Source organism: Mytilus galloprovincialis, chromosome 6, assembly GCF_965363235.1.
Source record: "Mytilus galloprovincialis chromosome 6, xbMytGall1.hap1.1, whole genome shotgun sequence".
Lineage (NCBI taxonomy): Eukaryota > Metazoa > Mollusca > Bivalvia > Mytilida > Mytilidae > Mytilus > Mytilus galloprovincialis.
The window spans coordinates 63,912,233-63,984,321 of NC_134843.1; the positions used below are offsets into that span (position 1 = coordinate 63,912,233).

At 33.2% G+C, this 72,089-nt stretch overlaps 1 protein-coding gene across 1 annotated transcript; it reads right to left on the reverse strand.

The window, feature by feature from the left end:
• Positions 1–13,453: 13,453 nt before the first annotated feature.
• On the reverse strand, positions 13,454–54,075 carry LOC143080085 (enhancer of mRNA-decapping protein 4-like). Its single transcript, XM_076255763.1, has 28 exons — positions 53,812–54,075; positions 51,257–51,302; positions 50,820–50,918; positions 50,422–50,542; positions 49,647–49,752; positions 45,802–45,988; positions 45,382–45,547; positions 42,198–42,302; positions 41,218–41,327; positions 39,894–39,977; positions 37,340–37,435; positions 36,574–36,682; positions 35,311–35,482; positions 33,476–33,569; positions 33,108–33,202; positions 27,284–27,395; positions 24,637–25,311; positions 24,229–24,411; positions 23,716–23,766; positions 23,315–23,387; positions 22,609–22,858; positions 21,929–22,084; positions 20,854–20,969; positions 18,897–19,062; positions 17,924–18,110; positions 17,204–17,420; positions 16,142–16,305; positions 13,454–15,495 (listed from the first exon to the last, which is right to left on the reverse strand). Exons 1-28 carry the CDS (start codon positions 53,909–53,911, stop codon positions 15,315–15,317), a joined length of 4,221 nt encoding a protein of 1,406 aa, XP_076111878.1. The 5' UTR covers positions 53,912–54,075; the 3' UTR covers positions 13,454–15,314.
• Between the last annotated feature and the right edge of the window lie 18,014 nt (positions 54,076–72,089).

Genomic DNA, 72,089 nt, shown 5'->3' on the forward strand with positions numbered 1-72,089 from the left:
ACATTTACCATGTGAAGAAAAACAATAAAAGAGAAGACAATAAAAGACATTTATAACAATCATGTCTTCTTTTGGCAACGACAAAATTGAAGAAGTAGGCCCACGTTGAAATTATGTCAACAAATAACGTTATTGACACCTCTGTTCGACGCAATGTAGGAGTAAGGGTTATCGAATATGGACCTTAAATACTCATTATTGATACAAGAACAAATGTGTTGCATTAATTAAAAACAACTGCTGACTAAGGGCCTTTCCAACCAATGACAAGTACATTCAATAACAAAAAAAAGAATACGCCCATAGTTCAAGGGTGCCCTACTCGCATTGTCATTTTCTATGTTCAGTGGGCGTTGACATTATCGTAAAAACTCGAATTTTAAATTAAAAATTCTAAAAGAAAGATCATATTATAGGAACATGTGTGCTACTAAGTTTCAAGTTGATTGGACCTTAATATCATCAAAAACTTATACCTGACGCGGGACAGCCGGACGGACGCACAGACAGAATAATTACTTTCCTCCTAACGCATAACTACACAAAGGTTAAATGTGTGCTTACCAACGATGGTAACATGAATAGTATCTGTATTTACAGTGGTATCATACACAGCATCAATGCCTTGGCAGATGTAGGTTCCTCCATCAGAAGTTTGTACGTCAGTAATTGTCAGAGATTCAGTTTCAACAGTGCCACCAGAAAACCGTGTGAAACTATTTGTGATAAGTGCAAGGTCGTCGTCTTTATGCCAATTTATTCTCCATGCAGTTCCTTGTGTAATTTCACAATTAAGAGTTACTGTTGTATGTACAATTGCATAATACTGTGTGACATTGGCGTATATTGCAATAGGTTCTACAAATAATATATGATAGAGTAAAATTACTTTTTTATGGAATAATATTGCATTTGTATCAAAGACGCAACGGCACAATAAAACATGAAATAACATTTAAAAATACATCTCATTTATATCAATAATACTTTTTCAAAACGAAAAGCAAAAAATTCACTTTTGACATTCAAAAATAACTTTTAATGAAGCGTGAGTTTAAAATACTAGAATATGTACTAGAACTTGGGCGTTAAAGTCGATGTATCGTGAGGCGAGAATTCTACGCTCTCTGTTCAATAAAAAAACTCGTAATAACTCTTTTATGGCTTTGTAGGTGGCCTGTTTGAATGCAAATATCAGACACCAAACATTTCATGATTAAATTTTGTTAATAAATCGTATTATTATTAAACTGAGATGATCAACGAATGCTTTTCAATTGCTTTCAATTGCAAGTTAATTCTATTTATTTGTTGTCACTTTTTATTTGGACCCTGTGATTCTCAAGGGGTGTGTCTCATCAGTGATGTCCGATCAATAGTAATAATATATAATACTATCTCAACTTATGGACCTTTCCTTGTTTATTTATAACGTTTACAGAATATAAAAGGTGGAGAAATCCTTTATAATATGAGATCTTCTTTTAAAATGAATATTTTGAATAACAAATGAAAACTGCTTTAAAATGTTTGTAAAGTTGTGTATACGGGGTATATATCTCCAAATTAATACGGTATTCCCGTGCTTGCATTTCCTATCATGATTTTCTTGATAGAGGGTTGTGCTCACAAGGAAACTATTAAACCAAGAATTCCAAATGTTTCCTTGTTTATTTATAACGTTTACAGAATATAAAAGGTGGAGAAATCCTTTATAATATGAGATCTTCTTTTAAAATGAATATTTTGAATAACAAATGAAAACTGCTTTAAAATGTTTGTAAAGTTGTGTATACGGGGTATATATCTCCAAATTAATACGGTATTCCCGTGCTTGCATTTCCTATCATGATTTTCTTGATAGAGGGTTGTGCTCACAAGGAAACTATTAAACCAAGAATTCCAAATGGTTCAGTTGAAATCATCTCTTCTTAAATTTTACGGACGCCATCAGGCTTTGTTTGACCGTAATGGAATAACCGTTTCACAAATGATTTAGGATATGTTCCTTACGTCGTAACTACAATCGAATTCCCTTTCAAAAATGTAGCCAACCAAATTAGACTATTTACCGTATGGTTTTGCTAGACTATTTACCGGATAAGCAACACAACGGGTGCCGCATGTGGAGCAGGATCTGCTTACCCTTCCGGAGTAACTTAAATCACCCATAGTTTTTGGTGGGGTTCGTGTTGTTTATTATTTAGTGTTCTATGTTGTGTCATGTGTACTACTGTGTGTCTGTTTGTCTTTTTCATTTTTAGCCATGGCGTTGTCAGTTTATTTTCGATAAATGAGTTTGACTGTCCCTCTGGTATCTTTCGTCCCTCTTTTATAAGTGTATGTTAGGAAAATTAAAAACTGTATGACGAAATAAATTTATGTACATCTTCATCCTCCAAATGATTATCCTTTCAAATGTATTATGTTAAAATACAATGTTTACTTCTTACCAATGTCATTCTAATTATCTTATTTCTAATAATATTTCAGCTGATATATATATATACTTTTTCACTCTTTTGGTCTTTTGGAAAATGTTGTTTGTGCTGTTTTTAGACCCTTCTACAACGGTTTTTATCCAACGCAGTCATAGGTTTGAACGTAGTTTTCAATTTAGACTCGTATATATATATATGTATACAAGGATCTAGTGTAGCTTCAGGCTTCATTAATTTTGCTGTTGCTCTGTATACTCTTTATCATATGCACCAGGTATAAAATGTTAACATTATGTTTTTTTCCTTAAAAAACATGAAGACGATTTATTTGATGTAAATGAATAAAATGCGTACATAATGCAATGCATGATACTTATTTTATTGTATATTGCATTGGTCTCGTCCTTTGTAATAACGTTATGAAACTTTCAATATATAAAAAAAGAAGATGTGGTATGAATGCCAATGAGACAACTATCCACAAAAAAACAAAATGACATAAACATTAACTACTATAGGTAATCCAACGGTCTTCAACAATGAGTCATAGTCGGCTATAAAAGGCCCCGATACGACTATGTAAAACAATTCAAAAAAGAAAACTAACGGCCTTATTTATGTAAAAAATTAACGAAAAACAAATATGTAACACATAAACAAACGACCACTGAATTACAGGCTCCTGACTTTGGACAGGCACATTCATAAATAATGTGGCGGGGTTAAACATGTTAGCGGGATCCCAACACTTAAACTAACCTGGGACAATGGTATAACAGTACAACATGTATAAGAACGAACTACAAAAAAAAACTATAAAATATAGTTCAGCTTACCTGCTAAAACTTCCAACAATGTTTCATTGCTTTGAGCACTGTCTACTTGATTTTCAGCTTCACATTTATAAAATCCAGCATCATCCTTATTTGTATTAAGAATGGTTAAAGCTGGGGTGTTAAGAGTGCCACCACTGTACTGTGTATGATCTCCGATATTTACAGTAGTAACTTGATTTTCTCTGTTCGTATAAAACCATGCAACTCTAAAATGAGCTGGGTTCGCACCAACAATTGTACATGGAATGGTTATGTTCTCTCCATATGTTACACTGTATGCACTTTGTGGAATTGAAATTTGGGGAGTACCTAGAGCGTAATCAAATTTAATAGAAATCTAGGATACATGGATAACTCATATACGTAATTGTGCGAACTGAGACATATAAACAAAATAACGTTATTTTAAGCATGTTATTAAAGTGATATAATCTTCAACGTTGTAACAGATTGATTAAGTCTTAGTTTAATCCTTTAAGTTATAAGGAGAAAACAATTTAATTTAAGTGCATTTTTTTGTAAAAATTTTGAATGAGTTTTAAGATGAGCAAAGAATTATACAAAACCATTTAAATTTATGTGCATGAAAAATAAAGCAGGATCTCACCAATAAGATAGCTTATACCAAAATGTAAACTAAATTTATTGAATAAATGGAGCTACCTAAAAAGTTAACAATCAGTTTTTATTAAAGTGTCTTATATATTATGCATGTGTGCTTTTAAATGTTTCTATCTCTACATTGCAGATTTCGGTACATTATAACTATATTTTTTTGCTCTGGCAGATCTGTTTGTTTCTTCAATATGTTCCCATCTTATGTAAGGGGTTGAGCTTCACATATTGTAAATAAAAAAAAGTACTTTTCAGTTGAAGGAGAATGTATGTTGCCATGTATATATATATTTAATTTCTGTTGTTACATTGCTGTCTCATTGATGTACTTACATGTATAATATAAAATGCATAATAAGGCAAACATGTTTAATAGCTTTTTTAATTATATATCCTTGTATTGTACAAAGACCATAATTTAAGAATAAATTAAACGATATTTCGTAAATGCAATTAACTAAGTATTCAATATAATGATTTAAAACATAGTTTTAGCGAATCATTAAAAGGAAATGCAACGAACTATAAAGCTTTTGAGATCAAAGGTAAAATAACTTACTGCCGATAACATCAAGTCTAGCGTTGTTACTAACTCCAATACCAACTGCATTCTCGGCCAAACATACATAATTTGCATCATCACTGAAGATAATATCGTAAATTTCCAATTTTGATGAGGTATCATAATAGATAATGGAATATTTTTCGTCACTTTCTTTTCTATCTATTGTAATATTCGTCTTGCCATCTAAAGATATCTTTCTCCATGTATAATGTTTTACATCAGGGATTGCCGACACGCTACACAAAATAGTCACTGGAGAAACACTTGTGTTTACAAACTGTAATGCTGGACTTGCGGTAACATCCGGTAAATCTGATAAAAGAAAGAAACCTAGACCTTTTTGGTACGTGTTTGTTCCATGTCTGAAGCTTGTAATTCAGTGGATGTCATCAGCTGCTGTCTGTCTTACCGGATACTATGTTATTGCATTAAACTCATGCCGTCGTTTTGAATTTGTTTTACATTTTGATATGTCGGGGTCTGTTATGATTTTGTTGGAAAGTCTAGTCATTTGTGCGACATATATATTATAGAACATGAATAAAGAAAACATCACCTTCATTAAAAAAATAATAACACTCAATAATACGGTTTCCTTCATTTGTTTAAGATATTTATTATTATAGGAGAAGTACATAAATAGACATTTAAAACTTTGAAGAAAATAATCAGCGACTCATTTACGGAAGGAAAAAGGTTTTGTATTTGTATTACCATTCTGACTGTTATTGCTGTAGCCATTTTTAAAATAATACGTGGTCATTGTCCATGTTGTCAGAAAATACCAAGTTGACTGTTTGAATGGAACACGAAGCCTCGCATTTCTCTAATTATTATTATTAACCTATTTATATTTTAAAGAGGGGACATAAATATATGTTCACTTACAGTAGACTACCACAAATGTATTAGCATACATTGGTTTTTCCAGTTCGCTATTGTTAACTTGACATAGGAAGAAACGAAAGTATGCCTTTTTACTGGCGATATACGTCAAATATGCTGTCACCATAGAGCTATTGGTAATAGTAGAAACACCATCGACTATTTCTGTGTCGTTTTCGAACCATTTGACAGTTGGTGCTGGACTACCGCCACTGGAAGAGCACTGAAGTGTAACCTCAGTACCTGATAGAACACTATCAGGTCCAGTAATATCTGGACCTCCAGGAGGAGACTGGCTTGATACTAAAAGTAAATGAATATTCTGGTATAAATGTAATACATGTGTGACCTTTCCTCGTCAGTTTTAATCTAGCGTCGTACTACAGTACATGATATATAAGGCATGGAGAAGTTATTTTTACAAATCAGATCAATTATCTTCCCTCGCCAGGATTCGAACCCATGCTCTAATGAGGTATCGTGACACCAAATCGCCTGCACTGTAGCCGTCCCGCTAGACCACACGACCACCTGGGCTTTATAAAAATGAAGCTTTCGGTGGCCGTGTGTTACCTTTCCTCGTCAGTTTTAATCTACCGTCGTACTACAGTACATGATATATAAGGCATGGAGATGTTATTTGTACAAATCAGCTCAATTATCTATAGTAAAGGATCCTACAAATTAATGTAAGATACAGTCACAGGAAATAATTATATTTATAAGTACGTCTGAGTCAGTGAAAACTCTACAACAGATTTATCCATCAAATCACCATTAGTGATGGTGATACATGGCTGTGTACATTATGTATATATACAACTCGTCTAAACATCAATCCAACAATGTTAGATCTGTAAATTTGCTTTCGCAAAAAAATTATATATATATACTAGTCAACAAAAGAAACGATACACTACTTTGAAATAAAATTTATCAAAAAGTATTAAATATAAAACAAAATGAGATACACTATTTTAAAAAGCTTTCATTTGCAATGTATGCACATGTGATAATGAAAATCAAAACTTGTCGGAAAGTATCTAAATTCCGTGTAAACGATCATAGGGTGCAAATTATTTTTGCGGAAAGTTGAATAAAAAATCGACACATAATTTTCTAAGTACTGAAAAAAATTAAAATTTGTTAAAAAATATTCAATATGCTAATCAAGTTATGTTCATGTTGTAACTAATGGGTTGAAAGATTTTTTTTTTTATTTTTTGGGAGAAAAGTGTTTTTTTGAAATCTCCAAAAATGCAAAAAAAAATCAATGGTTTAGATATGAAAACAACACACAGTAAATTTGGAACCTTTCAGATTAGTTTTAAGATTGTTACGGCTTTTTTAATATCACTTTACACATACTGTCTATGGTAAATCAGTTAAAAATGTATACATTTTAACGATTTCTCGTTGGGCCGAACTTTGCTTAAAAAATAAACGAAGAAACTGTATGATTTAAAAAAAAAATTGATTGCAAACACTGTCTTTACCTTCAAATGAGAGGTTGGCATCATTAGTTGGAACTTCTGTTTTTACAATTGTCGTTTTATGTAAATTTTGTAAAAAAAAAATTCGCGAAAAAAAGTCACGAAAGCAAAAAAAAATGTTTTTTTAAACGGATTTATATTTCCATAATGATTAAGTATAACAACCTTCAATATTGGTCCAATGAACGGAAAACCTTATCTTGAATTTGAAAAAAAAGTCTTGTATCGTTTCTTTTGTAGACTAGTATATATACAGTCATGTGACTAAAGTTAGTTCTCACTAAAAAAAAATGTCCTATCATTTCAACTAAAATCGATATTTTTCAAAAAATATTACCATGTAACTCTAAATCGAACATCGTTGGGTTGATGTTTAGACTAGTTGTATATACAAAATGTACATAACCATGTATCATCATCACTGCTGGTGATCCCATGCGATAAATTTGTTGTAGAGTTGTCACTGGTTCAGCGGTACCACGATTTCCCAAGAAATACAAGAAAAACGTGAAATTCCCTGGTTCAGACGTTCTGATATAAAAAGTCTAAAAGGGTACTATATTAATTTGAAGATGCCTTATCATTCAATAGAGCATTTGTTTCAAAATCATTAAAACGTGTTTTTAAAACAATTGGTCAAGAAAAATAACGATAACCTAGAACTATTTATTAAGTTAATCGTCCATGGGATAACTGAAAAGAATGAACTGACTTTAATAGTAAGGATAGGAAATATAAAAATAATTCTTGCAAAAGTAAAATTTTATGTAGTGTGTTGTACATACCAATCACGAGGATCATATAAAACACTTCCAAAAGCGGGCACAAAAAATCCATTTTAAAATTACATAACATGACCAACTTTTTTAAGTAGTATATTGCAATTTTTAACATCAATGCATCTAATCTGTTTAAATGTGCATTTATTACATCTTGATTTAGCAATACCTTTAACTCGACTTCTATAATGACATTATTGAACTTCAGAATTAATTTGATAAAGACAATTAACTTTGATTAATTCATATTAGTTGAAATCTTCTTTCTTCAATGATATACTAATTTACAACTGAGGACCTTTTAAATTAGTTTCATAAATTGGCAAAATGCTAGTATAAGTGATAAAGATAATGTCATTTTATTCCAAAGAAAATTTCAATCCGATGATTCAGCATTTAACAAAATAAACTTATATTGCCGATTACTTTGGTCCCTAATATATTTTGTCTATCATTTAAGGGCAATATATTATATAATTAATTATAAAGAAGCACTTGATGGTTTAATTCATATTAAAGAAATCTAACATAATTGATATGTTTTTGCTGCAAACAGTTTCTGTATATCTGTGATACTTTTCAAATTCCTTAACCAATAATGACAAAATATATTCATTTTAGGGCTATGGCAAATTGTTTTCAAGATAATAGGCGAACTGTTTTAGTTGGTAAAGAGCAATTTTTCCTTGAGGAATGCGCTGATGGTTTCAGTCAGATGGCATTCATGTAAATTGTGCATTGCTTAATATATTTGTTGCTGTCTACAGTTTCTGTTTATCTATCACCTGTCTTTAGACATTCTAAAATTAACATAAGATTCATCCAAATATATACATCTAGCAGAGCAATGTTGTTCTTTTAAACACAAAAATAAAACAGCAATCATCAACATTACATGGAGTAAAAATAAACAGTTGTACAGTGTTGCAATGAATAAAGAGAAGAGAAATGGAAGGGAAATAAGTACAGGGGCGTATCCAGGACCTCGATGTCTGGGGGATGCACCATGAACCATTTGTTTTTTTAGAGATGTTTATGCGAGTGTGAGTGGGCGTTAGGTTTGTTTGTTTGTTTTGTTTTTTTTTTGTTTTTTTTTGGGGGGGGGGGGGGGGGGTCAGATCATCGTTTCTGTATTTCTATATGTTTTAATTGTTTTACTTATTCTCTTTATTCTTTATTTTCCTGCCAATTGAACTCTATTATATTCGACCTAAACATGCATTAAATATTTGCCGCTGGACGTTTAACAACCATGCAACAATCAATCAATATTGTCTTTGTATTTCATCACCTCTATATCCTTTTATCTATATTTTTTTGGCCTCGCTTCAAGACTTTTTTGAACATTATTCTAATATCTGTAAAACACCTTCATATCCTTATAAATGCTGACCTTTTACATAGCCTCATACATGTAGACAAGAAAAATAAAAACAAATATAACTGCATGCTTGGGCTTTTAGAAAAATGTATGAGTCCTAGATTCTGTTACCAAGTAAATTTTAACGAAAATCAAATAGCATTTTATCAATGATTATTTATTAGGAAATGTCAATTCATTTTTCCTGGACCGGGGGAAAGCATTAGGGGAAGGGGAGGGGGGGGGGGGTAAACAAATTGTTGTTTTCCCTTGAAAATAAGAGGGGAATGAAATATGACATTCCGTTTAAAAACATATCTTGTAAGTTATCAAAAAATAAATAGTTTGATTTGTTGCAGAATAAATTCACAATAAGACAGTTTGAAATCAAAGGGATAGAAATCACTCATGGAAAGATTAGAAGAGTAGTTTGAATAATTTCATATTAAGGTATGCTGGGGGAAATGAACATTAATAAAGCACTATTGGAGAAAATTGCATTAACTGCAGGTCTTTAGAAGGAAAAGTGTTGTTCCAGTATGATGAAGAAATGAGCTCAAATTAAATAATAAGTCTCTCCTAATTTGCACAATTTTATTTAAACTGCAGTTTATATCTTATCCAAATAATGTTGCCTGTTCTGAACATGTTGCAAAAAACAAAAAATTGCAAATCAAAAGTTCTTCTACCAAGTAAATGTTACCAACTATCCTTGTAAGACATAAAATCTAGAATCACTTTATGTAATGTCGATAAAAAGAAATGGTCAATACATAAATCTATCATCCTTTTATATATCAAACATCTAATATATGCATTTGTGTATTCAATTATGAGGTCAAATATTTGTATAGAGAGTTGTATATTAGAGTATAATTATGTAACACAGAAGTTGAAAGGTAATGTGGTCAATTTGATTGACAGTTTAGGAGGTGGGGCATTGTAATTAAAGTTCTACCTTGTCTCTGATTGTTTGTTGATAATGACAGTTGTCAATCATACTAGTATTGTATCAATACTCAATTGCCTAATCAAAATTTTAAAAAAGCCTGCACATCAACACACCTTTATGACATACATTCTTAAATGAACTGCTCCAAAAATATACCCATTTTTTCCGTTTATATGTGTATTATGTGCACATACATGAAAACTATAGGGAACTATCTATCAGTGTGAATCCATTTAGTAATAGTAGCTAACCTGTCGTGTTGTTAGGGAAGCCAGTGCCTAAGTAAAGATTTAGAACAAATTCTAATCTTTCCAAAAACCGTACATTTAAATGTATTTTACATAAAATCTTTTACATAGAGACATTACACACAGGTGTAAATATTTTAAAAAATTATCAATTAGTTAAATAAATATAATAAAATGCCCAGCAGGGCGCAGCTTGATGCAACCACAGAGGTCAAACTCTGAACAATTGGACACAACATTCAAGCTTGATACATCTCTGAATTAAGATTGTGATTAAGTATTTGACACAGCATAGGTTTCTGACACAGAATGAATGTGGTCTTCTGAACTTAAATTTACCTGTCCAATATTCAAAACCTAATAAAATGGATTGATTCAGTATATGAAAGAATCCCAAGAATTCAATTTTTGATGAAATCAAACAAAGTTTAATTTGGACCCTTTTGACCTCAATGTGGACAAATTTGATAACAAGGTCCAAAAATCTATATACATGGTTAGATTTAGCATATCAAAGAACCCCATACATTCATTCTTTGTTGAAATCAAACAAAGTGAAATTTTGGACCCCAATTTTGACCAACTTGAAAACTGGGCCCATAATCAAAAATGTAAATACATGTTTAGATTCAGCATATCAAAGAACTCATAGAATTCAATTTTTGTTAAAATCAAACTTAGTTTGATTTTGGACCCTTTGGACCTTTATGGTGACCAATTTGAAAATGGGTCCCAAAATTAAAAATCTAAATACATGGTTAGATTCAGCATATCAAAGAACCTCAATAAATCAATTTTTGACGATATCAAACAAAAAGTTTAATTTTGGACCCTTTGAATCTTTCCAATTGGATTTTCCTCTAAGTTCAGTATTTTTGTGATTTTTACTTTGAACCTCATGTGGACCAATTTTAAAATGGGGAACAAATTCTAAAAACTTAATACACGGTTAGATTCAGCATATTAAAGAACCCCAAAGAATTCAAAAATAAAACCCCATTGAAATTGGTCAAGAAATAAGCAATTTATACAAAGTATTAGAAAAGTATTTTTTTTTTACCCTAATTCCTAAACAGTTGAGGCCATTACCCCCAAAATCAATCCAAACCTTCCTTTTTTGGTATAGAACCTTGTGGTACAATTTCAGATAGATCAATACTCGTATACACAAGTTATTGTCTGGAAACTAGAAAAATACTTGTTGTGAGCATTTTGTTCCCTAAACTGTTGGGACCATAACCTCCAAAATCAATCCCAACTTTCTTGTTGTGGTTTCAAACCTTGTGTTTAAATTTCATAAAAATCCATTCACTTTAACTGAAGTTATTGTCCGGTAACTAAATGTTCAGAAGACACTGCTATCAATATTAACAAAGTTAGTTTTGTTTTTATGACACCTTTCCTGCCAAAAATTGCATCATATAAATAAACTGTTACAGTGAGCACACCTCTATACACCGCAGAGATCCAACCCTGAACAGTTGTGTCAAAAAAATTGACCCAATATTCAAGCTTGAGACAGGTGTGAATTTGGATTGTTATTAAATATTTGACACATAGGTTTCTGACAATGAATAAATCTGGTCAAAGAACTAAAAATTTGTAATATGATTTGAATTTATTTTCAATTGAAAATTTCTTGCTTTTGTGCAATACACTGCACTGTGCTGTTGTACACTACTTAGTAAATCTGTTTTCAGATTATATACAAAGAATTAGCAATCGTTCTTTATAAATTGACAGTTTCTTAAATCTTGCTGAAAAAAAATTGACTCCCCCACCAAATTTTTTTTAACCTTCCCAACCCTTTTCCAACAAAAAAACTTTGAAGAAAATTCTCTTTTTGTAAAATGTAGTAGTTTTAAAAAAGAGACATTAATACACTTTAACATGAGTTACTGTCTAAAAACTTGTTTTAGATTTTTGTTCACCAATAATTCCACAACATTTTGGGCAATTACCCCAAAAAGGAATTGTGGTACAATTTCAGAGCATTTAAAAGACTTATACACAAGATTTGTCCTGAAACTAGAAATATGTGTTTTGAGCCCCTTTTTGGTACCTAATTACTAAACGGTTGGGACCATCACTACCAAAAACAATCTCAACCCTCCTTTTGAAGTATCAAACTTCTTGTTTAAATTTCATAGAGATCCATACATTTAAACTTAAGTTATTGTCTGGAACCAAATGTCTTCGGATGACGATGACAATGCAGACGACAACATGATAGCATAATTCCCCAAAAATTTATATGTGGTCATATAAAAATCACAAAATAAAATTACAGTATAGCAAAATTACAATCACTAAAACATGACTGTGTGGGATGGAGCTTAAACTGTGATGGGATGCATGGATTTGATGCTTATGCAACATTTGTGGAGTAAAGATTTGCTTATTGCAACTAGTTTGGTTCAGTTTTGTCAAAATAAGCAAAGAAACATTGCTTATGAATCATCCACTTACAAGTGAACTATTCAATCTCATTAAATCTGTATTCATGTGCACTAAAGTTGAAGCTCTCAGCTAGAGATGGGCTAGTAAGAGGGGAAAAATGTTAACATTGAAAGTTATTCAAAGGTAAACCATTTAACTGACTGATTTGATCTTCAAAAGATTATTCTTATGCAGGTAAAATTGATTATCAACATATTGTTTTAATCTATAATATGAAATCAAACAGACCCAGAAAAATTCAAATGCATGAGTATGCGATCTATTTATATCTTTGTATATGTTTACATCAGGTTATATAACCATCATCATTCTTTGGAAGGTCACCTTAATTGTTAATCAGATGGTGTCCTAGACTAAATAAAAGCCAAATGCTGATACATAATTTCGAGTTTATGCATCTATGCATCATACTGTTTATTTTAAACTTCATTTTTTTTTTTTATATATACCTCTTAGTATGTTATAAGTTGAATATGAAAATCAATGAACATGAATTTGACAGCTTGTGCCCGTTCTAAATCCTCCGGATCCTGTTTCTAGATTTGACTTTAAAACATTGTGTTAAATGCAGAAAAGCAATTACAGGCATGCACAATAATCATAATGTTATTTTTCATTTAACCAGTTTTGAACTCTAGGTAAGAACTCAAGTACCGCCTTTTTGTGTGAGTTTTGGCTCTGAATCTTTTCAGTGACGTCATGTTTATGTCTTTATAATAACTTTTCAGAAAACAATGTTGGACAGAGCATCATATTACAACAACCATCATTACTAAGACTTTTTCAAGATATATTTCAATGTAATCAACAAGACAAAAAGGAGTTTTATATTATTTTATTATAACAGACTTCTTGTCTGTCTGTATCACAGTAATGCCAAGCTGACAGAACTAAAACAAAATATTATAAAAATGATTAACTACAAATGACAATGATACTACATCTACTCTATAAAAGATTCTTCTCCTTAGTTCATTAAAATAATACCCTTGTTTGTCTACTGTAAGTTGGAAAATTTTCATGAGGATTTTCTTTCCTTACTTTTCAATTAAGAATCAAACAAAATATTTCCATACCAATTTAAGATCAAAATAAGGGTTAACAAATGAATGAAAAGTGCTATAACTAGAAGAAAAAAAAATAATGCCTTCTTTTTTTCCTTCTTCAATCTAAATCTGTTATAGTTTTAATTTGATCAGTAGTGTAACTTAATATTAACACAGATTTATTTGAATACACAATTAAGTGATAACAGCTGTAGAAAGCTAAATGTAAACACAAATTTATGGATTTTTGTGTTAAATCATTTGAAAAAAATATTAAAAATTGCCTTAAATAAATTCTGATTATTTGACACTAAGAAACTAAAGAGCTCCACATCCTTCATGAATGAATACTAAATGCTACATGGCACTTGCATGCTGGTACATTTTGGCAGCATAAAAAATACTGATACAAAAATATACAATATTAATAAAACATAACAACATAGAACCATAACTTTTCCTCACAAATTTCTACCATGATGACTTTTCTAACCTTTTCTGAAAGTTTTTGTCAACTACTATCTATCACTAAAAACCTGATATCATAGACAAAGTATTTTTTTTAAATTATATTTGCCTCTATACCGAATTTTCATGAAAACACTTATGATTAGCTAGGTTTATGACTATCCTAAATTTTACACTTAAATAGCTTTTACCAGATTACTTTGTCTAATCATTTTTGGGTAGCCAAATTGGAATATTCAACTTTGGCCTTTAATTTTCAAAAATATACTGTAAGACAATATCCAAGTTGGTTCCCCTTCTTAAAAATTAATGTATTGGTACCATTTTTTTTCTGCAAAATATTGTTAAAGAATGAATTGGCTTGGAAGTTGCACAAAAATAAATGAAACAATTTTCAGGGTCTTTGAATTTGAATTTGATAAAAATTCTACATAAATATCACAAAATAAATTCTTCCTAAAAAACACATTTTTACCAAATCTGTTCAGGGTGAAGGGATAGAATCTGTTTATTCAATTTGCAATTTTCAGCTACTTATCAATTTGATAATGAGAGAAGTCACCGTTGATTAAGATTAAATTCATAGTTTTGTATACTACAGTACCTGTGCAGAGATATATGAATGATCAAATATCTCTATTCCTAATGTGTCTTAAGTTTCTGGGAGATAAGAAATATCAACAACATAAATACAACCTAGTGGAGGTTTGACAGTAAAAGAAAAACATATGAGAAATTTGTATTGTACAATAATGTGGATATACAGGTGCTATTAGAGATGAAATGTTTTATTGCGGATTCACTATTATTCGTCAGATACCTATTTTTGTGGATTTCGTGGGTACAGGTGAACCATGAAATTAAATGTTCAACGAATTACAAATTTTTTATAGGCTTGTATGCAGACTTTGCCAAAACCACGAAATTAAATATCAATGAACATGTCAGTTTGCCTTAATCCACGAAAATTAATGAATCCACAGTATATTATTAAAAAAAATAGAAAATCCTTTTACCACTTTTAGAAAATCTTCATCATGACACATGATATTTTAAAATATTGTTTTCTTTTAAAAAAAGAAATATAACAACAATATACTATCAACGTTAACTTTGAGTCTTGACACAATTGAATGTTAAAATCCATTATTTAAATTTGATTCCATCTACTTCAGCAAAGATTCTGATGCCATCTGTAACATTTTAAGATGTCTACATGTTTTATCATTGGGATGCTGACTGATATAGTTCTTAAGTTTCTGAATCAGACTGTACAATACACCTCTCATGTGCTCCTGTGTGATCTTATTTGTCAAATCTAAATTCATCACAGCTTCTTCTAAATATCTGTAATAAAATAAAATTTAAGAATATGCATTATTTTGGTAAGAACAAAAAATTGGAATTGGCTTAAATTTCTGTAATGATTTTTTTTGGAATTATTGAAGTCTTCTATGAAAAGAAAAGTGGGTTTTATTGGGCAACATATTTTATCCTGTTTTGTAGGTAAAAACAAAAGAGTATGAACATCTGACAATAATTTCTGAACCTGACCTATGTATATCCTTAAGCCACAATTACTAAAATACAACCAAATCTTCATGAGTGTTGACTTATTTATTCTTGAATTTTACAAAGAATTGTTGAAATCAAAATTAAAATGGAACTCCATAGTAGATCCTTGTGGGGGATGGGTAACACAATTTTTTTTATGGGAGGTTCCTGTTTTCTAAAAATTTTGCAAGAATTATAAATCGAGTGAACACTGAGTTTATATTATGGGTGGTTGGTGTCAAAAAGAAGGGCCACCCATGAATTTACAGAATCAGTAGAATTTGGGATTTTTTTTCATGGAATACAAAATACCCTTGTACATTTTAATAATTTTAAGTGTAAATCATATGAATACTAATGAAAATACTCACTGCTGGAATTGTAAATGCTTCTATAAATTAAATCGTTAATATAATAAATAAATTAAATTGATACTTACTTGTGTTTAAGTTCTGTATTTTGACCTATATCAGCAGACAGCTGTTGAATGAGGGATAACAATACTGGCTGTTCTAGGGGACATGGCGTTTGGTTGAATATCTGAGCAGGATTCACTGTCTCACATACAAATACTACAAGTTCTAGATTAGCAGCTGACAAAGCCTACAAAACAAAGAGTACACAGTTTTATGTTTAAGATGAAATCATGGTTATTTTTAAAAAAAAATTATATGTAAGAAATAAATTATAAATTGTAAAATTCAATTTCTGAGATCAGAAATGTATAAACTCTTTAAGTTGTGAATATTTATGCCACTTTTAATTTTCCAACTCCGAGGGGTTTCAAAGTTAAAAAGCAGTGATGATTTTAATAAAATGTAGGATTCCCACATATAAGATTAAGCAAAATAATCCTCCCAGTATCAAAGTTACATTTCACTATAAATGGAAACCAAAATTAAAACTATTCAAGCTTTAAAAGTGACAAAGAAATACAACTAGTCTAAAAATTTTAATTAAATGTTAAGAAATAACATTATTTAATGCAACTTTTTTGATGATTTCAAAGAAAGCTATAAACCTTTTACTAAAGACAAATATCAACTTCTGATATTTGCATTAAGAATGACAAAATGAAAAATAATGTAAAACACAAATTTTAATTAGCTAATTGAAGAAACATAGAGAGAAAATACATTCCTTTTCTGGCCATTCTAGAAATTCCATGTTTAACATTGTTCATGCAAGTTTTTGATTTATAATATAACAATTGTAGCCTTTGATTGAGGTCAATACAATGTTATATCAACTTAAAGAAGCATATTGACCTTGAACTTTCTCCTCAGTCCATATGTTTCTCTTAGGTGAATATAATCTCGTACCAACCTCATACAAAGGCTATAATTGTTTATCATAGATTCCTAAGGCAGTCAAATATTGTGCAACAGGAAAACCATAATGGATCATTATTTCATGCAAATATCAAACTGAGTTTTAACCAACTTGCATATATTGTGAGTGAATAATACTATACAAAGAGTAACAAATGTTTTCCCTATACCTGTTGGAATGCAGCATTTAATTGTCCCTGTCTGAGTAACTGCATGATATGTGTTCTGGCTTGTTGTGGATCAGGACTGGTAGGGATAGGAGTTGCTGCCCCTGATCTCATGGCATCAAGTACATTACTACTAATAGTAGCACCTTGTTCTTGGACAGCAGTATTTACTTCATCTTTAACAGCTTGCCTTACAGCTCTGATCAATGTTTCCTGCAGACTAATGAAAAGTAACTAGTATTTCAGTATGTTATAATAAAATTAAAGTGGACTTATTTCGACACAAATCTGATAAGGGAAGGTGCATTTAAAATGAAGTAACCACCTAAAGAAGCTATTACGGAGACATAATCAAATTTTTTAACATCAATCCCTTTTTTTTAAATTAAAATATGTTTCACTTTGTTATTTCACAAAAAATTAAGCCAATCAGAATTGAATAGGGATCATTTGAAGAACACTTCCACACATCATTTCTACAAATTTTTATCCAAATTTGCCTTATGCAGATAATCAAAATGAAAAACAATTATGACAGACACACACTCTTTATACTAGGTAAAAGTCCCAAACGTCCAGGCTAGTAAAATTTCTTCTGTTTTTGTTGACATCTTTGGATACTGAAATAATTTTATTGCTTATCAATCATCTTTGAGGACCCTATTTTCTTCTTTACCTGAAGTTAACATTTTTATAGCAAACTCATGTACATTTAAAACATACCTGAGGAAAGAATTCTGCATTTCACTTTGGACTTGAGACTGGATACTGGCTGTGACTTGTGCCTTCATTGATTCAGCAGAAGTTTGGAAGGAATCAGCTAATTTCCTCATCTGAGCTACAATAGGATCTCTTGCCTCAGTATGTTTCTGTTTAATTACGTCCAAATGAGTTTCCAGCGTTCTGATATCTAAAATACAAATGCTTTTATAAAGTCCTTAAAATGAAAAATAAAACTACAATGAAATTTATAAAGGTTGCACTTTGTAAATACAGCTGTTTCTCAAACCATGCCTCTTTTGGGTAGATATATAATATCCATAGATAACTTATGTTGTTTATCTGGTTCCAGGATATGATCTCTATGTTTCATCTCATAAAGACAAAACTTTGGAATGTTACCTGTATAGTAACATATTGTTGCGGTAAAAATTGAATTCTGATGTAGACCCCAATTGAAGGTTGGGGTAGTACAGAATTTTAGAATAAGTTTAAACTCTAACAAGTTCAGGGCATATACATGTTGAAAATATGCCTCACAGCCCTATGTTTTGACTTTGAACAAAATAGTAGTGCATATCATCTTTCCAACTAGGATATAATATTTTATGAAACTTAATAGTAAAAGTGGTACAATTTAAGTAGCACAGGCAAATCTCAGATAAAATCATTTTTTTCAATGGCCTAACTGGGTAATGTTTGAATTCTCAGGTAAATTCAAAATTCATTCAATAAATATTCCAAAATATAATTGTATTTGATTGTATAAACCGAAACAAATTCTTTTCTCAAACAAACAGAAGATTCAACAATTCATAAAGGTAAAATTATTTTTTATCGTTCAAATGACCAAATGACTTTAAATCTACACAGCTTTAGGAAATACTTTTCTGTCAACATATTCAATCACCCATTTAAATTTACATGCCAGTGCCTGCACTGAAATAAAGAAATATTTTACTATAACAGCACTTACATTCTTTCGTTCCTTTTGTGAATGCTTCATTGACTTGTTGGAACATATTTTGAGTGGCCCTATCAAAGTTAGGTATAACAATATTCTGGAATGCTTCTCGATAAGCTGCCTGTATTGGAGTCTGTAAAGCATTGCCTGCAGCTAATCCTATGGCTTCTGTTGTTTGCTGAAAATTATATAAGCTAAAAATAGTCTTTTCCATGTACCAATCTTTTTTTTAAGCATAACATTGTGCATTATGTTATATAATAAGTCTCTGTGCCCTAATTATTTTACAACATTTTTGAAGGACAACAAATGATTGTATGATAGGATAGATATGGGTAACACCATAAGCCTTGGTTACTAACAGGAGAGAACATAAAACTAGAGGCTCTGAAGAGCCTGTGTTGCTTACCTGACTCTACTTGGTTTTTTTAAAAACATATAAAAAAAAGATAAAAATCATAACAGATACTTAAATAATGATTGAAGCCAAATTTGGTTTAATATTGCATTCCATTCTGTGGTTTTCTAAAAGAAGACATTTGTATGTATTTCTCATAGGGTCCTATGTTAAACTAAGTCCCCAGCCAGCAGCCATCTTGGACGATAGTTTGGCTACAAAGTTACAACACTTGGTCAGTATCCCATAAGAGACATTCATGCTATATTTGGCTTTCTTCCATTCGGTGGTTCTCTAAAAGAAGACATTTGTATGTATTTCCCATAGGGTCCTATGTTAAACTAAGTCCCCCACTGGCGGCCATCTTGGATGATGGATCGCCTACAAAGTAACAACACTTGGTCAGCACCTCAAAAGGAACATTCATGCCATGTTTGGTTCCATTCCATTCAGTGGTTCAAAAAGGTAAAAAGTGAAAGACGACGTACAATGGACGCCAAGTGATGAGAATATCTCACTTAGCCATTTGGGCTAGGTGAGCTAAAAAACATTATGTCATATATTGTCTTTGAATTTTTTTCTGCATCATTCTAAAAATTTCAACGGCTTGATTCCCTCTGCCTGTTGGTTTCGTCATGGTGTTGTCAGTTTGTCTTCTAACTATCAGATTGAATATTAATTGGGTGTCTTCTGCTTCATTTGTTTCTCAATTTTTCTAAAATTCTCATTTTATTTTATAGGATTTTGTGTATTTTTGCAAGCACTATTCATATGTTAAATAAATATTAAATTTGTATGAACTCCTGGCCATACAACAATCTCACATTCACCAAAATTCTGCCTAAGCAAGTAATTTTCATGTTATATTTAATGTTACCATGGTAAAACTGAATCTTAAGTGCACTGATCAAATGCTAGAAAATATACAAAACGAGAATGTGTCCATAGTACATGGACGCCAACTCACACTATCATTTTCTACATTTAGTGGACCATGAAATTGAGGTAACAAGAATGTGTCCCAAGTACACGGATGCCCCACTCACACTATCATTTTCTATGTTCAATTGACTGTGAAATTCGGGTAAAAAATCTAATTTGGCATTAAAATTAGAAAGATCAGAGCATAGGGAACATATGTACGAAGTTACAAGTTGATTGGACTTCAACCTCATCAAAAACTACCTTGACCAAAATGTTTAACCTAAATTTGGACAGACTGACGAACAAGCACCCAGACCAAAAACATAATGCCCATAAATGGTTAACTATCTTGACCAAAAACTTTAACCTGAAGCTTGACACACAGAGTTACAGACCAATGAATGTACGCACAGAAAGAAATACATAATGCCCATAAATTGTTAACAACCTCGACTAAAAACTTCAACCTGAAGTGGGACAGATGGATAAACAGACAACAAGCAAACAGATGGACAAACTGACAGACGCACAGACCATAAAACATAATGCCCATAAATGGGGCATAAGTTTGTTTTAGGTGTTTACTCATTAGAACTTTTTTCATGGATAAAAAGACAAGTGCACATATTTTGCAATCTTTCAACATACCTTAGATCTAATCATTTTACCAATGTTATCTTTCAGTAATGAATCAGTGGCTGTTAATTTCTGTGCCAATTCTTGATGCAGCTGTTCTTTAACAGGTTCTAAAGATCTTGTTACAGCTGAAAAGTAAGAATAATCATTATCACATTCAACCATTTCCTTACAATATTAAGACACATTTTTTTAACATGAATATAACATTTCAGATTTCACAAATGCATATGATTTCAGATATATCTATCATCTTTGTCATTTCCCTAATTTCCAAACTTTTTTTCACTTTCATCTGCATGTAATTTCTGTGTTCTGCTTTTAGCCGGTTTTTGTATTTTGTGAATAATGTTGGATAAGGAGGAATTTTGTGTAATTTTGTAATTTTGTAAATCAATGACCCTAGACATGAAGGCTTACAGAATCATTTATATAGATATAAATTAAAAACAGGGCCTTGGGAACAACATATAAGTTTGTTTTTGCTTAAAAAACTGGAACTTGGTGAAAATTGAATCAGTTCTGAATTTATTTTGTTAATAGCAATTCTCTATAACCACCAACTAAGTTGTGGCATGCATAGTCCCAGATTTTCTTGAAATTTTTTTTTTGGTAGCTATTGATAACCATTCAAGAAATATGTTGCCATAAAAATTTATATTTCCTGGTTGCAATTGGCATGGTAACAGGTCCAATTGGATCTTGAGTAAGAAATGCACATTTTGACGTAGAAAAAAATGACAAATTTTAAGCAGATATTAAGCACACATTTCACCACCCATGTAAAAGTGTTAAAAATTTTAATGGTTGTTTTTTCAATTTTTTTTTCATGTGTACCAAATTCCATAGATTTAGGAAAACTTGTATTTCCATACATATATATTGTATTTCGCAGTTTTGCAAAAGGCTGCAGACTAGCCTTTTTAACGAAATTGTTCTTTGTTGAACATTAAAATCCTTGGATTCCTAATACCCATAAAAACTGGTATCCTTCAAATTAATAACAAATCCACAGTAATCTAAACCCCTCCCCATCCCCAAATAAATTAATTTCCCAGTACCCCCCTTTTGCTGTTGTTTAACTAACCTGGTAAGACTGTATTTCTCATTTCATCCCTGACCTGGTCCTCCACATTATTAGCTACAGACTTCTGTAATGTTTGTACCAGTGTGTGCTGTAATCGTTCATGTCGTTGCTTTTCTCTCGTCTCTGACTGCTGCATGATGTGATTTATTCTCTGATCTTGTTTATGTTAATGAAATTAATGTTTGTCACACAATTAACAGTATTTTTTTTCGTAGTCGTGTATAAGAAACATGAATTTGATTGGTTGATAGCTGGTGTATTTTTCATGTGTTTTCTTAAACAAGATAAGTATTGTTTATATTCAACCATCACTGGGGTATATGTAGTAGGACATCCTTCTTTTTATACCCTCTCTGTATGTTGCAAATTGCAAAATTTCAGAATATCAGATGTGGATCTTCTAAGACTTACTGTTGCCTGAATATTACAAATTTTAGTGTATAGATATTGATTAATGAAAAATTTTAAGGACAAAGTAGCCAATAAATACTTACTGATGAACTACTGGTTTATAAAAATTTAATAATATATTACATGCAAATATAGGGTAAGCCTATCATATTTCCCTTTGTACCCTCCCACATACATTTTAATGGAATAGCCATCACCATTTCAAACATAAATAAACAATTATCATCGAATTAACTAGTATCATAAATAGCAAAGGAATGAAAGGATACTCTCTTTTTGAGCATGCTGAGTGAACATTCTCTCCACACGAGATGTAACAATGCCCTCTAATTTGCCTAAATGTTCCTCAATGTTTGGCTGAGGTTGTTGTGACATGTGTCGGAGTTGTTCTATTTCTATCTGTTGTCTCTGTAATTCATTCTGTTTCTCTTGCTGGTCAGCTAATTGCTCCTGCAGTCTCTCTATCACACCATTTTGAGATTCCAAGGCATTAAGGATGTTCTGTATGTTGTCTTGAAGCTGTAAAACATTTTAAAGTACATTTGGTTAGACCTTTACTGGGAAAAATTGGTCTGGGGTACTTTCAAGGCAATTTGTGTTTATAATGTATTGACCATACTTTTTTCATTATATAAATGAGAATAGTTCTATGTTTGATGTGGGTTGAAAAAAAGGGCTTCTCTTTTCCCAATTGCAATAAATGGAGAATATGTCCATGAGACACAGATGATGCATTCGATTGCATATAATTTTATAAAGGGACATAACTTAAGAAAAGTAAAAGTGACACAACCTAAATTCTAACTTTATATGTGTTTTGCAGTAATAAGCAGTGTAAGGGTAAAAGAATAGAAACTGATTTTGGTGCAGATAGACCATGGTAACATTAAATTGTATAACAAAATATGTTTTATGTTCTGCTTTCTTGGCACCAGATACAATGATCTATCGTTTCTCTGACAATTTTGATCTTACCTGAGACAATGCCTTTCTATCTACTGTTTCCCTGACAATCTCTCGCACTTCCTGGATTCTAACTGGTACTTCTCTGTAAAAGAGTACAGCAAGGTTATTCTTGAAATGTTTAACTTGTTCAAATTATCTTTTTTAAAGATAACGTAAGATTTCATGTAATAAGTTTTGTAATTTGAGATGTGTACTCTTTTTAATAGAACTTAAAATTATCCATATCGTAATAACCACTGTGCCAAATTTTGCATGTTTTGAAACAATGATTAGTTATCTTGGTTTTAGTCAAGAGTTTTATTATCAGTTTGATAACAAACAGCACATTTACTGTAACTTTTTACTTTCCATTTAAAAACAAGTTGTTTACAAGGAAGATTAATGTTATGTATAGTAGTAATCATACTTACTTTATTATTATTTGAGGCTTGACTTTCTCAGCAACTGGTGCTTCTTTAGGTCTACAAAAACAATGGTTTAGATATCAGTTTCAGGCTTAGCAGTTTTAGCGGTTTTAAAATAGTCAGGAACTTGATTTTCAGCAGTTGTCGTTTGTTGATGTGGTTCATAAGTGTTTGTTTTTCACTTTGTTTATATAGATTAGACTGTTGGTTTTCCTGTTTGAATGGTTTAACACTTGTCATTTTTTATAATATTTATAGCCTACTTTTCTTAGCCCTAATGAAAATATATGATTAGGTTGCATTGCCCATAAGTTGATACAGATGACATGTTGTTGATCCCAAATATGTCAAGTTTTACTGTTTCATTACATGAATTTTGTGTGTGAAATGAAATAGGACCAGTAAAAACAAATAATAAAAGAAACTTTGTTTATTTACTTAATAGATATAAAATTGTCTGTTTTTCCTGAACAATGCCTACTTTTAACACAACTTATAAGAATTCTATGACAAATTTACCCTTCCTGTTCTGATTCTTCAGATTGTTCCTCCAATATATGTTCTTCTATTTCTTCACTGCTGACCTCTGGCACTGGTTCCTCTTTCTCTCTACTGGTGTCCTCCTCTTCTTCTTCCTCACATACCACCTCCTCTTCCTCCACTTGTACATCCTCATCTCCTTCATCCTGATCCTGATAATTACTGAAAAACAACATACATGTATTATGCTGTACAGAAATGTTCTCGATAAGTAATTTTGGTGTAAAATATTTAAAGGAAAGGTCAAAATTGACAATTTATATCTGGACAAGTTAGGAATGAAAACATATCTATTTCTTCACATATATAGAAACCCAAGTGCTGTTAAATTCAGATTTTTCTACTGTATTGAGGACATTATGCCATCCCTAAATTGTACATCCATACCATTGTTCATTTTCTTCCTCTTCCTCCCCCTGTTCACTGCTGACATCTGGTGGGAGGGGCCAAGCCCTGATGACTTTGTCACTTCCTTGTGTTGAATCCATGTCACTCTTTTCAGAAGACTGTTCAACAAACGGCTGAGTTCCTTCCACATCCTTGCTTTCTTCTTCATCATACGTTTCACCTAAAACTCCGGCAACTTCTTCATCATTTTCATCAAATGATTCCTTAGGACTTTTAGGTTTCTGACTTCCTTCAACAACCTCAAATCCAGTCGTGCTAGCAGTGTCAAGAGTCCTTTCATTGGTCTGACGACTACCTTGTGTATCAAAGAAATCATCCATACAAACATTGTTTAGTCTTTCTAATGATATTGGAGTGTTTTCCCCTGATTGAGCTTTAGACTTAGGTGTCTCTAGCTCGTTTTCTTCTGTAGATGACACTGGGGGTAGTGGAACTGAGCCTGGAGTTGTCTCCCCATTGACAATATGTGGAGAATATTCTTTTGAGTTAGGAGTCTGAGTGATGGTACTGCCTTCTGAAATTACAGACTGGTTCCCTTGACTACTACGAGGAGAGTAAAGTTCTTCTTGTAAACCAGTAACATGAGTAAATGAACTTGTACTGGATCCCATACTGGTTCTTGTTTGTTCCACAGTGGTATCTGCTTGTGCTTTTCTGGAGTATAAAAAATGTATTAAGAGTCAATTTGATTAATAACAGAAGCACTGTAAATTGCATTTCAATATTTTTTTCTGTATTAAACTATAATACTTCTTTTAATTTTCTTTCAAACATATATCAACAACTCTGTTTTTTTATTATTAAGGTGTTCTTCCCATTAAATAATAATAGTTAAACTTTCTATCTGTTCAGGGAAATGACAAAAGATAGATTTAAGAAATGTCATCCAATTCAGCAAAAATACTAGTTTAATAACTGATATTTATATATATTATTAATTCGTATATTTTAACAAATTTGATTCGTTTAGGGATAGTCACATGTTAAACTATATGTTCGAAGGTAGAGAAAAAACGGCGGATAGCAAAAAGCATATTGACCGGCAAAAAGCATATTGCACGGTTATTTTTAGAATATCTAAAAACCAAAATACTTTGTGACGTCATGTAATGAATTTCAGGATATTGTTTAACGTTTGAAACAAATGATATCTGTGATCGATTATTTGACGAAAACAAATCTTCAAATACATAAGATGTAAAAAAAAAAGGTAAATGAAATAACAACTAATATGTTGTTATTGTCAAGGAGACAATGTAATATCCATAAAGTTCCAACAAACCTAAATGACAATTTTGATACAAACATGGTCGGAAATAATAATATAACAAATATAGCCTTTGTATGAGGTCAATACAAGATATATCGACCCAAAGAAGTATATCGACCTCGGACTTCGTCCTCAGTCCATATACTTCTTTCAGGTCAATATATCCTTGTATCGACCTCATACAAAGGCTATATTTGTATAATATCAGGGCAAATCATATAATTACAAAATGTATGACATAATGATGATGTACAACATAATCCATATTTAAAGGTTCGTTTTCGATCAATAGGAATCATGCTCATCTTATATGTGGCCATATTTCAGAGATACTTGTAGGAAGCAACATAAAGTATTTGGTTCATATTCAGGATACAAAGATGACTGATTGATTCATCAAAAACTCTATAAACTTGCTACTTAGTAGTTTTTTATGTAGGTTATAGAAAGTTGAATGCAAATGAGCATGAACATTTTATTCTACTTTATCATAAATATTCAATTGCATCGATAGTGCTTTTGTATTTCGCTTTTCTGTTTTAACAACATTGTATGCATGCTAAGAAACTCATGTCACAATATGAATCAGAATTTTGAAAGATAAAGGAACATCTTGATAACATTTAAACAAATAGAAGTACAATGGTCCATTAAAATTTATCATAACAACATTAGGGAATTACATTTACAATAATGAAATAATAAAAATAATTTACAAGACTCCAAAGTTCATGCCAGCTGTTAGAATAATGTCACTAAAGTCAAACTTTGATAATGGGGTACCATCTTTTGAGAATTTACTGCAAAATGAGTTATAAAATAAATCAGACAATAGTATATAGTCTAAAAATTCCAAATTTATCCAGAATTATACATTCAAGTATATATATATATATATATATATATATCTATGTATTTAGTGTTTGATTTGATTAGCGTGTTATTTCTAAGTGATCTCAATATATTTGTGTTGGTATTCTGCAAATCTAGTCAAAAGCTAGAGAACACAACTGCTAAAAAGATCTAGTGCCTTGAACACATTTCACTGAAAGGTTTGATAAGCACTGCATGCACTGAGTACTGTAGTATTAGTCATGTGTTTTCATATATGGAAATTTTTACTTAATTTTGATGACAAAAAATAGTTAGCCCTTCACCATTTGGTCTGGGCAAAGTTCATTTTGAGGTATTTGACATTAAACATGTTCAAAGATATCATAAAACTTTATTTCAAACAATAAATAATAAGGAGTTAAAACATATTTTTAAAAAATAAACTAAAGTTAAAAGTAATGACTAGCTAACAATTTAACAAAAATGATAGTAGCAAGAACGAGGACTAGAATCTACACTTACCTTGGACTAGAGGTAAAGGCATCAGGAGTAAGCAGTAATGGATGAGATAGATCTTGACTATTATTGTGATTATTAGTATCCATACTCAGATCTGATAAAGCATCTTGAATACCTATAAAATTCAGAAAATTTAAACATTATACAAATATTAAACATTTGTGTATTGTGTGAGCTATTTGATGGTCACTTATTGTATCCTTGTTCACTGTTGTTGGCTCAGTTTTGCAGTAAAAGAGAGGCGAAAGATACTAGAGGGACATGTGAATGAATTTTGTGTTTATAAACATAAACCAGGCTGTTAGTTTTCTTGTTTGAATTGTTTAAAATACATCATTTCCAGACCTTTTATTGCTGACTAGTCACTATGCTGTTTAGGTTTTGCTTTTTGTTGAAAGCCATATGATGACCTATAATTATTAACTTCTATGTCAATTGGTCTCTGGTGGAGAGTTGTCTCATTGGCAATTATACAACATCTTCTTATTTTTATACTTTTATGGTAAAAACACTGTTGTAAATTACTTTATTTTCTTTCATTTTAGACATTTTCGTATAATTGGTAAACGTCTTAACGTTGTTTACCGCAGTAATTACATAAACTGTATATTCGACTTCGCTAAGAAGCGACGATATTATATTCATATGTAAATTAGATAAAGATTTAGTTCTATGAAGACGTTCTTCCTTATTCTTAAGAATGTATTTCAAATTGGTGCCGTTAAATTAAATGTAAGGATTACACAAATTTGCACATGTATAGAAGTAATGACATGAATTGATTGATACACAAAAGTAATGTCATGAACTGATTGATACACAAAAGTAATGACATGAACTGACGTATATACATAAGTAATGGTTTGAATTGATTGATACACATAAGTAATGTTGTGAATGGACTGGTTATGTTATCTTTGCCCCAGGTTTAGTATTGTGATTATATGAGATAAGTACTATATTAAGGTGCCATTTCACAAGTCAGAAAACAGAAAAAATATCTTTGTAATCAAGCAACACATTTCAAAATTTTAACTGCATATTGTACAGAAATTTACTACCAATTCTTAGGCCATTGTAATGTGAACATAGAGGCAAACAAGTTTTCATAAGACAATGAACATAGAGGCAAACAAGTTTTCATAAGACAAATCTATCAAATTTAACTCTTTTAGATGGATTATAAAAATTTGTGAGTCAAAAATGTTAACTTTGTATATATGGAGCTTTGATAGAACTACTTAATTTTATATCCTTAGATATACTGTTTGGTAGTAAAATTCTAAATAACTTTATGAAAACATATTATTTTCAATTATTTATATCATTATTATTTTCTAATCGTTTTGATTTTTTCTGTTTTCTAATTTTCCCACACAAAACACACAAGTTTATAGTTCATGAAGGTTAACCCGTTTTGACATATTAAAATAAAATCTGATTCCACTTGTGACAAGACTTCTATTCTCAGCAGGAATCCCACAACAATTTTCCTACATTTTACCCGAGTTTAATTATAACCAGACTGATAAAATGTTTCTTTTTAGTTCCATTTTTATAATAGTATGCAACATTTGTATCCATAATTCTATAGGGTCAAATTAAAAACGAAAGTTATCAAAGCCATCTGTCATCACAGTTTTAGTTAACCTTTTCTAAATAATGTAAACCTACAACAAGTTATAAATATATCAATATATTTTTGCAAGATAGGGAGGGATTCATAAGTATTTGTAGTTTACAATTTTCCTGGATTTCATGTGTTCAGATGAATCACTTATTTAAAATTATTGTTCAACACAGTACACATTTTCTAAACAATCTAGGGCAGACTTTGTAAATCAAAGTGCTGGATAGCACCTGTGGAAAGTTTGCAACTGTAGATTGTAATATTTCAAATAGATAGTGTGTAGATTGCATGGTTACCTTTTTTTTCCTACTTAAAAAAGAAAAAAACTTTATCAAGAAATAATTGTAACAGGATGCTGCTATGAAGTCTCCCAAACAAAGCTCTCAAAATTAGTCATTCCCACGGGTCGCCTGACATTAAGCAAAGTCCAATACAAATTGGTCCGGTCTAGTAAAGTGATATTCATGATTTGGGGGTGGGGATCTAGACAGTTTACAAGTTCTCAAACAGGCAGGAGGTAGGGTAAGAGTGGCCCTAGGGGACTAGCCTTTTATTTCATCGGATTTGTTTTATTATTCCGTACAAGAATATATGTTGTTTCAGTGTGGGGATTTCAACAGTTTTCAAGTTTTCGAAAAGGGGGTGGATCTTGACTGTTTACAAGTTCTCAAAACAGGATGGGGTGGGGTTACACCGAGGGACTTAATTATATTTCACTTTATTCATTTTATTGTCCAATACAAGAATATTTATGATTAAGGGTTGGGGATCTCAACCGTTTACAAGTTCTCAAACATGAGGGGTTGGGGATGACTCAGAGGTACTCCCCCTATATTTCATTGGTTTTGTTTTGTTGCCCCATAAAATAGAATATATATGGTTTAGGGGTGATCATCTCGACCGTATAAGTTTTCCAAAAAAAGTTGGTTGGGTCACCCCTGTGGACTTCTTCTATATTTCAATTTGATTTGTTTTATTTTCTCATACAAAAATATATATGGTTTGTGGGTGTGGATCTCAGCCGTTTACAAGTTCTCAAACAACAAGGGGATGGGAGTGACCCCTAGGGACTCGCCTTCTTTTGAATTTGATTTGTTTTATTGTCCAGTACAAGAATATATATGGTTAAGGGGAGGGGATCTTGACCATTTCCAAGTTGTCAAACATCAGGGGGTGGGGCTGACCCAAAGGGACTCCCACTTTATTTCATTGAATTTGTTTTGTTGCCCTATACAAAAATAGATATGGTTTAGGGGTGGGGATCTCGACCGTTTACAAGTTCTCAGACATGAGGGGGTGTAGCTGACCCAAAGGGACTCCCACTTTATTTCATTTGATTTGTTTTGTTGCCCTATACAAAAATAGATATGGTTTAGGGGTGGGGATCTCAACCGTTTACAAGTTCTCAGACATGAGGGGGTGGGGCTGACCCAAAGGGACTCCCACTTTATTTCATTGAATTTGTTTTGTTGCCCTATACAAAAATATATATGGTTTAGGGGTGGGGATCTCGACCGTTTACAAGTTCTCAGACATGAGGGGGTGGGGCTGACCCAAAGGGACACCCACTTTATTTCATTTGATTTGTTTTGTTGCCCTATACAAAATTATATATGGTTTAGGGGTGGGGATCTCGACCGTTTACAAGTTCTCAGACATGAGGGGGTGGGGCTGACCCAAAGGGACTCCCACTTTATTTCATTGAATTTGTTTTGTTGCCCTATACAAAAATATATATGGTTTAGGGGTGGGGATCTAGACAGTTTCTAATTTCCCAGACATGAGGGGTTGGGGCTGACCCAAAGGGACACCCACTTTATTTCATTTAATTTGTTTTGTTGCCACATACAAAAATACATATGGTTTATGGATGGGGTGACTGACCCCTCTGGAGTTCCTCTATATTTCATTTGATTTATTTCATTGTCCCATGCAATAATATATATGGTATATTGGTTGAAGTCTCAACTGTTAATAAGTTCTCAAAAAACCAGGGGGTGAGAGTGACCCCAGGGGACTCGCCTTTTATTTCATCTGATTTGTTTTATTGTAACATATAAAGAACATATAATGTTTAGGAGTGGGGATCTGACTGTTTTTAAGTATTCAAACATGAGGGGTTAGGTGGGGTGACACCATGGACTCAACCTAAATTTAATTAATTTGATTTGTTTTATGGTCCTGTGATCATTACTGAAAACCATGTGTGTCTGTCACTTACTGTTTTCTTCAAGTTTATAATTTATTATTGTTATTGAAAATTAAAAAAAAAATCCCTTAGGGTTCTTTAGTAAATTCCTCCCTTCTGTTGGCCCCTCAAAATACAACTAAATAGACCCCAAGGAGAAAAATAATAAGAAATGAGCAAAAAATTTGTTTAGGAGTCTTAATAGCAATTAGTATAATTACGATTTTTGTTATAGTCCGATTTCTTATGCCGAATATGTAAAAGGCCGAGTTTATTATAGTCCGAGTTTGTTGTGGGCCGAGATCAGATGAGAAACCATGATACTTCCGATACTCTCGGGCTTTTTGAATAGAAATTTGTAAAAATCGTAGTATAAAGCGACGAAAAATGTTCATTCATGAAATATTTTAAACACGCTATTAATTTTCTCTTCAACCGGAGGAAGGTAGGAAACCATTGAAACCGGGATTGTAGTACTCCCGTTTGGAGGCACACATATATGGATCTGACGCATGTCTGAAGAATACCGATAAAATCATAACGTAGAAACTGCTGTCTCGTGTGTGTATTGATTTTACTTTCCGCGTAGCGCAAATCCCGAAGTAGTTTTTGTTCATCTTTCAAATGAAGTTGAATTATTTGATTTATCGAAAAAAATTCAGTGCATTTTTTATTCAAGCTGTATGCTATTAAAATAGAAGAGCTCAAAATTTCAAAAGCATCTTTCTATTATTAGTTTTCAAACACCAGTACTACATTATCTAGAAGTAGGACACACTTCCTAAAGTAAGTTAGGCTGTCTCTTTTCCGGTTAGGCCGATGCCTTAAGAAAGTTTATTGCTATAGCAAGCTATAGCAAACTTTCCAAAAATCATTTATTGGTTTATTGTCATTGATTTTTGGTATCTATTTGAAAAAACATCACAATTTTTGCATGAAAAAAATGTTTATAGATCTTTTTAAATGAAATGTATGGACAGAAAATAATTTAATAAAGCTGGATGTAATTATGTTACAAAAAACATTTTACCAGAAGAGTACATGTATTTAGAATGCAATAATATTTTTGATTATTGAGAACATTTTTTCAATTATTGAGAAAAATAAACAAATCTTTGACATAAGGTGACCTATATGTTAAAAATAAATCTGTTTCATTTGATCTCTTGTGGAGAGTTGTCTCATTGGCAGTTATACCACATCTTATTTCTATGAAGCTTGGCACAATGATTATTAATGGAAAACAAAATACATATGCAAAAAAATTATAAACACAAGAAGCAAACATCTGCAGTATGCATATAAAAATAAAATTACGATTTGAGTAGGATGAAATGACAAGTGACGATTGGTATTTGCTTTCTCATCTGGAGATACTTCCCATCACAAAGTAAAATTAAATTTTATTGTTTTTACCACACCCAAATCTACCGCACCCCCTACAATAAACATCAAACCATTTCAAAGCACACAAAATTACCCATTCTCTTAGGACTACGTGATGACCTTGCTGATAATGAAGATGTTATGATATGAAAACATAATGAGCATGAAAATGAGACATGAACAAATGCTATTTGATGAAATGAACCAAATAAGGAGTCCAGCAGTTTTCAATCTGCTTTGGTTTTTTTGTAATCATAAATCTGTTACCTATTGTTCTGTATAATCAAGGAACATGTGTACAACTCACAAGTTCCTCTTTCACACTATATCTAAAACTGCACAATACAATTTTTGTTTTTCCTTTTTGTATAAATAATGTTGACCGTCTACACTACTGATACGAATGAAATATAGCACATTCTATGACACAGATAATAATGAAGCATATGTTCCTTCTTTTTTCTTTTTTTTTTTTTAAATATATCTAATTATGTTTTTTTTAATTCAAGGTGAAATGAATGAACCATAAACTCTGGTTACAGTTCCTGTGAAAGAATACATGGTAATGAGCCGTGAAGGCCATTGAAGCTTTAATAAAGACGCTATCTATAAAGTGTAAATACCTGTATCATCATGTGACACTGTACTGATAGATGGCGTTGGTGGAGGTGGGGCAGAAGATTCTGGCTGGAATCTGATCTGTAGTTCTTGTAAAGCTCTGAAAAAAATCTCATATAAGTTTTTGTCCAAATAGCAAATAATAACACCATGCTTGACAAAATATTATTAAAAAGATAAAATTCTGAAAATAACCATGTGCAATTGAAATTTATTGAGAGATTTTCTACACGTCCACAAATATTTCAAATTGTGGTGGTCATACAAAAATATATGACTTGTACAACTTTTTAAATTCAATTAGTGACAAACAATACAGCTTACTCAAAAATGAGTGTACAGACTTTGTCGTACACATAATGTAGCAACTTACTTTGGGTGTACAGTGTACAACCTTATCTGTACACCTGATGAAGTAACATCTGGTTTCTGTTCATTATCATCATGGTCATCTTTGATAAGTTCACCTAAAACATTTGATAAAGGTAAAATAACTCACATAAATAACTCTTATGTCCTATCTTAAATACTTTATTTAAATTTGAGTATGATTTAGAATTAGATTTTTTGAGCACATACATGACATCCTTATTATTTTTTCAATAAATTTTATGCATTGTTTTGAAACTTTGCTGATTGTTGAGAGCCGTAAATTGACCTATAGCTGTTAATTTCAGTGTCATATGATCTCTTGTGAAGAGTTGTCTCATCGGCAATCACACCACATCTTCTTCTTTATATGTTCATCATTGCACGAAATGCTTAACCATATCACCGGGGGAAAAGTCAGAACTTAGGAGATTTATAACAAATCTTTCTAACACTATTTGTTTATAAATTTTAAAGAAACACAGGTTTTGACTCCCTCAGGCTAGGGTGACCTTACATGGATTTGGCAAACAATTTTTTGTCTTCATTGGGTAATATATATAACTCTTTCAATGTTTAGTTTCTTATACATCATTTGCTTTCTAGTATTTGGCTTTGAGCATTTCTGATGAAGGTAAATCCAGAAAGGTGCTTCAGACCAGGGCTTCCAAAAAATATTTGAGCCAGCCAGACATTTCATATCTGATCCAGATTTTAATCTCTTGAGACTAGGTTACAAAAGGCAATTATGGTAATCAGATGGCATTAGTCATTTGATTAAAAAAAAAAGATATTTAACTTTACGTTGATATGAATTTGATGTTCTGACGTAAACTCTTAAATTGACAGTGTACCATTCTAAGTGTGCAGATCAGCGTGCTCATATCTGCCTTAAACTCTTTATTTGTGCAAAATGACGTCAAAAACTTTACTTTCGTTTTTAGAATCACATTTTCTTATACTGGATGTTGACTTGACAATGGTGAAACATGAACCAGAAACAGATATGTAAAATCCGTGTACGTTTAGAAAGCACGACTGAGTGAAGAAGCTCTTTCCAGGTTATTCCTTCAACAAAATACTTGAAATGAACATCAGAAACAGATATCAATTATGATTTTAGCATTTTTGAAGAAATGTAGGATGCATAATTAAATTTCCCACCTGCGCACATGTGCATACGTGTTTTAGTTCATACAACATAGTTCTGACGATTTTTCATTTAAAACCTTTTTAATTATTTCATCAAATCATGTAGATAAACTAATTTCTTGTAATTTTAATCTGTTGGACTAAATCAATTAGATACAAACCACTGAAATATAAGAAAATAATTGTGAATAGACTGATCAATTTAAACAATGTCCGGTACTGAGAATAGTTTACCTGTCATGCCTGTCACCTGAACAGGTAGATTTCAGCTGTCCAACAACTAATTAGCCTTGATTAAAATTAGAAAGTATTGAAGTAGTGGTTGTTTTGATAATAATTAATGATCATGTCACTTTTATGACCGGAAATGTGTGGCTGTTAAAGTCAAAAGGTTGGGTGACTTGGGTCAAAAAGATAGTGAATTATGTTAAAATGACCGTTTCTCAAGAAAGCCTTGAAAACGAAAAAGTAGATGACCCTTTCATGCTTTGGCAAGCCAGACTTTTACCGGACATTATACAAATGTATGGAATATTTGACAGTTTTGGAAGCCTTGCTTCAAACACATAAAATTTATAAAGTATTGTTTTTAACTTTTTTCTACAATATGTGGTATTAACATACTAATAAGGACAATATTCATCGATGTAAAAATATTAATCCTTCATTATTATTTATGTACCATACCTGTTGTCATGTCATCAAGGTTAGAGTCTTCTCCGGTCTTTTTAAACTTCTTTTTACTGGCATCAAGAATAGCAAAGCTAAGGCATGGCTGGGCTAAGATAAATTCTGATATTGAACTAAAATGGGCAGTGTTATTTGTATTGTCTTGAAAAATCTGTAACACATAAAGAACCTGAAAAAAAGAAACATCAATAATGTAAATTAAGAAATTACTATGTGCATTTATTAATTCTATTATTAATCATGGGCATATATAGATTTGCAAGTTTAATACACTTTAATATTGTTAAGTATTAAGCTGATTCACAATATGGTATTTTTGGAGAGTGAGTGTGGTAAACCTCAATAAAAATACTTACACCTGTATGCAAGTTTGACTTTAAGTAAGGGACGACATCAAAAGATCGATGTAGGATAAAAAACTTAAATCAAATAGTTTCGGGGTGGGGGGTCAACATTGCTGCAAGTTTTGTTAATCTAAAATCGATTTTACATATATCCCTATTGGTCAACCAATTTTTCCTAAATTAAGTTGAGGGGGGGGGGGGGTCAGTGAAAAAACTATGTGAATTAAGTTTTTAATCCTTCATTGAACTTTTGATGTCGTCCCTTACTTAAAGTCAAACAATTTTCCACAATATTTCAAGTCACCATCTAAAAGTGTAGACCTCATAATTATAAAGTGAGTGTTGCATGATGCCAGAAGGTTATTCTTAGGTTATTCTTAGACAGATCTAGGGTCATTCAGAGCAAATTGAGGAATACATGAAAATATATCTATGTGACAAAGTAAGTAAGGACATTTTATTGAGAGTCAGCATATATATACATAAAAATAGACAAAAGGCTGATTATATGTGTGTTATTATTTAAAATGTCCAGTGGCAAATGCTTTATGCATTTTCAGTGCAATAACAAATTAACAATTCATCACCTGATCAGAATTGAAAAGTGTGGTGAATTGAGAGTGTCAACAGACAATTTAGACTTCCTAAATGCATTACAACTGTTCACCTAGAGATCTCCCAAAAGTGTCATTACTTGAGTTCTTTTACTTGCAAATAAAATAGCATTTTCCACCAATTCTAGATATGACCAGCTATAAAGAAGTGATCATATATATTTGCAACTTAACAGGCATCCCTTTAGCATATTTAACATGTTCTACTACCAGAAAAGAATTCAAGGATGTCATAATACTACCTTTGGTTTGTTGTTGTCATTTACAGCTGTCCAGAAGTTTTTAATGTATGACCTTCTTACCTTTCTTTTAATGTCTGTAAGAATGAGATATTTAGCACCTAGGTCTAATGCTGCTTTCATACAGGGATCTATCTGAAAATTTGAGGGCAATCCAGGTGGACAAACAAAGCTGAAATATAGAAAATATATCTATATGCAAGCAAGAAATAGCAACAACTTCGAAGAAGTATTGAATATTCTAATATTCAGCATGTTTTAATGAATAACTATGGCATTGGCATTTACACCCCATCTCCTTCTTTTTAAAAAAAGAATCTTATAATAAATTTTTGTTTCAATTTTATCAAAGTTTACATTGGTATATACACGTTATAGTTCAATTTTCAATTATTACCACTTAAGATTTCAGAATTAATACAATTTTACTAGTAATTGCATAAACATATCTAGTCTCCTGCAAAATATATGAACTGTTAAAGGGCAGTGAACTATAAAACTAAAGTCAAGGTCAAATGAGTATTTCAATTCATTATGTTCATGTATATGTTACTAGTCACAAATGAAGCATTTTTCATCCTATCAAGTATACTTTTTAGGATTTATACATGATCCAAAAACTTAAACCTGGAGCACATAAATACGACCAAGTTCCTGTATAAAGTCAGGAGAATATATATACTCTCACAATCAATCCAAACACCAAATACTAATGCACTATGATGTAAAACGAAAAGTGATGAAGATTTTTACAGTTTCTTGTAACTCCAAAGTTTTATTTATAATAAAACTTTTGTAATAATAGTTTGTCATTTACTATATTACTTACGTTAATGTTTGTAAACAAGTCCAAGATTCACAGCTCCATATTTTGATCTCTTGATTATTATCAGCTCCTGTGACAGCAAACTTCCAAAACTGGGCACTGTTCAATAAAAAAATAAACAAACTAAAGTTCCTTATCTCATAGAAATTAAAACATTTACCTACAATAATATTATTTACTTAAATTATACAATTTCTGCAAGTGTCCTATAACCACTAAATTGCTACAACTATTTCAGAATTAAAGTTGGCAGTTTACCATATTAGCACATCTTAAAAATATCACAAACATATGAATAGCCGTGATTAAGCATGTAAATAACATGCACCATATAGCATATATTTGAAATTTTTTAAACTGCAAGATCCATTCTACATTTCTAAACAACTAATTTTCTACAGCCCAATTTATAAACCTTTAAAAAAATTAATTCAGGGATAAAAATATTTCCTTTCCTGGATGTTCACTTTTAACTAAAAATTGACAAATTTTCATAAAAGTTGTATTTTTGTTGTAATGTCATACACATTCTGACATCAAACTATGAAGTGAAAAGCCAAATCAATAAAATAAACAAATAAATCTTCATGTCAACAATCCTTACCACCCCCACCCCCCCCCCTAAAATAAAATAATGGGTTTTTTTTTGGTTTTTTTTTTTAATAAGATTGAAATTTAAAAGAAATTCATTTTGGTACCAGTAATTTAAAACTTTATTTAAATTTTGGTAAAATGGAGACAAAATCTATAACCTTTGATTAGTGCAAAATATTTGTTTATAAGTGCATTGTTAAAAAGGCAAAGTTAAGATTCAAATCTAGCTATAGGGTTTGACAGTTAATCATACATGTACTAAGCTTTTGGTTTAAAATAGACAGACTGCTTTGAGTATTTAGGAGTATTGGGATGACACATACAAGTGCAGCCCATAGAGAAAACATAGAAATAGCTGATCCAGACTTGGGACAGCAATTACTGTCTTAAAATGATTGGGCAGTTGAAGGTTTTTAATTCCATCAGTAATTCATTGAAATCAATCTTTTATGAATCAGATCCTTAATAAAAATTCTGTGTTCAAAAACCATAAATTTTGAATGACCATTTATCAAATCTGAATGCAAGATCTTAATAACCTACTAGTAGTCTGAAACTACTTAGATGTTTAACAGCCTTTTTCAAGACTTGCTGTGTACTCTAGACAGAGCCCAACTCATATAGAAAACATGAATATTGTTCACCAGTATTTTGGTTGGCTAGTCTCAGTCTGGCAATTATAATAGATATAGTTTCATTCATATGAACATGAATATGAATATGTATCTATTACTAATCAAGTAGACTTTACGAACTGCTACCATAACCCATACTTAAATTAACTGGGAAATTTTACCTAAGGCATTTGAAAAATGCATTACTAATTATGTTTCCTCACACAACATCAAATGTTATTAATGCATAAATTAGTCTTAGCTATAAGGAATCCATTTCATATATATTTAGTAAACAAACAAAAAAGTATGTATACTACTACTGAAGTATTCTCTCTCTCCAGCAGTCACATGACAATACCAGATATATTTTTTTTATTTTGTAATGTCAAATAAATGTTGCTATAAAGATTGTTCCTTATGTCCCACATGAAGATTTTATTACATGTACAACATATGAGCAAATTTAGTTAAATTCTTGTGTAGAAGTGTGCATCCTAGTTTCACTTTCATATCTGTTAGAGTGCAATATTTACAGGATTTATGTTGTTTTCTTTTTGCCCAGAACCACTTACCAACATGTATTTCTAAATAGTGAAAAAATTATATCATTCGTTTATTAATTAACAATGTAACTTCAGAATACAGAAATGTAATTATTTATGGAGATTTTTTTGACAGTTGTAGAATTTGTTCTTATCAAACTAAACATAACTATTTTTTCAAATATAAAAAAATGTGATTTCCCCCTACCAATAAAATACAAGAAAATGTTTATCCCTCAAAAGTTTAATTTTGAATCCACAGTATTATTATTGACTTGGCTATTCATGCAAAATTACAAAATACAGCATTCAGATTGGTACATATCTGTAAGCTATTTAACTAAGCTATTATAATTTGAAAACTAAAATACTATTACATTCAACAAAGTCTTTTAACTTAGGGCAAAAATAAAGTAGTTTATTTTACACAGCAATTTCAAAACATGTGTATTGTTTAATATATAAACATGTAACTTCAATTACTTTTTATAATTATATAAACATATCATTAAGAAGCTGAAACTATAATAATTATTAGTAATAACTTTGACATTACAAATTTTTATAGTTTTATTTTTCTTTGCTATGTCAACAATGCTGCTTTTAGATAATAGTCTAAGAGCAGCATTGTTGACCTAGCTAAGAAAAATACAACTATAAAAATGTGTAATGTCCAGCATTTATTCATGGCATAATACATTTATAAAATTTTCAGTTGAAAAATATTAGAGCTTAGTAAGAAACTGAGGTTACAGTCTTGGCATTTATAATTCAGAAAACCAATAGCACTCTGTGATAACTTACTCAGGACTTGAATTTTTATGATCATCCAGGAAGAAAAGGGAAGACAACTTTTTACCGTCATGTGGTTTCCATTGGTGCAAACACCTGAAATAAAATTGAGAAAGTTATCTAATTTGAACTAATACATATCTGCAATGTTAAAGTTACAATGTATATACAAACACAAATGCATGTTCAAGTGGTTGCCGAACAGGTTTGCTTCAAAAATTAGTTATTGAAAAATATTTTTACAAATAAAATGGTAATGGTGTATTTCATGACACAAAATCATTATGTGCACAAAAGTCAACTGAAGAAACTGGCATCAACATTATATCTTTTTTTTTACTTTGGTGAAGTACTTTCATTCATATTAACTTGGAAGAACTTGACTTCACCGTCCAGACTAGCTGTAGCTAATGCAGTGCCATCTGGTGAGAAACATAACATCTGTTCTTACCTTGGTGAAGTACTTTCATTCATATTAACTTGGAAAAACTTGACTTCTCCGTCCAGACTAGCTGTAGCTAATGCAGTGCCATCTGGTGAGAAACATAACATCTGTTCTTACCTTGGTGAAGTACTTTCATTCATATTAACTTGGAAAAACTTGACTTCTCCGTCCAGACTAGCTGTGGCTAATGCAGTGCCATCTGGTGAGAAACATAACATCTGTTCTTACCTTGGTGAAGTACTTTCATTCATATTAACTTGGAAGAACTTGACTTCACCGTCCAGACTAGCTGTGGCTAATGCAGTGCCATCTGGTGAGAAACATAACATCTGTTCTTACCTTGGTGAAGTACTTTCATTCATATTAACTTGGAAAAACTTGACTTCTCCGTCCAGACTAGCTGTGGCTAATGCAGTGCCATCTGGTGAGAAACATAACATCTGTTCTTACCTTGAAGTACTTTCATTCATATTAACTTGGAAGAACTTGACTTCACCGTCCAGACTAGCTGTGGCTAATGCAGTGCCATCTGGTGAGAAACATAACATCTATTCTTACCTTGGTGAAGTACTTTCATTCATATTACCTTGGAAGAACTTGACTTCACCGTCCAGACTAGCTGTGACTAATGCAGTGCCATCTGGTGAGAAACATAACATCTGTTCTTACCTTGGTGAGGTGCTTTCATTCATATTAACTTGGAAGAACTTGACTTCTCCGTCCAGACTAGCTGTGGCTAATGCAGTGCCATCTGGTGAGAAACATAACATCTGTTCTTACCTTGGTGAAGTACTTTCATTCATATTAACTTGGAAGAACTTGACTTCACCGTCCAGACTAGCTGTGGCTAATGCAGTGCCATCTGGTGAGAAACATAACATCTGTTCTTACCTTGGTGAAGTACTTTCATTCATATTAACTTGGAAAAACTTGACTTCACCGTCCAGACTAGCTGTAGCTAATGCAGTGCCATCTGGTGAGAAAGCAGCATCCATAACAGGCTGAAATGAAAATTACATTTACTGCAAATGAATGTAATCCAAAATATTCAGTTATTCAGCTTAAATGAAAAAAGAAAGAAAAAAAATCATGTGCAAAAAAATATGATTGTTTAGTGATACAAAGAAATTGTAAGTTTTGCTCATTGTTATGACAATTCTAGTGTAGTCTAGGATTTTCAGCAGGTAGGTGGACAATTTCCCTCCTCTTACAATGTCTTATGCAATGCCCTGACAGTGCAAATTTTTCTAAGTGAAAGTAATAAACTGAATTCAGCTAATATATCAGGAGTCAAGGAACATAAGAACAATTTAAGTCTTGGATACATGATTTTTTTTAATTAAGTGTTACTGGCTTTAAAAAAGCTTTCAGTAATTACCAGTACTGTCAGATCTACACTTTTTGCCTCAAGTCTTTATTGCTTTTGTTTTTGTGTGCTTTGTGATGATCTAATGAGTAAAGCCATTTCAACTGATTTTGTTGTTTATCTTATGTTGTTATGTAAAACCGTGTTCCCAGTTTAGAAGGGTTGAGAGCTAACAACCATGTTAAACCGCATCAAATTCTGTATGTGCCTGTCCTGAAATAGGTACCTGTCATTTAAAGGTTGCCATTTTGCTGCTGTATATCATATTTATTTTAGTTTATTGTTTTGTACACAAATCAGGCCGTTAGTTTCTTGTGTAAATTGTTTTAAATTTTGTCATGGGTGGGCCTAACATAGATTGCTGTACACAGTATGGATGTCCTCATTGTTGAAGACCATACCTATAAACCTATACTTGCTAACATCTACATGATCTACATCATTTGGTCTCTGATGGATATCGACAATTTTACCACATCTTCTTATTCTCTATTTCAGATTTTACCTGTGTGTGACTGGTTATTTTAATCAAACCAAAATCCACATCTTCTGCATCCAATGGTCCATTACCATGTTCTTTGGTTACCAGTTCTATATTCCATATTTCTGCCTAAAAAATTAGTTCATTCATAAAAACTAGTGTTGTCAACGGTTAACCGGTTAATCGGTCGAACGACCGATTACCGAATACCAAAAACGCTAACCGGTTAACCGGACTTTTTTCAATTTCGATAGATTTGATATAAATTTGTGTTGAAAATCAAATCATTAAATGGTTGTTTTATTTAAAAATTGTCGTCGTGGTAATTAGTTTGACAGATCAATTGTCCAGTATATTGATTGCTATTGTTAATCCTAAAGACATAAAATTAATTAGAGTTCGGGGCAGGATCTTTAAGAAACATAATTAGTAAACATGTTTTTTTAACAGTAACTTTAAATCAGTAATGAGATTTAATTTTACTAATTACTTCATTATTTCGTTTTTGATCTAATATTGTGTAAACCTACATTTAAATGTGCAACCTCCGTAGTGCAAGGGTTAGTCTTACTTTAAATTCAAAAATTGTGAAATGTAAACCAATGTGAATGTACTCAATGTATACGTGAAAGTACGAGTAACATGCTTAAAGAAAAACGCAAACACAGTGAAGAAACAGGTCGTACAGCATATACAATGACCTATAGTTGTTAATTTCTGTGTCATTTTGGTCTCTTGTGAAGAATTGTCTCATTAGCAATCATACCACATCTTCTTTTTTATAATTAATCATTATTTTAGGAGACAACAAGAGAAAAGGAAAGAATAATCAGTTTCAGACATATGACATATTCAAATCTACGAGATTAAGATTTTTTTTTGGATTTTTTAATCTGAAGTTGGTACAAACGCTATATATAGTTGATACAGTGTATTTGATTATTAAAAGTCAAACTTCGCCAAGAATCCTCACAGACAAGCCTTATAATGCTAACGGAAAACCTCAATTCTAAAAGCGTATATATGACTTGTTGTCAAATTGACACTCATACCACATCTTATATCTATGTGAAGGGTTCTATTTAAGGCTTTCAAACACCAACTTAAATTACCGGTTAACCGGTTAATCGGTCGAACGATTATCCGAGTAACCGGTTAGGCAAAAGTGTACGATTTGACAACACTAATAAAAACATGATTAAAGAATGGAAAATATTTTACACTAATATTTAAATTTAACAAGAATGTGTCCACAGTACACGGATGCCCCACTCACACTATCATTTTCTATGTTTAAAGGACTGTGAAATTGGAATAAATTCTCTAATTTGGCATTAAAATTAGAATGATCTTATCAAAGGGAACATGTATACTAAGTTTCAAGTTGATTGGACTTCAACTTCATCAAAAACTACCTTGACCAAAAACTTTAACCTGAAGCCAAAAACTTTAACCTGAAATTTGCACTATCATTTTCTATGTTCAGTAAACCGTAAAATTGGGGTCAAAACTCTAATTTGGCATTTAAATTAGAAAGATCATATCATAGGGCACATGTATACTAAGTTTCAAGTTGATTGGACTTCAACTTCATCAAAAACTACCTTGACCAAAAACTTTAACCTGAAATTTGCACTATCATTTTCTATGTTCAGTGAACCGTAAAATTGGGGTAAAAACTCTAATTTGGCATTTAAATTAGAAAGATCATATCATAGGGCACATGTATACTAAGTTTCAAGTTGATTGGACTTCAACTTCATCAAAAACTACCTTGACCAAAAACTTTAACCTGAAGCCAAAAACTTTAACCTGAAATTTGCACTATCATTTTCTATGTTCAGTGAACCATAAAATTGGGGTCAAAACTCTAATTTGGCATTTAAATTAGAAAGATCATATCATAGGGCACATGTATACTAAGTTTCAAGTTGATTGGACTTCAACTTCATCAAAAACTACCTTGACCAAAAACTTTAACCTGAAGCCAAAAACTTTAACCTGAAATTTGCACTATCATTTTCTATCAGTGAACCGTAAAATTGGGGTCAAAACTCTAATTTGGAATTTAAATTAGAAAGATCATATCATAAGGAACATGTGTACTAAGTTTCAAGTTGATTGGACTTCAACTTCATCAAAAACTACCTTGACCAAAAACTTTAACCTGAAGCGGGACAGACGGACGAACGAACAGACGAACGAACGAACGAACAGACGGACGAACGGACGCACAGACCAGAAAACATAATGCCCCTCTACTATCGTAGGTGGGGCATAAAAACTAAATTTGAGGTACTTTTTAGAAATTCCCTATCATAATGACTATGTATGTAAAGTTACAAATGGATGCAACTATAACTTCATCATAAACTACCTCGACCAAAAACTTTAACCTGGCAAAGAGCTGTTTCACACAATCTCATTTTCATGTTCAATGAACCATGAAATGAGGACCAAAACCTAAATTTGAGGTACTTTTTAGAAATTCCCTATTATAATGACTATGTATGTAAAGTTACAAATGGATGCAACTATAACTTCATCATAAACTACCTCGACCAAAAACTTTAACCTGACATGGGACAGACGGACGAACGGACGAACGAACAGACGAACGAACAGACGGACGAACGGACACACAGACCAGAAAACATAATGCCCCTACTACTATCGTAGACGGGGCATAAAAAGAAAATATAATAGTCAAGCTAAAATTAAGGTCAGTGCTTTCTAATTACAATGCCACAATAAGGTAGGTAGAGTCAGTATGTCAGATTTACATTTACTTTCTCAAAAATCTTTTCTCACAACTTTACTTTTTGTTACTACAAATTTATTCAATTTATTAACAAAGGATACAGAATGTGTTCATTGGCTGCCATTATTTTTTATGAACAAATGCCATGAAAGCTAAAGACAATATTTTCCCAAAAAATTGAAGAAAACAAATACACATCTGTTGAAAAAATACTTCTTTACTCAAGTTCGTATATTTCTAAATTTCTTTGTCAAATCATATAAATATATACATTCTTTAACCTTTATATGATCAACTTGTACTATATTTGACTATTTCAATGACTGGTCATAACAATGGTCCATTAAAGCAAACTACCTAACTCATTCGAAAAAATAATGTTATCATACAAATCTATCTATAAACTTAAAGGTTGAAGCTTAAAACATATGACATTGATAATCTTACTTTTTCATTATGTGTTAAGACAAGTACTCTAGAAGCATCCTGTGTAGAAGATTCAGTCATGCTACTATCATCACAATCATCAGGGATGAATGGACACCAGATAACACGGTGGAATTCTGATGGCTGTTCACCATCTGGTCGTCGGATGTGCAGAGACAGCAATACACTTAGCCTTGTCAAGGAATTTTATATTATTATATATGACTACTAAATATTAAACTATGAATTGGAAAGTTGAAACTGTTATTAATATAGGAACCAATCATTAACATGATTAAAACTGTATGGGAAATTAGCATTTCTTCAACCTCCTCAAGACATTTTTTTCCAGTTTTTATTTTCATTCTTTTCCTAAAAAGGAGATAAAAAAAATTCTCTGCATAAAAGTACCTTTATACTACCTATTTAATAAAAGGATACATTAATTTCCTATCGTCAGTTTCTTTGACATGGTACACCATGAGGTTACCAATCTCATCAACAGCACCAATTAAAATATCATCAGTATGAGCAAAGGCTATGTCTATAACACGACCAGCAAAGTCTTTCAATAACGCTCTCTCTGCAGTCTTTCTGTTAATAATCCTGACAACTCCACCTGATTTTCCTGCAATATACATGTATATCAAAACTAGATGTTAAAGTTGGTCATTTCTCTGATATACCAAGCTTTAAGAGTAATGCATGTATGTGTATGTTATAACATGCAATGTGTTGTGAAAGAATTTCATTTTGTATTGGTAATTCCAGCATACAGAACATTCAGAAATTATTTTTTTGCTAAGTTATTATTGTTCCTAGCTAAATACCTTAAAATATGCTTGTTATAAGCTATTTCTAAGGCCAAATAAAAATATATGTGTGGTTCCAGTTACATACTTTTAAAAAATAGGGTCGGTAGGTCGGATTTTTTTTTTTTTTTTTTTTTTTTTAAGGGAAACTTCGCAAAAAAATAAAAAATTGATATTATGTCCATTCTGTATAAAAATGCTCAAATTTATAGATATTAAAGTTTTATTCCGCTAAATAAGAGATCACCATCGATTTTAAATTTTGAGTATCAGTTCTCTACTCTCCGCCATCTTGTCACCTTCTCCGATGAAAAATCCCGATATGTCAATAAACCACAAAGGAACAAAACAACAGTAAACGATGTAGTCGTAATTGCGTGTCGATATCTTGTCAATCGTACGGTTGTTTTATCTGACTGACTAACTTGATACGGAAAATGGTCTTATATTTTTAAATAACCATATAGTCTGTTATTTTTAAACTGATAATATTGTAATTAGTTAAAAAGTCAAAGTTCAAATCATAAAATGATAAATAAGTGTTCCGTGGAAATTGTTTTCGAAAATCTAATTCGTTCATAATTCTTTCAAGTAATAAACTTTATTTAAATAAATTCGGATCTTCCCTTATCTGATCACCAGCATGGCTAAAGGTATTACTCCCAAAGGTATTGGAAGGGGTGTAAGGTGACACGTCCAGGTATTCAATCGATTTCCTGTCCAGCGGGCTTGCAAGTTCATGCATCGTTTCACTTCTGTAGGTATTGATCAGTGTACACGACCATTACTTATAACTTTCCATTTTGAACTATCAGGTGCATGTATAATATACATTTTTGTCTTGCGTGTCCGAAAGTGATATAATATACTAGTCATTACTGAACTCATACGCTTGTTTATAAATAACATTTCTGGTGTAAAGAATATTATTTATAAAAAAAAAATAATACAAAAAAAAATAATTGAAGAAATACAAATCTATTTACATATTTTTCCAAGGGTTAATTTGGGAAAATGTAATATATACTCGTTGTCAATAGTTTAGGACAGATTGGAACATACCAGAATTATTGATCTAAAAAAATGTGCGCACTTGTCGACGATTCGTGTATACATACGTCTGGTAGAAAGTTACGGAACTATAGTCAGTAGCGCAATTTAAAATACGTATACATGTATACATTGAACATAAGAAAGAAACATACATTTTGTGTAAATTGTGGTAAAAGTTTTGTAAATAGACTAGTCCATGTATGCCAACAGTATGTAATCAACGAATTCGATAGACTATTGTATACCAAAAGAAGAAGAAGAAAAAAAAGAAACAATTTGATTTAAATACAGGTCAATTTATAACTTGCTTTGGTTCATCGAAGTTAAGAACATAGTAAACTCACAGATTTATATATCAATTAAATTGTTCTCGAATAAAGGACGAAATTCGTCATCATCACAATTGTTCCAACATTCATGTAAAATATATGCAACTGGACGTACACTAATAATCCCCAAGGAATGTGAATATTTTCTAGGAAAACTATTGAGTATCAATTTCGGGATTTATTTTCTTTCTTGATATTCAATGACAGCAATTTAAAGAATAAACTGCTTGTCGGATATTTGTCCGCTTTAGGGGTATTCTTGCAAGTTGAACAGACTTATAATAACATTCAAAAATAGGGAAAGATAACATTAAATTCGTTGTCTTTTAATTTTAAACATCGTTGATCAAATAGTTATTTAAGTATATATATACGTTGGGAGACGACGATTATTATAGTTGTCTCAGATTTTAATAAGGACGTTCCCCATTATGAATAAATTTGGTTGACGTTTATCACACTTGAAAAGAATATCTATTCGTAATTTTTCGATTCCATTACAAAAATATTTTTTTCTTTATTCGTACATATTATATTCCGCTTCGGTAGAGTTATCTTCAGATAGTTTCATATATTGATTAATACATGGCTTTCAAAAGTCTAAATGTAAGTGTTCTCGTACATTTTTTCGCCTAATAAAGACAAATAAAAATGATTTAGTAAAGCTATTTCTAATTTCTAAGTCCCCCTTTTTTATGAGACATAAATCAAGGACAAGACTTGTATATCATTTCATTCTGACATATGAATTAAGTTTTCCGTCTTTAACCGAAAATTGTGTATTTCTTAGTAAATTAACTTATTTGAATTCAAATAAATAATAGCACCAAATATAATTATATAATTCCACGGCGACCAATTTTTATTTGTCACCAACTTGAATATGTATTTTTAATGTGTGTATTAAATGCTACCACTGATCCGAATAGACAGTCACACCTGGCAAGGTGTGCCCTAGAGGCGTGGTTAAATACCGAAGTGCAAATAACAATTTACCTTTCAACAAGCCATCTACAAGTATTGCCACAGAACCGTGAATACACACATCGTATAAACCTAGCCATAGCAGAGATAGTAAAAGGTCAATAATAGTACACCAACATATTGTCTTTACAGATTATTGTACTTTAATTTGTTCACCTTATCAGTCCGAAAATGCATTTATTAAAAATAAATTTATAACTTTTTGTGTTGTCTACAAAAATAATTGATTATTCGAATATATACGTTTAACATAGATAATTTATCTCACGAATGAGTACAATTGAACGTCTGTGCGTTTTATCTTCTTATTATCGGATGGTTATTAGATAAAGCATAAGTCATCGGCGCGCTTACGATTACGTTAAAATATGATTAAAAACCAAGACTTTTAATGATTGTATTTTAAATCCCGGCATGCAAAAATCAGGAGAAAACGTCACAACCTACAGGAAGTAGTTGATATTTTTTCATTAATTATTGAATTTCTCCTTTATTACTGCACATATAGCGATAAAACTTTGTGAATATATATATTATGTCATAATGAACATATTTAAACCATAAGTAAAAAATCGTGAATTTTCCCTTTAATGTCAAAATCCGGAAAAGAATCGTGTTATTACCGAAATTGTTTCCCTTATTATACACGCCCCAACCGGAAGTCTGACATTTTTACATGTGTGTGGGGGTAGCCGTGTGTGGTTGTAAAATAAACAGCCATGATACGTTTTTAGTTAATTTTGTTGCATTCTGTTATGAATTCTTGCATTTTAGCCATAACAGATACTTGTGATGGAAATTCAGATGACAGAAATCTATGAATTTAATTATTTTAATTCACAATCCTCAAAATTTGATCGTTTGAAAATTTATTTTTAAGAAATGAAAAAAAAGTTCTAGGGTCGGGGGGTTTTAACTAGGGTCGGTCGGGTAACTGGAACCACACATATATTTTTATTTGGCCTAAGCTCTGTAACTATTTGAAGAATGCATGCATACACTAGATCTAATATTATTATTTTTATTACTATGCAGTCTTTTCATATTTCTGTCCACACTTGTTAATTTTCATTCCGGCTTCAAGCGTTTTTTTTAAAATAAATCTTACCTCTTAATGTATAGGCAGCATATGTATTATTACGATGAATAGCGACAAGGTTCCCAACATAGAATAATGCTTCCCAATCATACTTCACAACTGGTGTAATTTTAACCTGAAAATTGACAAAAACAATAATAAATCTAGCCAGGTCATTAGAGCCATAAAAAAAGCCTATGGGAGTGTCTAAGACTCAAAGTTCCACATATTGTTTTATGTTCATCAGTGTACATTTTTCTTTTATGTAAACCCTATAGTAGTGGTGAATAAATATGAAACTATCATCAATGACCCCCATGGGCTGATGAAGTTTTAAAGAGGAAACAATATTTGTCTAGTGGAAACCAACTTATTCTTGCAAGGAATTTATTTTCGTGACTTTCGCTAGTAGAAAAATAACGCAAATATAAATCGTCAAGAATATACGTATAACTTGGAGCTTTCCTTCTTAAACTTCTTCAAAGTGAATTCAAAATCACGAACTTTCTCAGTTGCAAAGTCATAAGACTATTAAGGGTAAAATGCAACATTGTTTGGTTTACATTATACTCAGTGGTAGCTATATCAAAATAAGTTTTTTACCATGAATTTCATTGTATAGTTTCCTTCCTTGTACCCAACACACCTCTCGTGGTGTTGAATAATCATACCAAGTTTCATAACCTCCCATAAAAGAGTCTAATAGTTTAAATGGTAGTTTGATTTGTGATGTGTAAAACCCAGGAAATACACCAAAGTTAAAAACTAGTTTAGAATGTTTTGTGTTTTTTTTATTTCAAACTACCTTATTACTGCCTGTTGTTGGCTGTGACAAGATACCAGTACTGATGGGCTTACTAGCCACTACATCTACTTCCTGTCCATATACACTGAAACTGTTGACTGTATCTGATCCTTGTAAAGTTCTGAAAAGGAAATACCGTATACATGCATGTGAAAGACACTATCAAAACCACTTTTGTGAATAGAAAAAAAAATTAAACAATAGAATATTTTATTGTTGGCCAGGATTATTATCCTCTAGCTTAAACTAGTTTGATTCTCTTTTCGGTATCTTCCACTTCCTCTTTTTATATATTTTTTTTTATTGTGTATGTTTCGTTAGGCTTTTGTTGTTGGTTTGTAGAACCATTGATATTAATCAAATAGTATTTTTGTTTATATTTAAAGGTATATCCTTACATAAGCTGTCTATGAGAAGGCTGGCTTTGACTGTAGAATGTCTGCATAAGTTCATTTATTGTTGGAGCAGTTGCCTCCCCTGGTCCTGGTACATCAGCACTGTAATGAATAAAAAGATAGATGTATAAAATTCATGTTATCATAAATATTGCAACATTCAATTGAAAACAAACGTTTAGTGAAAGGATATTCCAACTTATAACTTTAAATGAGGATACATAATAGATGAACCAACAACAAAAGCCTAGTATTTGTTGTTAACATCTTTAAGCATAAGCATTCGATTATAGCAAGAACAAAGGATTTTAACCCCAGTAAATTGAAAAGCTACCATTTATGCCCAAATGACTACAGATTATATTGATGAAAGATGCTTTAACACATGTATAATGCCATGTATAAAAATATACGGAAAAAGAATATATATATTGCTATACCTTTCCCTCATATTCAATGTTGATGAAATACTTGCACTGGACATGGCTGAAATATATAAAATAAATGTAATTAAGATATAGTCATAATAGTAGGTACATTATAGTACAGTTTCTAGGGAAAATCTCCAAAATAACACTTATATTTGCAATACTAACAATAACTAAAAATAGAACTCTTGTCAAATTGATTTCATGGTAATAAGCTACCCAAGTGTAGGACACCATCAATTCCATCCCAATCCTGATTTAACCAGACTTTTAGAGGCTTTATTGGAATTTACTGCTTCTCAGCCAAGCATACAGCATTTATATAGATACCAATAAGAACAAGGTACATGTATGTGCCACCTTGGAAACAAATTAATTTCAGTTAGGATATTCTGTTATCCATTTTCCTGTCCTAAAATCAAGAATATTCTGTTATCCATTTTCCTGTCCTAAAATGAAGGATATTCTGTAATTCATTTTCCTGTCCTAAAATCAATAAGAATAAAAGGAAATTTGTGGTATTTGTCAATAAAATAGCATACCAATGACCAGTTAGAGGTTTACATACAATTACATGTACAGTTTTACAAGAGACAAGTGTTTCATAACTTGTCATTTTTTTCCCTCTACATATTGTTTTATCTGCTAATTTTTATTTTCTTAAATTGTGAATTTTCTTTTTTCCTGTGGTTGTAAGAGGAATATTGTATTTGTTTCAAAAGTTGGTGATTAGATTAAATGTAACTAAGATAGATCGCAAATTCAGTTATAAAACTAAACTTATCTCATGTATTTGTTGTTGTCTTTCTGTTTGTTTATCATGTTAATTGGGTATTTAGTGTTGATCGTCTTCCAATTTGTGATTTTAACACTAAGAAAGAAACCTAAGCCTTGTTAGTTTCAGAAATGAATTATTCTTCTCAGTCCTTTGGTTCATTTAAAAACAGAAAACACTTTAAAGTACTGTATGGTTCTCAGATTATTAGCTACATTTTGTACTTTACCGGAATTTGGTAATGTCAGATATAAATAAAATGTCAAAGCTGGTCAAAGGCAGCGTTAACATAATCATCCTGATCTACGGATCACCAAAGGTCATCCCTACATAGGATACAACGTCCGTTAACAAAATATTTTGTACACACACATGACACATTGATAATTTTATATTGGACAAACTTTTTTGAATGAACCCTGCTCTTCAAGTACAAGGACACAGGGCAACGTTAGTCATATCATGATTTCAAAACATTCAACATAGATTTCAATCAAATGCTTTGAATCTAAATACAAGTGTTCATGCCAAAAGCTCAGGTGATACCAAACGGACTTAACCTTATACAGGGAAGATAAAACCGGAGGATTCCGGTAAAAAAGTTTTGAGTAGGAAATACCAATATAAGTTTTTACAGTAGGAACAACAACAAAAAAATTTGCTGGTAAATACAAAAAAAAAAATTTTATCAGGGCGAATTTATAGGGTCGGTTGGTAAAGGGCAAACAAACAATATTTCAATTTAAGCCCAAACAATGTCAATTTTCATGAATCTTCTTGGCAAAACTGTGTGTGGGACTCAAGGTATAATGAGGAGGGTCCCAGATACTCACAGGTTTAAAAAATAACGTGTCCAGCTCGATTTTCATGTGTCTAGGACACATCTACATGATGTACACGTCTTAACGAGACCTCTGGTTTTTTAAAGTTGTATTTTAATATATTTCATACATACATCAGAATGCATACACCTTATTGTTATTTGTCTGCCATTACTGGACATCACAAAGATTTTTGTATGATTTTGATGTCATAATACAAAATATCTGACATGTCTGACCCCACAATGGAAAAGAGATAGTTGTACGACTTCAAAAGACAATTGTTCAAGTCCCAGGCACAGATTCTGGGGTCAGCCATCATATACAGATATAGTCCTAAATAGGGATTCTGGTGTCAGCCATCATATACAGATATAGTTCTAAATAGGGATATGGCATTTTGACGTAACACCCCGCTCAGATATTATTGTTATTGTCTTATAAATTTGTACTATGTATAATTTTTCAATGTGAATGGTGTAACATATATAGTATTTCAGTACTTTGATAATGCACGTGTAATCACTCATGTGCACTGGCACTTCCGCCCAACTGTGTTACACATGTTATTCTTGTAAACAATGTAGATTAACCATGCTGTATATTAAACGTAGTTCACTATAACTTGGTTCTCTCTTAATGATGTACTATGGGATATAAACAAACGGGACGTCACAATGAATTCTTGATTATGATAGCAAGAAAACCGATGAGACCAGGATACATCCGTAATTAAAAATCAGTACCCTATCTGACCTTGACTACGGCAATACTAATTTAATGCATCAACTAACAATAATTTTTCATTAAAAAAGACATTATAATAATTTGTTGTTTCCAAACTATAGCCAGTGCCTAAACTGTTATTCTTTAGCTACAAGGGTTTGACATGTTTGATGGTGTTTTCTTATTTGTGTTCGTTCCATTAATATTAAATCATCACGGTGTTTTTAATGTGTTAAATAATTTACCATTTGATTTCTGCAAGTTCATAAGCTCATGCAAGAGATGACCTGTGTCGCCGGTGCTCGCTGAGTTTAGAGATGACGACGGGCTACCCTTATCGTCCATGATTTTAAATGACAGTTTCAATTTCAAAGTAAATGTTCCTTTAAATTTCAGTACAAATTGTTATTGATAAATCACGATAATTGATGAAACCAGACGAAACATTAAAGCAGGGTTCGACTTTCAACAAGTTTGTTTTCATCCAAAATATGGCGGCCTCCATTAACCACGTTACTGCGTGATTACACAAAATATATCTATCTCATTAATTTTATACTTTGTTTCAATTTTAATTACTTTTTTTAAATTGTTTACGTCAATGAATAAATCTGATTTTTATATATTTTATTTTTTTTTAATTCTTGAAAAAATATTTTTTTAGTTTAAAGTGTTGATTTATTGTAGCTCTGTTGCCACCTATAAAGTAGATAGGTGTGCTAGCGCTATCTATCTAAAAAATGAATAAATAATTAACCCTTATAAAACCTTAACTATCTATTTTGTGAACCTTCCAGTATCTTTAATAAAGACCCCCAACACATGTTGAATATCTTCTATGTGATGTTTGTAATTTTCATTTTCTGTTGTTGCTAATAATACTTTTGATTCAAGTGTTAGTTTTGATGTTATGAAGTAGAGTGCAGAGCGGAGTTTCTCACTAGCCTCCTCATAACTTTCGCAATACAGAAGATAATGGTCAACTGTTTCTATTTGTCCACAGCTGCATTTGTCGATGACTACTGGGCATATCATTGATTTGTATGAGTTTAAATTACAATATCCTATATTAAAAAGAAGATGTGGTATGATTGCCAATGAGACAACTATCCACAAAAGACCAAAATGACACAGACATTAAACAACTATAGGTCACGGCCTTCAACAATGAGCAAAGCCCATACCGCATAATCAGCTATAATAGGCCCCGATAAGACAATGTAAAACAATTCAAACGAGAAAACTAACGGCCTTATTTATGTAAAAAAATGAACGAAAAACAAATATGTAACACATAAACAAACGACAACCACTGAATTACAGGCTCCTGACTTGGGACAGGCACATACATAAATAATGTGGCGGGGTTAAACATGTTAGCGGGATCCCAACCCTCCCCTAACCTGGGACAGTGGTATAACAGTACAACATAAGAACGAACTATAAAAGTCAGTTGAAAAAGGCTAAACTCATCAGATGGACAAAAATATAAGTGGACGTGGCCGGGTACTTATACATACATCCCGACACAAAAAGACGCAATGAACAGATCTGAGAGTACTCGCAGTTATCTAACAGCTAGTTCAAAGCCACTAAAAACTAATAAAAAAAATCATGCATCTAAGACTTAACCATCAATCCGTACACATCAAACATCCAATGGATTTAGTGTAAAGACGTCATAAACAGCCAAAGAAAAACATGACCCTGTGCAATGCCAAGTTACAGGTATCGACAGATTGTAGATCCATGAATATGTATATGTATATAATATACTGGTAATATTTAGTTAGCTTTTAATTTAAAGATAACAAAATCAATATTTATACCAATAAAAACAATATTCAATGATCTTACTACAGTGTTGAATAGGTAACCTTTTAGAATAAGTTTATTTAAAGGAGCGACAAGTTTACATGGATTATTTCCAAATTTCCGGGCACGGTTAACAACATTTCCGTAAAAATGAGGATGTGCTATCCCGTTTGAAATAAGTTTTCTACAGGTACAACCAAACTTCAAAACCAAATCTTTATATCTATGGAAAAATTTACAAAAGGTTTTAAGTAATTTATGGTAACGATATCCCTGGTTTAATAAATTACCAGCAATAAATAGGTTGCGATCGTCAAAATCAAAAACGTCACAACAGACACGGGCATAGCGAACAAGTTGTGAAATATAAACATAGTAAGATGATGCCAAAGGAACATCACCATCTAAAACTGGAAAAATAACAATAGGGAACGAAAAATCGTCTCTTTTGTCGTAAATTTTAGTGTGGAGTTTCCCGTTTAAAACCGAAATATCTATATCCAGGACCGAATAAATTTGATCTATTTAAAGTACGTTCCTTGGGGTAAATTTCAGCAGTATATTGAGAAAATTCTTGATTATTTAACGAAAAAATATCATCAAGATAACGGTAAGTGTTGTTGAATTTATCAATCAAATGCAACTTCGATGGGTCTTTACTGAGTTTAGTTATAAACTGTGCTTCGTAACAGTACAAAAACATTTTAACGTTACACTGTCTTTTGCTCCTTTTTGTATATCTTATTTTTTCTGCCTCCTGTGCTTCTTTTTTAGCTAGTTGGTCTGCTAGTTCCTTACCTTGTATATCAGCGTGGCCAGGGGTCCATTCAATGGAAACAATGATTCCTTCAGATTTTAGTGCCAAAATACCGATTTTACCGATTTTAATATCATGAATAGTTTTGCCGTAATTATTCAATTTCCAATTTAAAGTTAGAATTCTAATTGCTGATTGGCTGTCTGAGAATTTTGACGGATTCTGTGTTTTTTGTTGTTGTTTTGATTTATAAGAAAATCTATTACCAGCTTGATAGCTACTAATTCCCCTAATAAAATAGATCCTCTATTGGAAACTGGCTATGTTAACTCCAAAAGTTCTGTGTTGTTTGGTATTGAAATAGCTGCCCCAGCCCCGCATGGACCTGGGTTTCCTTTGCAGGAGCCATCAGGGAAAGCTATCGTTGAATTTTTTTAGTTGATGTATTTTTCCAAAATAATAGTCTTTCCCTAAAATGCTTGTTCCTCTAATCTAGACTTTGAACTTCCGAGATTTTTCCAATACTCTGGTGGTGATTTTGAGGCTGCTTACCCTCGGAATTCAAATTGAGACTATATACAATCAGAATCAATCTCTGTTGACCTCTTCATGTCTTCAGACTGTCTGATTAGGGATATAGACAGCATTAGGGATAAGGTTATAGACAGCATTAGGGTTAGGGTTTTAGACAGTATTAGGGTGAGGGTTATATATAGACTTAGGATAAGGGTTATATATATCATCAAGGTTCAGGTTATAGACAGAATTAGGGTTAGGGTTATAGACAGAATTAGGGTACGGATTAAAGACAGCATTAGGGTTAGGGTTATAGAAGGCATTAGGGTTAGGAATATAGACAGCATTAGGGTTAGGGTTATAGACATCATTATGGTTAGTGTTATAGACATCATAAGGGTAAGAGTTATATACATCATTAGGGTTAGGGTTATAGACATCATTGGGGTTAGGGTTATAAACAGCATTAGGGTTAGGGTTATAAACAGCATTAGGGTTAGGGTTTTATACATCATTAGGGTTAGGGTTTAAGACATCGATAGGGTTAGGGTTATAGACAGCATTAGGGTTAGGGTTATAGACAGCATTAAGGTTAGGGTTATAGACAGACATAGGGTTAGGGTTATAGACAACAATAGGGTACGGGTTATATACAGCATAAGGGTAAGGGTTATAGACAGCATTAGGGCAAGGGTTATATACATCATTAGGGTTAGGGTTATTGACAGCAGTAGGGTTAGGGTTATCAACAGAATAAGGGTTAGGGTTATAGACAGCATTAGGGTGAGGGTTCTAGACAGAATTAAGGTTAGGGTTATAGACAGCATTAGGGTTAGGGTTATAGACAACATTGGGGTTAGGGTTATCAACAACATTAGGGTTAGGGTTATATACAGCATCAGGGTAAGGGTTATAGACAGCATTAGGGCAAGGGTTATACACATCATTAGGGTTACGGTTATAGACAGCATTAGGGTTAGGGTTTTTGACATCATTAGGGTTAGGGTTATAGACATCATTAGGGTTAGGGTTATATACATCATTAGGGTTACGGTTATAGACAGCATTAGGGTTAGGGTTTTAGACATCATTAGGGTTAGGGTTATAGACATCATTAGGGTTAGGGTTATAGACATCATTAAAGTTAGGGTTATAAACAGCATTAGGGTTAGGGTTATTAACAGCATTATGGTTAGGGTTATAGACAGCATTAGGGTGAGGGTTATAGACATCATTAGGGTTAGAGTTATAGACAGCATTAGGGTTCGGGTAATAGACAACATTAGGGTTAGGGTTATAGACAACATTAGGGTTAGGGTTATATACAGCATCTGGGTAAGGGTTATAGACAGCATTAGGGCAAGGGTTATACACATCATTAGGGTTAGGGTTATAGACAGCATTAGGGTTAGGGTTATAGACAGCATTAGGGTTAGGGTTATAGACAACATTAGGGCAAGGGTTATACACATCATTAGGGTTACGGTTATAGACAGCATTAGGGTTAGGGTTTTAGACATCATTAGGGTTAGGGTTATAGACATCATTAGGGTTAGGGTTATATACATCATTAGGGTTACGGTTATAGACATCATTAGGGTTAGGGTTATAGACATCATTAGGGTTAGGGTTTTTGACATCATTAGGGTTAGGGTTATAGACATCATTAGGGTTAGGGTTATATACATCATTAGGGTTACGGTTATAGACATCATTAGGGTTAGGGTTATAGACATCATTAGGGTTAGGATTTTTGACATCATTAGGGTTAGGGTTATAGACATCATTGGGGTTAGGGTTATAGACATCATTGCGGTTAGGGTTATAAACAGCATTAGGGTTAGGGTTATAAACAGCATTAGGGTTAGGGTTTTATACATCATTAGGGTTAGGGTTTAAGACATCGATAGGGTTAGGGTTATAGACAGCATTAGGGTTAGGGTTATAGACAGCATTAAGGTTAGGGTTATAGACAGACATAGGGTTAGGGTTATAGACAACAATAGGGTAAGGGTTATATACAGCATAAGGGTAAGGGTTATAGACAGCATTAGGGCAAGGGTTATATACATCATTAGGGTTAGGGTTATTGACAGCAGTAGGGTTAGGGTTATCAACAGAATAAGGGTTAGGGTTATAGACAGCATTAGGGTGAGGGTTCTAGGCAGAATTAAGGTTAGGGTTATAGACAGCATTAGGGTTAGGGTTATAGACAACATTGGGGTTAGGGTTATCAACAACATTAGGGTTAGGGTTATATACAGCATCAGGGTAAGGGTTATAGACAGCATTAGGGCAAGGGTTATACACATCATTAGGGTTACGGTTATAGACAGCATTAGGGTTAGGGTTTTTGACATCATTAGGGTTAGGGTTATAGACATCATTAGGGTTAGGGTTATATACATCATTAGGGTTACGGTTATAGACAGCATTAGGGTTAGGGTTTTAGACATCATTAGGGTTAGGGTTATAGACATCATTAGGGTTAGGGTTATAGACATCATTAAAGTTAGGGTTATAAACAGCATTAGGGTTAGGGTTATCAACAGCATTATGGTTAGGGTTATAGACAGCATTAGGGTGAGGGTTATAGACATCATTAGGGTTAGGGTTATAGACAGCATTTGGGTTAGGGTAATAGACAACATTAGGGTTAGGGTTATAGACAACATTAGGGTTAGGGTTATATACAGCATCAGGGTAAGGGTTATAGACAGCATTAGGGCAAGGGTTATACACATCATTAGGGTTAGGGTTATAGACAGCATTAGGGTTAGGGTTATAGACAGAATTAGGGTTAGGGTTATAGACAACATTAGGGCAAGGGTTATACACATCATTAGGGTTACGGTTATAGACAGCATTAGGGTTAGGGTTTTAGACATCATTAGGGTTAGGGTTATAGACATCATTAGGGTTAGGGTTATATACATCATTAGGGTTACGGTTATAGACATCATTAGGGTTAGGGTTATAGACATTATTAGGGTTAGGGTTTTTGACATCATTAGGGTTAGGGTTATAGAAATCATTAGGGTTAGGGTTATATACATCATTAGGGTTACGGTTATAGACAGCATTAGGGTTAGGGTTTTAGACATCATTAGGGTTAGGGTTATAGACATCATTAGGGTTAGGGTTATAGACATCATTAAAGTTAGGGTTATAAACAGCATTAGGGTTACGGTTATAAACAGCATTAGGGTAAGGGTTATAGACAGCATTAGGGTGAGGGTTATAGACAGAATTAGGGTTAGGGTTATAGACAGCATTAGGGATAGGGTTATAGACAGCATTAGGGTTAGGGTAAAAGACAACATTAGGGTTAGGGTTATAGACAGCATTAGGGTTAGGGTTATAGACAACATTGGGGTTAGGGTTATATACAGCATCAGGGTAAGGGTTATAGACAGCATTAGGGTTAGGGTTATAGACATCATTAGGGTTAGGGTTATAGACATCATTAAAGTTAGGGTTATAAACAGCATTAGGGTTAGGGTTATAAACAGCATTAGGGTTAGGGTTTTATACATCATTAGGGTTACGGTTATAGACAGCATTAGGGTTAGGGTTTTAGACAGCATTAGGGTTAGGGTTATAGACAGCATTGGGGTTAGGGTTATAGACAGCATTAGGGTTAGGGTTATAGACAGCATCAGGGTAAGGGTTATAGACAGCATTAGGGCAAGGGTTATACACATCATTAGGGTTAGGGTTATAGACAGCATTAGGGTTAGGGTTATAGACAGCATTAGGGTTAGGGTTATAGACAACATTAGGGCAAGGGTTATACACATCATTAGGGTTACGGTTATAGACAGCATTAGGGTTAGCGTTATAGATATCATTAGGGTTAGGGTTATATACATCATTAGGGTTACGGTTATAGACATCATTAGGGTTACGGTTATAGACATCATTAGGGTTAGGGTTATATACATCATTAGGGTTACGGTTATAGACATCATTAGGGTTAGGGTTATAGACATCATTAGGGTTAGGGTTTTTGACATCATTAGGGTTAGGGTTATAGACATCATTAGGGTTAGGGTTATATACATCATTAGGGTTACGGTTATAGACAGCATTAGGGTTAGAGTTTTAGACATCATTAGGGTTAGGGTTATAGACATCATTAGGGTTAGGGTTATAGACATCATTAAAGTTAGGGTTATAAACAGCATTAGGATTAGGGTTATAAACAGCATTAGGGTTAGGGTTATAGACAGCATTAGGGTGAGGGTTATAGACAGAATTTGGGTTAGGGTTATAGACAGCATTAGGGTTAGGGTTATAGACAGCATTAGGGTTAGGGTAATAGACAACATTAGGGTTAGGGTTATAGACAGCATTAGGGTTAGGGTTATAGACAACATTGGGGTTAGGGTTATATACAGCATCAGGGTAAGGGTTATAGACAGCATTAGGGTTAGGGTTATAGACATCATTAGGGTTAGGGTTATAGACATCATTAAAGTTAGGGTTATAAACAGCATTAGGGTTAGGGTTATAAACAGCATTAGGGTTAGGGTTTTATACATCATTAGGGTTACGGTTATAGACAGCATTAGGGTTAGGGTTTTAGACATCATTAGGGTTAGGGTTATAGACATCATTAGGGTTAGGGTTATATACATCATTAGGGTTACGGTTATAGACAGCATTAGGGTTAGGGTTTTAGACATCATTAGGGTTAGGGTTATATACATCATTAGGGTTACGGTTATAGACAGCATTAGGGTTAGGGTTTTAGACATCATTAGGGTTAGGGTTATAGACATCATTAGGGTTAGGGTTATAGACATCATTAAAGTTAGGGTTATAAACAGCATTAGGGTTAGGGTTATAAATAGCATTAGGGTTAGGGTTTTATACATCATTAGGGTTAGGGTTTTAGACATCGATAGGGTTAGGGTTATAGACAGCATTAGGGTTAGGGTTATAGACAGACCTAGCGTTAGGGTTATAGACACCAATAGGGTTAGGGTTATATACAGCATCAGGGTAAGGGTTATAGACAGCATTAGGGCAAGGGTTATATACATCATTAGGGTTAGGGTTATATACAGCATCAGGGTTAGGGTTATATACATCATTAGGGTTAGCGTTATAGATATCATTAGGGTTAGGGTTATAGACATCATTAGGGTTAGGGTTATAGACATCATTAGGGTTAGTGCTATTGACATCATTAGGGTTAGGGTTATATACAGCATTAGGGTTAGGGTTATAGACAGCATTAGGGTTATAGACATCATTAGGGTTAGGGTTATAGACAGCATTAGGGTTAGGGTTATAGACAACATTGGGGTTAGGGTTATATACAGCATCAGGGTTAGGGTTATATACATCATTTGGGTTAGCGTTATAGATATCATTAGGGTTAGGGTTATAGACATCATTAGGGTTAGGGTTATAGACATCATTAGGGTTAGTGCTATTGACATCATTAGGGTTAGGGTTATATACAGCATTAGGGTTAGGGTTATAGACATCATTGGGGTTAGGGTTATAGACAGCATTAGGGTTACGGTTATAGACATCATTAGGGTTAGGGTTATAGACATCATTCGGGTTAGGGTTATAGACATCATTAGGGTTAGGGTTATAGACATCATTGGGGTAAGGGTTTTAGACATCGATAGGGTTAGGTTTATAGACAGCATTAGGGTTAGGGTTATATACAGCATCAGGGTAAGGGTTATAGACAGCATTAGGGCAAGGGTTATACACATCATTAGGGTTACGGTTATAGACAGCATTAGGGTTAGGGTTTTAGACATCATTAGGGTTAGGGTTATAGACATCATTAGGGTTAGGGTTATATACATCATTAGGGTTACGGTTATAGACAGCATTAGGGTTAGGGTTTTAGACATCATTAGGGTTAGGGTTATAGACATCATTAGGGTTAGAGTTATAGACATCATTAAGGTTAGGGTTATAAACAGCATTAGGGTTAGGGTTATAAACAGCATTAGGGTTAGGGTTTTATACATCATTAGGGTTAGGGTTTTAGACATCGATAGGGTTAGGGTTATAGACAGCATTAGGGTTAGGGTTATAGACAGCATTAGGGTTAGGGTTATAGACAGCCCTAGCGTTAGGGTTATAGACAGCCCTAGCGTTAGGGTTATAGACACCAATAAGGTTAGGGTTATATACAGCATCAGGGTAAGGGTTATAGACAGCATTAGGGCAAGGGTTATATACATCATTAGGGTTAGGGTTATATACAGCATCAGGGTTAGGGTTATATACATCATTAGGGTTAGCGTTATAGATATAATTAGGGTAAGGGTTATAGACATCATTAGGGTTAGGGTTATAGACAGCATTAGGGTTAGGGTTATAGATAACATTAGGGTTAGGGTTATAGACAGCATTAGGGTTAGGGTTATAGACAACATTGGGGTTAGGGTTATATACAGCATCAGGGTTAGGGTTATATACATCATTAGGGTTAGCGTTATAGATATCATTAGGGTAAGGGTTATAGACATCATTAGGGTTAGGGTTATAGACATCATTAGGGTTAGTGCTATTGACATCATTAGGGTTAGGGTTATATACAGCATAAGGGTTAGGGTTATAGACATCATTGGGGTTAGGGTTATAGACAGCATTAGGGTTAGGGTTATAGACAGCATTAGGGTAAGGGTTATAGACAGACTTAGGGTTAGGGTTATAGACAGCATTAGGGTTAGGGTTATAGACATCATTAGGGTAAGGGTTATATACATCATTAGGGTTAGGGTTATAGACATCATTAGGGTTAGGGTTATAGACAACATTAGGGTTAGGGTTATAGACAGTATTAGGGTTAGCGTTATAGACAACATTGGGGTAAGGGTTATAGACATCATTAGGGTTAGGGTTATAGACATCATTCGGGTTAGGGTTATAGACATCATTAGGGTTAGGGTTATAGACATCATTGGGGTTAGGTTATAGACATCATTAGGGTTAGGGTTATAGACATCATTAGAGTTAGGGTTATAGACATCATTGGGGTTAGGGTTATAGACATCATTCGGGTTAGGGTTATAGACATCATTAGGGTTAGGGTTATAGACATCATTGGGGTTAGGGTTATAGACATCATTGGGGTTAGGTTTATAGACATCATTAGGGTTAGGGTTATAGACATCATTAGGGTTAGGGTTATAGACAGACATAGGGTTAGGGTTATAGACAACAATAGGGTTAGGGTCATATACAACATAAGGGTAAGGGTTATAGACAGCATTAGGGCAAGGGTTATATACATCTTTGGGGTTAGGGTTATTGACAGCAGTAGGGTTAGAGTTATCAACAGAATAAGGGTTAGGGTTATAGACAGCATTAGGGTGAGGGTTATAGACAGAATTAGGGTTGGGGTTATAGACAGCATTAGGGTTAGGGTTATAGAAAACATTGGGGTTAGGGTTATAGACAGACATAGGGTTAGGGTTATAGACAACAATAAGGTTAGGGTTATATACAGCATAAGGGTAAGGGTTATAGACAGCATTAGGGCAAGGGTTATATACATCATTAGGGTTAGGGTTATTGACAGCAGTAGGGTTAGGGTTATCAACAGAATAAGGGTTAGGGTTATAGACAGCATTAGGGTTAGGGTAATAGACAACATTAGGGTTAGGGTTATAGACAGCATTAGGGTTAGGGTTATAGACAACATTGGGGTTAGGGTTATATACAGCATCAGGGTAAGGGTTATAGACAGCATTAGGGCAAGGGTTATGCACATCATTAGGGTTACGGTCATAGACAGCATTAGGGTTAGGGTTTAGACATCATTAGGGTTAGGGTTATAGACATCATTAGGGTTACAGTTACAGAGAGCATTAGGGTTAGGGGTTTAGACATCATTAGGGTTAGGGTTATAGACATCATTAGGGTTAGGGTTATAGACATCATTAAGGTTAGGGTTAAAAACAGCATTAGGGTTAGGGTTTTATACATCATTAGGGTTAGGGTTTTAGACATCGATAGGGTTAGGGTTATAGACAGCATTAGGGTTAGGGTTATAATCAGCATTAGGGTTAGGGTTATAGACAGACCTAGGGTTAGGGTTATAGACAACAATAGGGTTAGGGTTATATACAGCATAAGGGTAGGGTTTTAGACAGCATTAGGGCAAGGGTTATATACATCATTAGGGTTAGGGTTATATACAGCATCAGGGTTAGGGTTATATCCATCATTAGGGTTAGCGTTATAGATATAATTAGGGTTAGGGTTATAGACAACATCAGGGTTAGGGTTATATACACCATTAGGGTTAGGGTCATAGACATCATTAGGGTTAGTGTTATTGACATCATTAGGGTTAGGGTTATATACATCATTAGGGTTACGGTTATAGAGAGCATTAGGGTTAGGGTTTTAGACATCATTAGGGTTAGGGTTATAGACATCATTAGGGTTAGGGTTATAGACATCATTAAGGTTAGGGTTATAAACAGCATTAGGGTTAGGGTTTTATACATCATTAGGGTTAGGGTTTTAGACATCGATAGGGTTAGGGTTATAGACAGCATTAGGGTTAGGGTTATAAACAGCATTAGGGTTAGGGTTATAGACAGACCTAGGGTTAGGGTTATAGACAACAATAGGGTTAGGGTTATATACAGCATAAGGGTAGGGTTTTAGACAGCATTAGGGCAAGGGTTATATACATCATTAGGGTTAGGGTTATATACAGCATCAGGGTTAGGGTTATATCCATCATTAGGGTTAGCGTTATAGATATAATTAGGGTTAGGGTTATAGACAACATCAGGGTTAGGGTTATATACAGCATTAGGGTTAGGGTCATAGACATCATTAGGGTTAGTGTTATTGACATCATTAGGGTTAGTGTCATTGACATCATTAGGGTTAGAGTTATAGACAGCATTAGGGTAAGGGTTATAGACATCATTAGGGTTAGGGTTATAGACATCATTAGGATTAGGGTTATAGACGGCATTAGGGTTAGGGTTATATACAGCATTAGGGTTAGGGTTATAAACAACATTAGGGTTAGGGTTTTAGACTGCATTAGGGTTAGGTATATAGACAGCATTAGGGTTAGGGCGATAGACAGACTTAGGGCTAGGATTATAGACAGCATTAGGGTTAGGGTTATAGACAGCATTAGGCTAAGGGTTATATACAGCATTAGGGTTAGGGTTAGGGTTAAAGACAACATGAGGGTAAGGGTTATATACAGCATTAGGGTAAGGGTTATATACAGCATTAGGGTGAGGGTTAAAGACAACATTAGGGTTAGGGTTATATACAGCATCAGGGTTAGGGTTATAGATATCATTAGGGTTAGTGTTATAGACATCATTAGGATGAGGGTTATAGACATCATTGGGGTAAGGGTTAAAGACATCATTAGGGTGAGGGTTATAGACATCAATATTGTTAGGGTTTTATACATCATTACAGTTAGGGTTATAGACAGCATCAGAGTTAGGGTTATAGACAACATTAGGGTTAGGGTTATAGACAGCATTAGGGTAAGGGTTGTAGACATCATTAGGGTAAGGGTTATAGACATCATTAGGGTTAGGGTTATAGACCGCCTTAGGGTTAGGGTTATAGACAGAATTAGGGTTAGGCTTTTAAACAGCATTAGGGTTAGGGTTATACACATCATTAGGGTTAGGGTTTTAGACATCATTATGGTCAGGGCTATAGACAGCATTAGGGTAAGGGTCATAAACAGACTTAGGGTTAGGGTTATAGACAGCATTAGGGTTAGGGTTGTAGACAGACTAAGGGTTAGGATTATATACAGCATTAAGGTTAGGGTTATATACATCATTAGAGTTAGGGTTATAGACAGCATTAGTGTGAGGGTTTTAGACATCGATAGGGTTAGGGTTATAGACAGCATTAGGGTTAGGGTTATAGACAGCATTAAGGTTAGGGTTATAGACAGACCTAGGGTTAGGGTTATAGACAGCAATAGGGTTAGGGTTATATACAGCATAAGTATAAGGGTTATAGACAGCATTAGGGCAAGGGTTATATACATCATTAGGGTTAGGGTTATTGACAGCAGTAGGGTTAGGGTTATCAACAAAATAAGGGTTAGGGTTATAGACAGCATTAAAGTGAGGGTTATAGACAGAATTAGGGTTAGGGTTATCAACAGAATAAGGGTTAGGGTTATAGACAGCATTATGGTTAGGGTTATAGACAGAATTAGGGTTAGGGTTATAGACAGCATTAGGGTTAGGGTTATAGACAGCATTAGGTTAGGGTTATAGACAACATTAGGGTTAGGGTTATAGACAGCATTAGGGTTAGGGTTATAGACAACATTGGGGTTAGGGTTATATACAGCATCAGGGTTAGGGTTATATACATCATTAGGGTTAGCGTTATAGATATCATTAGGGATAGGGTTAAAGACATAATTTGGGTTAGGGTCAAAGACATCATTAGGGTTAAGGTTATAGACATCTTTAGGGTTAGTGTTATTGACATCATTAGGGTTAGGGTTATATACAGCATTAGGGTAAGGGTTATATACAGCATTAGGGTGAGGGTTAAAGACAACATTAGGGTTAGGGTTATATACAGCATCAGGGTTAGCGTTATAGACATCATTGTGGTTAGGGTTATAAACATCATTAGGGTTAGGGTTATAGACGGAATTAGGGTTAGGTTATAGACAGCATTAGGTTTATGGTTATAGACAGGATTAGGGTTAGGGTTATAGACAGCATTAGGGTTAGGGTTATAGACAGCATTTTGGTTAGGGGTATAGACAACATTGGGGTTAGGCTTATATACAGCATCAGGGTTAGGGTTATATACATCATTAGGGTTAGCGTTATAGATATCATTAGGGTTAGGGTTATAGACATCATTGGGGTAAGGGTCAGACATCATTAGGGTTAGGGTTATAGACATCATTAGGGTTAGGGTTATATACAGCATTAGGGTTAGGGTCATAGACATCATTGGGGTTAGGGTTATAGACATCATTAGGGTTAGTGTTATTGACATCATTAGGGTTAGGGTTATATACAGCATTAGGGTTAGGGTTATATACATCATTGGGGTTAGGGTTAAAGACATCATTAGGGTAAGGGTTATAGACATCATAAGGGTTTGTTTTATAGATATCATTAGGGTTAGGGATAGATACAGCATTAGGGTTAGGGTTATATACATCATTAGGGATAGGGTTATAGACAGCATTAGGGTTAGGATTTTAGACATCATTAGGGTTAGGGTTATAGACAGACTTAGGGTTAGGGTTATAGACAGCATTAATGTTAGGATTTTATACATCATTAGAGTTAGGGTTTTAGACATCATTAGGGTTGGGGTTTTAGACAGTATTAGGGTTAGGGTTATAGACAGCATTATGGTTAGGGTTATAGACATCATTAGGGTTAGAGTTATAGACAGCATTAGGGTTAGGGTTATAGACAGCATAAGGGTTAGGGTTTTAGACAGCATTAGGGTTAGGGTTATAGACAGCATTAGGGTTAGGGTTATATACAGCATTAGGGTTAGGATTAAAGACAACATGAGGGTAAGGGTTATATACAGCATTAGGGTAAGGGTTATATACAGCATTAGGGCGAGGGTTAAAGACAACATTAGGGTTAGGGTTATAGATATTATTAGGGTTAGTGTTATAGACATCATTAGGGTGAGGGTTATAGACATCATTGGGGTTAGGGTTATAGACATCATTAGGGTTAGGGTTATAGACATCATTATTGTTAGGGTTTTATACATCATTACAGTTAGGGTTATAGACAGCATCAGGGTTAGGGTTATAGACAACATTAGGGTTAGGTTACAGACAGCATTAGGGTTAGAGTAATAGACATCATTAAGGTTACAATTATAGACAGCATTAGGGTAAGGATTATAGACATCATTAGGGTAAGGGTTATAGACATCATTAGGGTTAGGGTTATAGACCGCCTTAGGGTTAGGGTTATAGACAGAATTAGGGTTAGGCTTTTAGACAGCATTAAGGTTAGGGTTATATACATCATTAGGGTTAGGGTTTTAGACATCATTATGGTTAGGGCTATAGACAGCATTAGGGTTAGGGTCATAAACATACTTAGGGTTAGGGTTATAGACAGCATTAGGGTTAGGGTTGTAGACAGACTTAGGGTTAGGATTACATACAGCATTAGGGTTAGGGTTATATACATCTTTAGAGTTAGGGTTATAGACAGCATTAGGGTTAGGGTTATAGACGGCATTAGGGTTAGTGTTATATACCGCATTAGGGTTAGGGTTATAGACTGCATTAGGGTTAGGGTTATATACAGCATTAGGGTTAGGGTTATAGACAGCATAAGGGTTAGGGTTTTAGACAGCATTAGGGTTAGGGTTATAGACAGCATTAGGGTTAGGATTATAGACAGCATTAGGGTTAGGGTTATAGACATCATTAGGGTTAGAGTTATAGACAGCATTAGGGTTAGGGTTATAGACGGCATTAGGGTTGGTGTTATATACCGCATTAGGGTTAGGGTTATAGACTGCATTAGGGTTAGGGTTATATACAGCATTAGGGTTAGAGTTATAGACAGCATAAGGGTTGGGGTTTTAGACAGCATTAGTGTTATGGTTATAGACAGACTTAGGGTTAGGATTATAGACAGCATTAGGGTTAGGGTTATAGACAGCATTAGGGTTAGGGTAATATACAGCATTAGGGTTAGGATTAAAGACAACATGAGGGTAAGGGTTATATACAGCATTAGGGTAAGGGTTATATACAGCATTAGGGTTAGGGTTATAGACATTATTATTGTTAGGGTTTTATACATCATTACAGTTAGGGTTATAGACAGCATCAGGGTTATGGTTATAGACAACATTAGGGTTAGGGTAATAGACATCATTAAGGTTACAATTATAGACAGCATTAGGGTAAGGATTGTAGACATCATTAGGGTAAGGGTTATAGACATCATTAGGGTTAGGGTTATAGACCGCCTTAGGGTTAGGGTTATAGACAGAATTAGGGTTAGGGCTATAGACAGCATTAGGGTAAGGGTCATAAACAGACGTAGGGTTAGGGTTATAGACAGCATTAGGGTTAGGGTTGTAGACAGACTTAGGGTTAGGATTACATACAGCATTAGGGTTAGGGTTATATACATCATTAGAGTTAGGGTTATAGACAGCATTATGGTTAGGGTCTTAGACAACATTAGGGTTAGGGTTTTAGACAGCATTAGGGTTAGGGTTATAGACATCATTAAGGTTACAATTATAGACAGGATTAGGGTAAGGGTTGTAGACATCATTAGGGTAAGGGTTATAGACATCATTAAGGTTAGGGTTATAGACGGCATTATGGTTAGGGTTATATACAGCATTAGCGTTATGGTTATAGACAGCATAAGGGTTAGGGTTTAAGACATCATTAGGTTTAGGGTAATAGACAGCATTAGGGTTAAGGCTATAGACAGACTTGGAGTTAGGGTTATAGACAGCATTTGGGTTAGGGTTATAGACATCATGAGGGTTAGGGTTATATACAGCACCAGGGTTAGGGTTTTAGACAGCATTAGGGTTAGGGTTATAGACATCATTAGGGTAAGGGTTATAAACAGACTTAGGGTTAGGGTTATATACAGCATTAGGTTAGGGTTATATACAGCATTAGGGTTAGGGTTATAGACAGCATTAGGGTTAGGGTTATAGAGGGCATTATGGTCATAGACAGCATTAGGGTTAGGGTCATAGACAGCATTAGGGTTAGGGTTCTAGACAGCAGTAGTGTTAGGGTTATCAACAGAATTACGGTTAGGGTTATAGACAGACTTAGGGTTAGGGTTTTAGACAGTATTAGGGTTAGGGTTATAGACAGCATTATGGTTAGGATTATAGATATCATTAGGGTTAGAGTTATAGACAGCATTAGGGTTAGGGTTATAGACGGCATTAGGGTTAGTGTTATATACCGCATTAGGGTTAGGGTTATAAACAGAATAAGGGTTAGGGTTATAGACAGCATTAGGGTTAGGGTTATAGACAGAATTAGGGTTAGGGTTATAGACAGCATTAGGGTTAGGGTTATAGACAGCATTAGGGTTAGGGTTATAGACAACATTAGGGTTAGGGTTATTGACAGCATTAGGGTTAGGGTTATAGACAACATTGGGGTTAGGGTTATATACAGCATCAGGGTTAGGGTTATATACATCATTAGGGTTAACGTTATAGATATCATTAGGGTTAGGGTTAAAGACATAATTTGGGTTAGGGTCAAAGACATCATTAGGGTTAAGGTTATAGACATCTTTAGGGTTAGTGTTATTGACATCATTAGGGTTAGTTTTATATACAGCATTAGGGTAAGGGTTATATACAGCATTAGGGTGAGGGTTAAAGACAACATTAGGGTTAGGGTTATATACAGCATCAGGGTTAGGGTTATAGACATCATTGGGGTTAGGGTTATAGACATCATTAGGGTTAGGGTTATAGACAGAATTAGGGTTAGGTTATAGACAGCATTAGGTTTAGGGTTATAGACAGAATTAGGGTTAGGGTTATAGACAGCATTAGGGTTAGGGTTATAGACAGCATTTTGGTTAGGGTTATAGACAACATTTGGGTTAGGGTTATATACAGCATCACGGTTAGGGTTATATACATCATTATGGTTAGCGTTATAGATATCATTAGGGTTAGGGTTATAGACATCATTAGGGTTAGGGTCATAGACATCATTAGGGTTAGGGTTATAGACATCATTAGGGTTAGGGTTATATACAGCATTAGGGTTAGGGTCATAGACATCATTGGGGTTAGGGTTATAGACATCATTAGGGTTAGTGTTATTGACATCATTAGGGTTAGGGTTATATACAGCATTAGGGTTAGGGTTATATACATCATTGGGGTTAGGGTTATAGACATCATTAGGGTAAGGGTTATAGACATCATTAGGGTTTGTTTTATAGATATCATTAGGGTTAGGGATATATACAGCATTAGGGTTAAGGTTATATACATCATTAGGGACAGGGTTATAGACAGCATAAGGGTTAGGATTTTAGACATCATTAGGGTTAGGGTTATAGACAGACTTAGGGTTAGGGTTATAGACAGCATTAATGTTAGGATCTTATACATCATTAGGGTTAGGGTTTTAGACATCATTAGGGTTAGGGTTATACACAGCATTAGGGTTAGGGTTATAGACATCATTAGGGTTAGGGTTATAGACAGACCTAGGGTTAAGGCTATAGACAGACCTAGGGTTAGGGTTATATACAGCATAAGGGTTAGGGTTCTAGACAGCAGTAGTGTTAGGGTTATCAACAGAATTACGGTTAGGGTTATAGACAGACTTAGGGTTAGGGTTTTAGACAGTATTAGGGTTAGGGTTATAGACAGCATTATGGTTAGGGTTATAGACATCATTAAGGTTAG

Excerpts from the sequence above, each read along its gene's own strand:
- LOC143080085 (XM_076255763.1), bottom strand. The coding sequence starts at position 53,911 with ATGGACGATAAGGGTAGCCCGTCGTCATCTCTAAACTCAGCGAGCACC. Across the intron at positions 36,683-37,339 it reads ACTTGTTTACAAACATTAAC|CTTTGTTTGTCCACCTGGAT; the intron begins GTAAGTAATATA and ends TCTATATTTCAG. Across the intron at positions 35,483-36,573 it reads TTACAGACATTAAAAGAAAG|GTTCTTTATGTGTTACAGAT; the intron begins GTAAGAAGGTCA and ends TCTTTTTTTCAG.